This window comes from Primulina tabacum, chromosome 14 (genome assembly GCF_025594145.1).
Source record: "Primulina tabacum isolate GXHZ01 chromosome 14, ASM2559414v2, whole genome shotgun sequence".
Lineage (NCBI taxonomy): Eukaryota > Viridiplantae > Streptophyta > Magnoliopsida > Lamiales > Gesneriaceae > Primulina > Primulina tabacum.
This window is the reverse complement of record NC_134563.1, coordinates 8,593,060-8,665,148: the sequence shown is the minus strand read 5'-3', so window position 1 is coordinate 8,665,148 and position 72,089 is coordinate 8,593,060. Positions and strand designations below refer to the sequence as shown.

Below are 72,089 nucleotides of genomic sequence, written 5' to 3'. Positions count from 1 at the left end.
CTACTATAAATACCAGGTTCTTTACTTGCATTTATGGGGGATTGAGATATTAATTCACACATTGAATGCTCTCATTTATTGTTCATTTACTCCCACTCTCCACACCAATCTCACAGCCATCACTTGGCTACATTGGTTTTCTTGCTTGAGTTCTTCACTAACTTAAGCATCGGAGTGGTCACGCCGGACACCCTTCCGGCGCCCATTCATGTGGTTACTTTCTTGCTCGCAGATCTCTCAAATCTCTCATGAAGAAAAGAAGTTCAGTCCCAACGTCCAACTCACATTTCCTTCAACATTTTGATAGCAAATCCGGCTGAGTACCCGACCTGACTCGTCCTTTTTGCCCGGGTTGCATCAAGAGCCAAAACCTAGTGAATAAGGTGAGTACGAGGACTGAAAACTAATCAATCAAGGATGCTGCAAGAAACCATCGAGGTCTCTTGTATGTTTTAACCTCGACACCATTGATATCACGAGATAACTCATACATGGCAAAACAAGTATCCGAAAAACATCAGTTGTTGGCAACAGATTCTTTGTGATGTTGAAACAACCTAAACACAAGATTTCAGTAACAGATCTCAAAACATGGGAAACAAGAACAAACCTCAGTTTTTGGCAACAAACTTATGATTATTACATGTAATTGAAGAATCGATTGAGGTGAAAACCAATATGAAGAATCGATTGAGGTGGGAGCGAGAGATACGAAGAAATCTCATAGGCCGAGTTTGGCCTGTTAATTCATTATTGAGCCTAATTAAAGGGCAGGAGTGAACCTATTAATTGGTCCTAAGTAAAACACATCATGATCATACAACGGCAGAGATCGGCGCCGTAATCGATTCGTTACGAACTTGGGAAAGTTTATTTAATGGGCTCCATGATTATTTTGTTGCACATGTGTCGTACATTGATTTATAAAATATATGAAATCCATTTATAAATTAATTATCATATAATATCTAAATATTGCAAATAAAAGATTGCATCAGAATTTAAACAAAACAGGTATAAAAGTGATGCAAAATGTAAAAATTCATTTCTAAACGATCAGATTAAATGAAAAGTCAATTGTTGCGTACAAAATGGTCCTACTGCTAATTCACAATCAACAATCATCTGCAATGACAAGTAAAAGCATATACTAAGAATGTTCTAAATAAAAAGTCGTTCAGACAGCTAAAAGTCCTCCGATTTTCAAACGGAACGTGTAGATGAGATCACTTCTAAAAGTCCTACTGCATCGTACAAGAAAAAATAGACAAGTTCATACTGGCGCTAGCGGGAGGAAGCGCAAATCAAGATGTGAAAAATGTCCAGATCTTTTTAGGTATCGAAGCTTCACCAGGATGCTCGTCTCCATCATCATCCTCAGTGTCATAATATTCGTTTTCATCTTCTTCGTTTTCCTGCAAGGTAACACTGTACTCTGGCGTACAATTCACCCCCTCACTCAAGTTTATGTCATCTGTTGACTTCACAGCATTGGCATTGGCATGTTCATCGATGCCCCGTGCGGATGTCTCAAACTGTGTTAAAGAAAGCAATGATTATAAGATAAGCATATTTCAAGTAGGAATCATTAACTACAGATAATGCTATGGAATTGAAGGAATTACCCGAACAACCCTTGTTTGATTTTTAAGGGACGAAGCTCGAGCTAATTGTATGGAATTACCATTTTCACTGGCAACTTCCACTGATGGCGCAGAAGTAACTTCATTATCTTGCGATACAGCAACATTAACAGCTTCTTTTACCGTTTGCTTCTCACTATTCACCGAAGTTGTTGCAGTTGGTTTTGGTTTGCCACCACTGAAACAAGAACCAGCGAAAGGTTATAGGATAAGCATCCAAATTACATTGTGGGTTCAACATGGCCGGGGGATAGATTTCGAGTAAAGTCTTGACACTACAGAAACTTGAAAAAAATCATTATATCCCAAAAGGCAAGCTTGTCATATAAGGGTCTTAATGCCTAAAATTAACCAAATGTTTGATTGACGTTAATCTACAGGGCAATAGATCGGTTGAAAATTAATCCCGACTAAGTCAGCAGTTCAGTAAATTGATTGAGGTGTTTAGTTGCATCGTCAGACGAACAATTAAGCCATATTTATGGTTAACTGTGATCAAGTATAATTTCTTGATGTACTCAGCACATGACGAACATTACAATCTAAGGCATCCGGAGCCCGGACACACTAAAACAGCTAGTGATTATAATATTAAGAATTATACAAGAAAAACAACACGCTTACGTCTTATGATGACGAAGATTATATCGCTGTTCCCCAGCATTCTGTACCGCTGGCACACTTGTTTGACGCTTCTTACGGCGACTCCCAACCATAGCACTTTGAGATCGTTCTTCACTTTCTTCAGCATCAAGCTCATTCTCTGTCATTCGAGAAGATTGTGCCCGCGTTCGCTTTCTTGGAATAGTATTGGTTGTTCTCTCAGCAAGGCTGGAATCACCGCGACTTTGCTCATTCATAGAAGCAGTACAATCCTTATTTTGTTCCTCACTCAACTTCGTATCACCCGACTTCCTTCCTAAGAAAATTTCAGCATCTTCAACTACAGACTTAACAGATCTTGTTCGGCGGATTCCATCTCTTATTTTTCTATTAGATCTGCGTCGAACATTTCTCAACTCCGATTGCTGGGAATCTTCCTGAACTACTTCTATTCTATGATCTCCTTGAGTGGTATCTTGTGCTCTAGACGCAGTATTGACGGGGATGCTGGGTCCTTCATCAACCAGTGCATCTGACAAAGCTTGGTCCAAGTTTTGAGAAGCCAGGTGCTGAGCATTCTCATTGGGAGAAATGTTAAAGATTCTGGGAGTGCACTTCCGCAACAGCCAAGAAATACGACCACCAGATCCTGATGATTTTGGATCGATCTTACCAGGAGTTCTCTGAATATTCGCTCTGTACACATCAACTTTTTCCAGTAATTCTTCTCCCTTGGTCTGAAGAGGAGAGGATTCTTTGACTATTTCTGAAATGCGAAGATGAGAAGCCATATAATCCCTCGCCATATCCCCACAGTTTTGGCAACTCTTGAGGGTCTCGACTAATGTGAGAAATTGGCTTCTCTCCTTGATAAATTGTTGTCTCTGAAGTTTAAGCTTTTGGCTTAAAACACCAAGCTCATCAATGTCCTTGTGCATTGCTAGCTGCTGCTCTTCCAGCTGTTGCTTGTTCAAGGCAATATCCTTTTTGTCATTCTCCAACCTGCGCCTCTCTGACTTGATATCCTCCATTTCATTTTGAATACCTTCCTTCAAACGATGGATACGGCTACGCTCTTTTTCCACCTCTTTCTTAAATGCTCTCTCTCTTTCTTGCAGAGATTTTTCCATTGTCTCTTGCTTATTCAGCAGATCAGCCTCAAGATCTCTTCTACGAGTCTCAAAATCATGAAGTAACTGATTATGTTCATCTCGAGCTTTTTCCAAAGATAACTGCTGTTCATGTTTACTTTTGGCAGCAAATGACTCCTTCTCTAGTCTTAGAGCCTCCAACTCTCTCTCAATGTACTCCTTGGTGGCAAGTTTATCTTCTTTCAATTGATTTTCTTCCGAGTATTTTAGTTTTTCAATAATCTCTTTCTCTTGATTAAGTTGTTGTAAACTTCGACTAACCTCTGCTTTCTTCTCATCAAGAGCCTCCCATTCTTCCTCAAATTTCTTCCTGTCCTGTTTCAAATCCTCAGTTTCTTGGAAAAGCAAATCCTTCTGATATTTGTATCTCTCTATCTCCTTTCTCAACTCCGTCTGCAAACGGACATGCTCTTTCCTCTCTTCCTCAGTAATTCGAAGCTTTTCAGTTTCATCTTGAATTTGCACTTCCTTCTGTTTAATTTCAGCTCTCATCTTCTCAAGCCCGTCTTTGATTGTTTGCAAAATTTCCTTGTCAGAAGCTACTTCTCTCCTTAACAATCCTAGACTTTTCTCCTCGACTTCGAGGGATTTTTCTCTGTCTTTCAAATCCTTCAACTTTATTTCAATTTCCTTTTCTTTCTCATTAATCCTCTCAGACTTCTTTTCCAACGTTTGCTCCTGTTTTCTTAATTTTTCCTCCCTGTGGTTGATTTCATTTTCCTGCTGATCCAAGTTATCGAGCTTGCCCTTCATCTCCTTCTCAAGAGACTTTCTTTTCTCTTCCATTTCAAATTCAAACTCCTGCCTTAGTATGTCCAAACCAGACTTGTGGTCATCAAGAAGCTTTTGAATCTCCACCTACGAAATAACATAATTTAGTTATCAGCTTCTCTTTTGGACACTGATATTGGATAAACGTCAAACAGTTTTGAAGACAGATAGAGACTCAAAACTGACACCAAATGACAGCAATAACATCAAACAAAGGAAAGGAAAATTCATAATAGGAGGAAATTTTATAAACCAAACATATTTAAACTACTGTTTATAATCTTTTCCTTGTCAATATATAATCAATTGGTTACTCATTTCAGAGCCAAACACTCGGCGTATGGTACTATGGCGATGTGCCTTGCTTGCCGCAGCTCTAAGTAATTAATGAATAAATCAGGGGGGAAATCAGAGTTCTAAGGCATACATTTTAGTCAAAGTGGAGAAGGGTAATCAGAGTTATAAGGTATATATTTTTAGTCAAAGTGTGATACAAGTGCACTCCAGGCAAAAATCTCTAGCCAGCAATCAGACAAGGGTACAGAAAAAAGGAAATATTCTGCTGAATGACTTCGCCTGATAACCTCAAGCATGAGTTAGACGGATGCTATAATCTTAAATGCAGTACAACTACTTTGCACATAAACTACTGGAAAGCTACTTACTCTCTCTCTAGTACTCAGCTTCTCGGTCAATGCATTTAGCTCCTTCTCCTTTATCTCTAAACTTTTCCCTAGAGAATCAGCTTTCTGCAACAGATTAGACAAAATTGTAAAGCGTTTATAAAGAATACACAATAGCTCGTACACTAGAGATAACTCACAAACATACTTTCTCTTCTACAGATAGGTCTGCTAGTTTTTGGTTAACCTCGTCTTCTTTCTTCTTCAGGGTCACATTTGCCAATTCAATCAACTTCTCTTTTTCTAAAAGTTCCCTCTCCCTCTCCTTGAATGTTCTGTTGAATTCATTAACCTTTTCCTCTTTCTCATTGATATTTCTCCGAATTTGGCAAAGTCTCTCTTCGCCTTCTTGCAGCTTCCTTTCCCACTCCCGCATATCTTCTTTGTGCTTCAACACAGATGCATCGTGTGCATTTCGCCTAATGGATTAAAAATAAACTTTAGTTACCACATCAGCAAGATAAGTGTAACCATTTTCATTGAGCATTTATCATACTCAGCGTTAAAGGACATCCGCTCCCTCTTCAGAACACTTTCACGTGCCTCGATCTCCTGCAATTTCCTCTCCAGCTCCAAACTCTTCCTACTTGCCTCAGCAAGCTTTGCATCAGCGGCAAACAGCTTTTCATTCACTTCTAAAGACCTATCCTGAACTCCGACAACCAAAGCATTTGCATTGGCCAGCTTAGTTTCAGATGCCACCTTGATTCTGTCGTGCTCCGCGTGTATTCGACGGAGGGACGACTGAAGCTGCAGAAAGCAAACATTTGAACTTGTCATCAAGAATAATAATGATTTTCCTTTATTTGTACCCACAGTTTGATGATCTTAATAATGATTTTTTTTATCATTTTAAGTTAAATGATTAATAAAAAGAGGAATAACTATTAGTTCACAGTCTAATTATACATACAACGAAATTAACATTATAATACTTCTGAATCATAGAAGTCCAAGAAATGTGAAGGAAAGTATATCTTGGGTCATAAAATTAAGCATTCCAAATCACTAGTTCACAAATTGAACTATATCAAGTTCATAAGAATCTCAATAATACAAACTTCTAATTTGATTATTCTAAGGTTGAACCATTTGGTTAACACGGAAATATTTCTTTTCAATCGTAAACAAGGGGAGAAAATGTCTTCCCCTCACCATCACGAACTTGCAAGCTTGTGAAAACCCTCCCTCCTGAGTGAATATATGCCTCTAATCCCTTCTCATCTCTTCCCTTCACCCTACCAAAAGACCAACACCAAGTGAAAGATATGCATTTCTAGGCACCTAATCAATGATATAAAAGAATGATAAAGTCTCGTGGAAATGAGAATGCGCCCCTTCCCGAGGTACTCCTAAAAAATAAAAGTAAAAACTCTTACCCTAAACCGATTCACCTGTAGTCTAGTTGACAGCCTAAACTATAGCAACTGCAACAATAGCAATATGTATCTCAATAATAAACTCAAAACATACTAAACTTATGAACTCCTAACAATGGTTTAACAACAGAAACAACACTGGTCACAAAGAACATGTGTCTTGCATGGATTTTGGAGCTTGTGATTCCGTATGTTCCAGTTGTTAATGTGCTTAATGGAACTCTTCTAATGCTTAACCATAAAATAAAAATGTGACGCAACCCAAGGAAACTGCAAAAGCCAAATTTTCTAGTTTGTTACACAAATCTTCAGTAAGTTACTTCATAACCAAACTGCCAGGGTGGCAATAGTTAAGACAGTCAGCCAAGAAAACCCCTACCTGCTGGAGTGGAGAGTAAAGATCATATATAAAAGTTACAAGGAATCAAGAAAAGGGCTGCTATCCGCATTGCCTAGGGTCTCAGCTTGAGGATTCCCCAGTTGATTACTGTAATGACTAAGAAGAGAGTTGTTTTCCAGAAAGAAACCGATGATGAGTTGCCTACATGGCACACTTCTTGCCGAAGATTTGATAATTGACCTAAAAAGGTGACAAACCATTTCCTTGCCGCACACAGCCCAAGTTTTCTATAGATGTATTTTATCAGCAATTCAGTACTAACAAAGAACTGTAGAATACACATTCGAAGATACTGGCAAATGGCAACCGTCCAAACTAAAACAAGAAAATAGAGAATTAATATCTCCACATAAGGAACATTATTTAAATAGAACAAGATACAGTATTAAAATCATTCTCTTGACAATGATGAAATACAAAAAGAATAAGAACACTAGTTATGAAATTAAAAATGACGACCATATGAAAAATTATATCACAATTATATCACCTCATTTACACACTGCCTCTCAACATCCAAAGCCTTCCTCAAATTGGCTTCCCTTTCCTCCACTTGAGCAACTGCTATTAAATGAGCCGTCTTTTCACGTTTAAGGACCTCCTGAAGTTCCAAAAGGGATTCCTGAAGTTCTTCATGTTTTGAAGCCCACTCCTTTTTCTCAATCAGAAGAAGGCCCATACTATATTGATAATCAAAAAGCTGCCACAAGAACGATTCAAAGAATACTTTAAGAAAGACAACACATCAAATAATGCAACTTAACATACTTCAACCTCTACATAATTTTTTTGAAGGGCATTAAAAGCTCTTTAACAATCAGGATAATGATTTCAAAATCTCAACATTTGAAAGTTAATAATTGAAAAAATTGAGTCTCTCATAAGTGGTCATCCATGACTTGTAACTCGAAAATGCCACTGATATTATCTGGCAGGAGAAAGTGCGTAATAAATTCCAACATTGATCCATGTCATTCCCCAAAATAGAATCACAAAAAGCTAACCTACTGTTTTTTATTCTTTAAAAAAATTAACACTACCATATCTATCTCCTAGGAACAGGAACCTACTTTCAAAAAAACCTAGACATAAACAGTAAAGCAAATTTTGTAGCATACAGAAACACTAGATTTAGATAAACGTTTTCATGAACAGGGTTTTTGTTAGATGTTATTTTTTAATGGAGGCAGAAAATAGTCAGCGTTTATTTATAGAAGTGAAAAATAGCTTCCTTTTAAAAAAAAAAATTAAAGAACAGCAAATTCAGAAGTTCAATAGCTAGATTTTCTGGCTTCGAGATTTCTGAAGTGCATATTTATGTAAAAAAAGATAAAGCCCATCAAAAAACACCTTTTTTTCCGGCAAAATGGGTCTTGAAAAACTTTTGTATCCGTAAGCCATCAATGGCTCGTTTCTTAAGTGATTCTCATTCCAAACAATTAATTCTTCAGACTCATCATCATGGACCACGTGGCAATAGCGTAATCCAGAATCATATAAAATCAAGACACAAGAGTCACTGGAGGCACCATGAAACTTGTTTCATTACCAAAAAACAAAACCAATTTATTTGCTTACGTACAAGTTATCACAGCAGGAATTTCTCCAAGATATATTCTCATCTTCTGGGAACAATTCTTACAAAAGTTTCACAGAAGAGCAAGCTATCACCCTCGAACTCAACAAAAATTTCTCAAACGCAACTATAATAACTAATTAACTGAACCCACATATCTCTGCAACGCTTTAAACAACTTAACCACAAACACATTTAAAGAGCTCCCAAAAGTACAAAGTTGGTCCTTCAAACCTCTCTTTCGAGTCTCTGAATCCTATCCATCGCCGCCTCGCGATCACGCCTCTCTAAAGCTGCCTCATCCAACAAGCCCACCTCTCGAAACCGCCTCCAATCCTCCATACTTTCAACATCAGTCCTGTCCCTGTCTTCACTCAGCAAGCCCGTAGGGGGCGGCGGCGGATCCGGTGGGCCGTCGATAAATGCCACCTCTTTGCCCTTGCCAGCAGTAGGGTTCTGCCTGCCGGGAAACGGGGACTGCTGTGCTTCGTTCTTCGGGTTAATTGATAGACCTGGCCACTGCCTTTTCGGAGTAAACATCCGTAATTTTATTGGATTTGATGATTCAGAAAACTACGTCAATTCACAAAAGAGGGTCGCAGAAAACCCTAATTCGAATATTTCTCAAACCGAAAGCAGGGGTGGCTATAGAGTTCAAACAAGATTTAGCAAGTTGACGGAAGGTGGTTCATTGACGGAATATTCCATTCCCCGGGAACGGTACATTCGGATGGTAGGAAGCTGGGGGATGGAGAATGCGTGCGGACGAAATCTGTGACGCTGAGTGAAAATCAGTGGTGACGAATATAATTAGTGAAGATGCTGAGATGAATTCACGACGTTACCCCTCGTAATCAATAATTCCTTATTTCTTTTTATACACTAGAAAAAGAAATCGTTTTTTGAAATTATAAATTTTGAATTTACAGTTTTTAATAATTATTTAAATTTTATGCTTTTTAAAATTTCATTTATTGTGTACAACAATTATCAGGAGTATTTATTGTTGAGATGATTTAAATTTAGATAAAATTAAAACAATAATTCTTATAATTGAACTTTAATAAGATTGAGATAGTGTTTTAAACTTAGATTTTATGGCGAGTTTGGATACAAAAGATTGTAGCTTAAAAGAGTATTTAAATAATTTCAGGTTTTTAAAATGTTTTGATTAAAAAAAAAAGGTTTTTGGCATTTGGATAAATATTGAAAATATGTTTAATTTTTAAATACAAGTAGAAGTAGAAACCCAAAAGCAGGAATTATAATTTCTAAAAAATTATTTTTTAAAAAACAACTTTTTTCCCATACTTTTCACGAAAACATTTTTTTTTAAAAAAAGTGCTTTTAGTTTCTTGACTTCTGATTCTCAAAGATAATGTACTACATGTGGTAATGTCATAAAAATATGCACATGTAATGCACGTATATAATAATTGAATGCATGTGTTTTTTAAAAAAAACATCTGATTTGATTACAAAACTATATATAATTATGAAAATGTTAATGGGAACTAGTCTCTCAGTTGTAGACGTCGTGTGTTTGTATAGATTATTTTTTATAAAAATACTTTAGTTAAAAAAAATAAAAATTAAGTTTTTACTTTAAATAAATAAATCACGAGTCGTCAATAATTATGTGGTCGAGATAATTCTATCGGATAAAGAATGATCATATGATTGAGATATTCTCTTGGATGAAGAATTTAATGTGTTGGTGACTGATATTCTATTAGACTACACGAAGTTGTGCTGCCAAGCTTGGGCGACCTGGAATGAGAGATGCTGGAAAGTGCACAATAGCGAGAGAAAAGAGTTGAGAAGCCTGGAAGTGAATGCGCCTGGCTTTTTGGATGAATACCGTCGCTGAGAAAAATGGCTCGATATCCTGCATTACATCCGCAGGGCCTCGCAAATCCACTGGCAAGCTCCTCCAGTTGATCACCTTCGTTTAGATGTTGATGCTAATTTCTCAGAAATAGGAGATTACTATGGTGTCGTTAGGATAATTGTGACCACAAGGACCAAACGTTGGCAGCATTCGGACGTGTGTTTTCCAAAGCCTGGTTCCATAGTTTAAGGAGAACTACTAGCAACTGGAGAAGGTCTCAAGATTGTCATGGACAAAGATATTCACCGAATGATGTTATCAACAAACTCACTATTGATAATGTAAGCAGTCACAATATCAAGAAGTGATTTAATTATGCTAATTCATGCAATTCAGATATTCAAGACTCTCATGACGGACAACGACTATTGAATTTGTCTATGATGCGATCCGAGTGAAATGGAAGAGTTGGGTCGGGTGTTCCACCGGATCTGCTATCAAAATAGTGAAGGAAATAAGAGCAAGACGTGTTGGAGGCTAGAAGCTTCTTTCCCGGGTAAAGGGAATTTCCTGCACTCAAGAAGGTAACCACGTGAATGGGCACCGGAGGGGTGTCCGGCGTGGTCACTCCGATGCTTAAGTCAGCAGGATGATTCAAGCAAAAAACCAATGTAACCAGATGATGGTGGTGATATTGGTGTGAGTGTAGACAATGAGTAATAAATGTGAGTATTCAATATCTGAATGGAGAGTAAATGTAAAGAGAAAACCTAATATTTATAGTAGAGGATGTAATGATGACATCGTTTTGCGCGCTACCTACTAATTATGGTAGGGCGGCTAATTATACCATATATTCTAACATGTCAAATCTCCTACTAGTCACATCCAGCCTACCTGACTTTGTCAACCACTTGAATTAGTATCAGAGATGAGACGGCCACCCACACCCTATCTCACTAGTATACTTGAGTGCGGCGTATATACCAAAATGGCCCGAGTAGAAAGCTTCTCGGGAGCTTGCATGAGAGCCCGGGTATCCATTAGCCTGGGGTGAAGACGTCCCGGGTGTTTAATAGCCCAGTCTCTGACGAACCCCTCTTCGTAGATTATTCTTGTCCCTGAGCTATCCCCTCAATGTCCCGGGTCGCTCGAGATCCGGGTCTCTTTGCAGACCTCGCCCATTGTCTCGAATTATCCATGCCCTGGGAATAAATTCACATCCCTGACCCGGGCACAATCCATGACCCGGGACATCCCGGGGCATCATCACTCCCTCCTTAAATAGTCGGACTAGAGTCATACTCGCTGTCCCGATTAGTCTTGCGTGCCCGACCAGAGAAAATACATTATTGTTTATTCTCCCCCGAGCTAGCAGGGTTGATGTCACATTATTAGGGCTAACGTAAGCCCTAGAATCCCATTAGTCAGAAACTTTTCGTATTCCGAAAATATGAATCATTATGACGCCTCGAAGTTCGAGCCTGTCTTTTAATGTTCCTACGCGATTTCCGAAGTGCATCTCATTCGTCCACATGTTTCACGATCAACGACTTAGATCAATTCCTTCCATATATAAATATCCTTGCCATAAGTTCATTCCAAAATTCTCTCCTGCGCACATTGATCTTCACCTTCTTCTCCGGCGAAACGCATCCCTAGCTCCGTCGATATCTACATTTACCAGTTACTCGTCATCTCGTAAGTTTCTTGAACTACCTTTTTTCTCTTTTTTACCATGTCAAACTCCACCTCTTCTACTTCTGGTCAGAATGTTAAGGGTCTGTCGGACGATAACTCCCCGACCCTTTCTGAAACCTCTGTTCATATCCCCATAGCCATCCCTATTCCATCTTCACGACTTCTCCTGAAACAAAAAATCAAAGCATCTTCCTCCCGACCTGCTGGTACCTAGGGCAAAGGGAAGGACAAGGTTGCAGGGCCTTTGTGGTTCTCAACAGTGAGCTCCACTCTTCGCCCTGGGGCCACTGAGGAAATTAGGTCCCTAGGATCGATCCCTTCCAGCTATAAAATCAAGATACCCGGGCCCAACGATCACCCAGATACTCTTCCTCCCAACTTTCATACCTTCTTTGTGGAACAACTCAAAAGTGGGCTCGGGTTCTCGGTTCATCACTTCTTCGAAGGAATTGCCCGGTTCTTTGGGCTTCCGATTAGTCACCTCCATCCAAATGCCTTTAAGATCATGGCTGCCACCTTTATTCTTTTTCGCATGAAAAATATTCCAATCAACTTCTCCATTTTTCACTTCTTCTATTCTTGTCGGTTTAATGACGAGGTCTTTTATTTCATGGCCCGGATGCATTACCGATTTCTAACAGACATACCTTCTTATCTGAATGGGTGGAAAACCAAATTTTTCTTTTTGCAACTCCTAACTTCCTTGACCTGTTCGACAGGCTTTCTGTCTTCAATGCCCGAGCAGCCTGAACTTCCTCGGGATTTCAAACTTCTTCCCCCTTTTACTCATGCCCGGGATGCCTTGGAAGGCCAGTCCTTCCTATCATCAGTGTTGATTGGGGGACAATCTGGTTCACTATGGGATAGAGTCCCGCCCTCAAGACCCTGTGGACCAGATAATAGACGAATTTGGCCAGGCCGGTCCAAAGGCTGGTACATTACTTTCCTCTTAGTTTTTAACTTTTTCTTCTGTTTTATTTCCCTAACTTGATTTGTGTTGTATCAGAGGAAGAAATGATTAAGGCGAGTCTTCTGGAAGCAGCTGCCCGAAAGAAGGATGAGCAGAGCAAAGCTCGGGCAGAGAAAAGGGCCCGGGAAGCCCAAGAACAGGAGAAACGTAGAATCCGGGCTGAAGCTGGGTCCCGGGAGGAGAATGCCCCTACCAGGGAGGAGACCACCTCTCTGGCCAGTGAAGAGGATCGGATCCTCTGAATAGCCACAAAAGGAAAGCATCTAAGGAGCCGATCATAGAGACAGTTACAGTGGAGGAGGAGCCCGAGATAACCGCCCGATCACATCCTCCTCCTGGCTCATCTACTGGTCCTACTCTTCAGGGCGAAGTTCCCCTGGTCTTGCCAAAACTTTTTGGTGATGAGGTATGCACGGACCTGACAAAAATGATTCGAGGTCTCCTTCGTCCTGAGGAGGCTTGAACATCTCAAAGGACTTCACCCCAACCAGAAGCTGTACGAGGGTGTTTCCCGGTCCTTCTCTATAAGTTCTTCACCTCTTCTCTTTTTTTTTGTACCACCAATCTGACCTTTCCTTTGATTGCAGAGCTTGCAGATGCTCATATCTGCTTATGAGCAAGTGGCTGTGGCAGCCAAGAGAGCAAATCATCAAGCCTCCAATGCCCGAGAGATGCACGATAAACTTCAGGAGGAATTAGACCGGGTAAAGGAGCTTCATGAGCATGTCTTGGCCCGGGAGAAGGCCGGCTGGAAACATCAGCTAGATTTGCCCCAAACCGAATTGGCTATGGCTTGGTCTGAGCTGGAGTCAACCTGAATAGCCTTCGATGACCACTCAACGTCTGTTAAACTAGAGGTTCAGGCGGCCAGGGAAGAAGCGGAATCCTCCCGGGCCCGAGCTGAAGAGACACAGGTTGCTCTGGATCTCTTGAGGACCTCTCAGGAAGAAAAGATGGCCCAATTCTTGAAGTCCCTGGAGTTCAAGAAGATGGTGGCTGACAAAGCCTTCGTTTACTTTGATTTGGGCTTCAACAAATGTCTGGAGCAATTTCAAGAAGCCGGCCTCGTTCCTACTGATCGGGAAGACTTTCCTGACTTGATGAAGGCGGCTACCTCTCTTCCGGAGGATGAGGAAGAAGAAAATCAACAGGACCCTGAATCAAAAGTAGACTAGCTTTTGTTTTCTTCCCGGGCTTCCGAGCACATTGTAGTTTATTTCGTATTTAATGAAATGTTTTTCCTCCATTTCTCTTTCTTGCATTTGATTAGATAATTAATCATTAAGAATATTTCCAAGTGTTAGAAACGGCTTGAGCTTTTCAAATATCCATACATTTTATATAAATTTTACCAAGAACCCTTTAAACATATAGTCGGGGCACGAGTCCTCAAGCTTATAGATAACCGAGGTATATATCTCTGGACATAATGGATGACAGGGGTAGGGATCTCTGGGCCAGGGTACGGGTCACTGGACTTAATAGATGACCGGGGTAGGGTTCTCCATGCCAGGGTACGGGTCCCTGGACTTATTATATGACCGGGGTACGGGTCCCCGGGCCAGGGTACGTGTGGGGACCCGGATGCTAATCATATTCTTAATCATCATTGGGACAATTTAATCAATTATAATAACCACAGTTTAATTTTTTTCCCTTAAAATACAGTATTAAATGTGGAACGTAATGGAATACATTCTAATATACATGTCAGTATTAAAGTACAAGTCTTGTACTATATACAATCATTAAACTAAGGTTTAACAACTAAATCTCAAGTGTCCAAACCATATCTCTAATCAAGGTCCGTAGTCTCCACTCTAATCACGATCTCTCTTCATCTCCTCGACCCCGCTCCTGTCCCACCTGTTGCCATGCACACATACAAACACGACAACAGCCGGATAACTCCGGTGAGAAATACATCCCAATATAAATCAACGAAACATGCAATCATATAAACAATGTAAAAACATGTAACAGATATCAGTAACATGTATCAAAATCTGAAATATAACCAATATAAAATCATCAATAAGACTCGTAACTACATGTCTCAGACTAAACTCAATCCTAGTCTAGGGATCCCGGTTTCCAGACGTTGGCATTCCTATATCGAATTCAGTAATAGAAGAAACTCCAATTCTATTCAATCGATACAACCAAACATCCGGTGTCTTGACCTATCAGTCACAGACTGTGGCACTATCGCCAATTCACTATCTTGTGACAATGTGCAATATGCCAGTGACGATTCCATCACTATCGGCACTTATGTCACAAGATCACTCGTTTAATACTCGTCTAATACATGCTTCTATAAATCAATAGAATAAGCATATCAATTCAAATCAATGTAAATAATAACAATAAGTATGTGATTTAGGGAAACTCAAGTATATCATACTCGAGTCATTCTCCCGGTACCACATTGACTTATATCATTTCTTTCGTAATCTCGGTCTGACAAATTGGAAGTTCTGAATTCAAGACTGTCTCTATCAATCTGAAATGACATACCGAGAATAATAATATCAGTATTCCATTCCCAATTCAACATTGAATCTGATCAATCTGAATCTAACTCAAAATCAACGGCATAACGGAACAATCTCGATATACCCTCGGCAACTCAATATCAATAACCTATCTTAGCAACTCACAATCTCTACCAATACCATCATAATGCCACAATCTCAAATCTGTATCATTTCATTCCAATATAATCTGAAAATGATATCAATAGCATATACGGTCTGTTTTTCAATCCGGTTTCGATTTTACGATTATCAGTATTTCCAGAACACATAATAATAATCAAATTATAATTCCTCCCATATCAAATTTTCGAAACATGATAAAACATAATAAAACTTACGTTCTTTTGAAGCTATTGACGAGAGGATCACAGAACTGTGCTCGGATCGAAAATCTGAAGGCCGGATCTTTCAAAATCACAATTCTAGTATAAAATGAAGCTTTGAGGAAAGAAATTTCTATGGAAGCTTTCGGTTTTCTTTGCTGCCATTCTGAAGTGGAATGAAGGAAATATATCCAAATACATGGCAAGGACAAGTGTCCAACTAAAATCCCATAATTGCACTTTAGCCCCTGAAGTCTTCACTATTTGCAATTTGGTCCTCACAACTCTTTTTAACTCAATTTCAATCCTATGGAATTGTAAAACCATGGAATATAACTCAACATTCCAAAATTCATAAATTAAATAATCTCGTATTAAAATGATAAAATCTCGGGCCTTACAATTCTTCCTCTCTGAGATATGATTTCGTCCTCGAAATCGCAGGCAGTCAAATCATATCAGATAAGAAGATATAACAGAAGCTAGAATAAAAGACTCACATCAGTGAAATAACTCTGGGAATTCCTGTCTCATATCTGATTCAGTCTCCCATGTAGCTTCCTCAATGCCATGACGAGTCCACTGGACTTTCACAAGAGGAATAATCTTCGTTCCGAGTTGTTTTTCTTTACGATCAATAATCTGGATTGGTTTATCGATGTAACTCAGAGATTCATCAAGTTCTGCCTCGTCTGGCTGAATAATGTGAGAATCATCAGGGAGATACTTCCGCAGCATAGATACATGAAAGACATCATGTATTCCAGATAGAGAATGCGGTAATGCGAGTCGATAGGTACGATCTCCTACCTTCTCGAGAATCTCGTACGGCCCAATATATCGTGGAGACAGCTTCCCTTTCTTGCCAAATCTGACTACTCCTCTGAAAGGTGAAATCTTTAAAAATACTCGGTCTCCTGCCTCAAATACCAACGGTCTACGTCGAACATTGGCATATTTGGCTTGTCTGTCTTGAGCTGTCTTCATTCTCTTCTGAATCACCTTCACTTTTTCATTCTCTTCTGAATCACCTTCACTTTTTCTGTCATATCTCTAATCATATCAGGTCCAAACTCAGGTATCTCAGAGATATCATCCCAATACAGAGGGGATCTGCACTTCTTACCGTACAATGCTTCAAACGGAGCCATCTCAATACTCGTCTGATAGCTGTTGTTGTAGGAAAATTCACAAAGCGGCAATGCATCTTGCCAGTTAGTGCTAAAATCAAGCACTACAGCTCTCAGCATATCTTTCAGTGTCTGGATAGTCCACTCTGACTGTCCGTCGGTCTGTGGATGATATGCGGTACTCAGATGTAACTTCGTACCTAGAGCCTGCTGTAAACTCTTGCCAGAAGTGAGAAGTAAACCGAGGATCACGGTCTGAAACAATCGACTTCGGCATTCCGTGCAATCTGACCACCTCTCTGACATAGATCTCTGCCATCTGGTCATGTCTGTACGTCATCTTGTATGGAATAAAACATGCGGATTTGGTCAATCTGTCAATCACAACCCAAATCGCATCACAATCTCTGGAGGAACGCGGTAACTGCGTCACAAAATCCATGGAAATGTGATCCCATTTCCATTCCGGAATAGATAAACTGTGCAGTAGACCTCCTGGTTTCTTCCTCTCGGCTTTCACCTGTTGGCAATTCAGACATTTGGATACAAAGGTAGCAATATCATCTTTCATCTGTTTCCACCAGTATTGTGTCTTCAAATCATTTTACATCTTCCTGCCACCAGGATGAATGCTAAAACGACTGCTGTGTGCTTCTGTCAGTATCCGCTGTCTCAAATCTGATATATTTGGCACAACAATACGGTTATTCACATACAAAACACTGTCATGAACCTGATATTCCGATTGATGTCCAGCTATGACCATATCAATCGAATTTTTTATATTCTGATCAACTTTCTGTGCTTTTTTGATTCTCCATATCAGTTTTGGTTCGACCCGAATAGCATACAATCTCAGAGGCTGACAATCTGTTTCAAATGCTAATCCAGACAAACAGCAATCTTCTATCAAATTTGAAACACCTATTGTCGATAAGGATAAAGAACATACCTTACGATTCAGTGCATCAGCTGCTGTATTGGACTTTCCCGGATAGTACTTGATTTCACAATCGAAATCCTTCAACAAATCAAGCCATCTTCTTTGTCTCATATTCAATTCAGACTGTGAAAACAGATATTTCAAGCTTTTATGATCAGAATAGATTTCGAACTTCTCACCATATAGGTAGTGTCGTCATATCTTCAAAGCAAATACAATGGCAGCCAATTCAAGATCATGAATTGGGTAACGAGTCTCATGTGGCTTCAGCTGTCTCGAGGCATAAGCAATAACATGTCCTCGCTGCATCAGAATACAACCCAATCCTCGGTGAGATGCATCACAATAAACCACAAAATCACCAGTACCTGAGGGAATAGTCAATATCGGTGCACTGGTCAGTCTTTTCTTCAATTCCAGAAAAACTGGACTCACAGTCTTCTGACCAAATAAATGGAGCATTCTTCTGAGTCAACTGAGTAATCGGTTTGGCAATACTCGAGAAATCTTTAATAAATCGACGATAATACCCGGCCAAACCCATAAAACTGCGAATTTTGGGTATTGATGTCGGTCTCGATCAAGAAATCACTGCCTCAACCTTATTGGGATCAAGTGATATACCGTCTCCGGATATAATATGCCCCAGAAATACAACCTGTCTCAACAAAAACTCACATTTTGACAGTTTAGCATATAATTTCTCATCCCTCAGAATTTTCAACACAGTTCTTAAATGCTCAGCATGCTCAATCATATTATTTGAATATATCAAAATGTCATTAATGAATATAATTACAAACTCATCGAGGTATCTCTGAAAAACACAGCTCATCAATCCCATAAATACAGCCGGTGCATTCTTCAAACCAAATGGCATGACAATAAATTCATAGTGTCCATACCTGGTTCTAAATGTTGTCTTCGAGATATCAGAGTCTCTGACTCTCAGCTGATGGTATCCAGATCTCAGATCGATCTTGGAATATACAGATGAACCCTACAACTGATCAAACAAATCATCAATGCGAGGCAAGGGATATTTATTCTTTACCGTTGCTTTGTTCAGTTGCCGGTAATCGATACAGAGTCTCATCGAACCGTCTTTCTTCCTCACGAATAATACTGGAGCACCCCAAGGAGATACACTCGGTCTGATATACCCCTTGGCCAATAAATCCTCCAACTATTCTTTCAACTCTTTCAATTCAATCGGTCTCATTCTGTACGGAGCCCTCGAAATCGGAACTGTACCTGGAATCAACTCAATACTGAAGTCTATCTCTCGAATCGGAGGCAAACCAGGAATCTCATCCGGGAAGACATCAGCGAACTCACACACCACTGGCGAATCCACCAATGATGGATTCGATTTCAGTAAATCAACTGAATAAACCAGGAATCCCTCCGCTCCTTTCCGTAACAATCGAGTCATAGACAATACGGATATCAAAGGAATTCTAGATCGAGAACCCTTACCGTAGAATTTCCACTCATCAGCCATATCTGGTCTGAATATCACAATCTTGTGGAAGCAATCAACAATAGCTCTGTACTTGGTTAACATATCGATACTGATAATACAGTAAAAATCAGACAACCCAAGCGCAAAACATTCTAACTCGATCTCATGCCCATCATACTGTAGCATACAATGTTTAACAGATTTCACTGATATCAAACATGTCCCCAACGGAGAAGAGACAGACACTAGAGCAGATAATGACTCAACAGGCAATGAATGCATCAAGTCAAATCGCTCAGATATAAATGTATGCGATGCACCAGTATCTATCAATACATATGCAGGATAACCAGAAATAAAACAGTTACCTACAACAACATCATCTGGTGCCTCCTGAGCCTGCTCCTCTGTCAAAGCGAATACTCTGGCCTGCTGTCTAGGAGGCTGGCTAACTGTCTGGCTACCTCCTGGCCTCTGCTGTGATTGAGATGGGGCTTGGCTGGAACGAATGAATAGCAGCAGATCGTCTATCAGTCTGTGCCACTGATCCAGATGATTCGGCACCCTGTGATCTCTGAGAATCTCTCTGGGGACACACTCGAGCAAAATGTCCCTGTTGCCTACAAATACGGCAACTGCCAAAAACTCCTCGGCACTGCTCTGTGGAATGCTTCCCTCCACAAGTGCTGCAATAAGGTCCTGTATAACTCTGACCCTGATCGGTCTGTCTCGAGCCACTAGAACTGGATGAACTGCTTCCAGATCTTTTGAACTGCTTCCCTCTAGCTTTCAGAAATTCTTTCTTTCCACTACCACTGCCACTCTCAAATCTGGGAGATGGTGGAGGCATCTGTGATCTCGGTACTGGAGGCACAAATGAAGCACCTCTCTGTCTCATCAGACCGGCTTCGGCTCCCTTGGCTCTGTTCAAGGCATCAGTAAAATTATTCGGTCTCCCAGTGTTCACCAAAGTAAAGATTTCAGGATTCAGGCCATTAATAAACTGATCCGCAACAGCTTCATCATTCTCGGCCACATGTGGAGCAAATCGCAATAATGTAGAGAACTTGGCCACATATTCTTCGATGTTCAGCTGGCCCTGTCTCAAGTTCGCAAACTCTGCTCCTTTATCCTTCCTGTACGACACTGGAAAGAATCTCTGATAAAATTCGGTTCTAAAGACATTCCAGGTAATAGTTGTACCTCGATGCACCAAGGCTCGCTTTGTTGTAATCCACCAGTTCTTTGCCACATCATGCAACTGGTGCCCAATCAGTTTCACTCTTCGCTCATCAGTATAATCCAAGGACTCAAACAGTATCTCAATGTCGTCTAACCAACTCTCACAATCCACTGAAGTCTCAGTACCTTTCAGAGTCGGTGGATGGAACGACTGAAATCTCTTCAGCAATGTTTCCATCGGTGTTGCTGTCACATCCATTGGAGGATTCGAAGTGCTACCCTGTTCTGGTATTCTTCGAGGAGGCATATCTGATTATCAAAAGGGTTAGCAACCAAATACAACAACCTGTTTCAGTCCTCCTCCGATCATCTTACTGCTGATCAAGAATCAGTTATGATCCATTCTCATAATACACATTACCATATCAAAAGCAGATAATCAGGTAAACATGTATTAAAGCAGTAAATCATGCTAGCAATCGAAAGCAAGGAAAGAAAACTCAATCTACCCCGCTCACTAGCTCCTATCTCAGTCTAAAGGATCTATTGCTTTGATATCAGCCTGTTGTGGGGACCCGGACCCTAATCATATTCTTAATCAGCATTGGGACAATTTAATCAATTATAATAACCAGGGTCTAATTTTTTTCCTTAAAATACAGTATTAAATGCGGAACGTAATGGAATACATTCTAATATACATGTCAGTATTAAAGTACAAGTCTTGTACTATATACAATCATTAAACTAAGGTTTAACAACTAAATCTCAAGTGTCCAAACCCTATCTCTAATCAAGGTCCGTAGTCTCCACTCTAATCACGATCTCTCTTCATCTCCTCGACCCCGCTCCTGTCCCACCTATTGCCATGCACACATACAAACATGACAACAGCCGGATAACTCCGGTGAGAAATACATCCCAATATAAATCAACGAAACATGCAATCATATAAACAATGTAAAAACATGTAACAGATATCAGTAACATGTATCAAAATCTGAAATATAACCAATATAAAATCGTCAATAAGACTCGTAACTACATGTCTCAGACTAGACTCAATCCTAGTCTAGGGATCCCGGTTTCCAGACGTTGGCATTCCAATATCGAATTCAGTAATAGAAGAAACTCCAATTCTATTCAATCGATATAACCAAACATCCGGTGTCTTGACCTATCCATCACAGACTGTGGCACTATCGCCAATTCACTATCTAGTGACAATGTGCAATGTGCCACTGATGATTCCATCACTATCGGCACTTATGTCACAAGATCACTCGTTTAATACTCAGTCTAATACATGCTTCTATAAATTAATAGAATAAGCATATCAATTCAAATCAATGTAAATAATAACAATAAGTATGTGATTTAGGGAAACTCAAGTATATCATATTCGAGTCATTCTCCCGGTACCACATTGACTTATACCTTTCTTTCGTAATCTCGGTCTGACAAATTGGAAGTTCTGAATTCAAGACTGTCTCTATCAATCTGAAATGACATACCGAGAATAATAATATCAATATTCCATTCCCAATTCAACATTGAATCTGATCAATCTGAATCTAACTCAAAATCAACGGCATAACGGAACAATCTCGATATACCCTCGGCAACTCAATATCAATAACCAATCTTAGCAACTCACAATCTCAACCAATACCATCATAATGCCACAATCTCAAATCTGTATCATTTCATTCCAGTATAATCTGAAAATGATATCAATAGCATATACGGTCTGTTTTTCAATCCGGTTTCGATTTTACGATTACCAGTATTTCCAGAAAACATAATAATAATCAAATTATAATTCCTCCCATATCAAATTTTCGAAACATGATAAAACATAATAAAACTTACGTCCTTTTGAAGCTATTGACGAGAGGATCACAGAACTGTGCTCGGATCGAAAATCTGAAGGCCGGATCTTTCAAAATCACAATTCTATTATAAAATGAAGCTTTGAGGAAAGAAATTTCTATGGAAGCTTTCGGTTTTCTTTGCTGCCATTCTGAAGTGGAATTAAGGAAATATATCCAAATACATGGCAAGGACAAGTGTCCAACTAAAATCCCATAATTGCACTTTAGCCCCTGAAGTCTTCACTATTTGCAATTTGGTCCTCACAACTCTTTTTAATTCAATTTCAATCCTATGGAATTGTAAAACCATGGAATATAACTCAACATTCCAAAATTCATAAATTAAATAATCTCGGATTAAAATGATAAAATCTCGGGCCTTACAGTACGGGTCCCTGGATTTTATTAGATGACCAAGGTAGGGGTCCCCGGGCCAGGGTACGGGTCCCTGGATTTAGTATATGACCGAAGTACGGGTCCCCGGGCCAGGGTAACTTTAGAGACACATCGTTGAATGTTTATATCGTTCGGAAGGCGTATAACTTTAGCGAGGCTTAGGTAAGAACATTGGTTGCATTTATCAGTTAAACTTAGATTTTTATTAGGAATAATTGAACAAAGTTTGATTGATACATTTTATTCTTCACTTGGGAAAGGGGGCATAAAACACGTAAGTGTTCTTAGCCATTAAATAAGAGGAATTCATGACGTTAAATACAACCAGAAGAATTATCGTAGAAACTTAGTGAAATCATTCCTATAGATATTTTCTATCATTGATATTTCTCCATTCGGTAATTCGATTTATTATTAATTCACAATTGAACTGTTTTAAACACACCAATTCTCTTTTGATTCTTCTAAATAAAATCGTGACTATTTTAATTACAAGAACTGATATACATTTTCATATACACTCCTCGTGGGATCGACACTTGCACTCAAAAATACATTTTACAATAACTTGACGTCGTGCGCTTGCGAGCAATCAAGAAAACACGCAATAAGTTTTTGGCGCCGTTGCCGGGGAGTGTCAAATTTGAATTTATATCAGTATTGTTACCAATTAGTCTAGATTTTAATTTAGAGATTTTATTTTTTTTATTTATTTTATTTTATATTGATTGAGTTTTTCATGTTTTCCTGCTTGACAGTGTATGCTAAGGTCGCAAAACCCAGACTCGCTTATTTTTATCCGGAGATCGAACGAACTGCGAGATGATTAAGAAAAGCGAGAAGGGAAGAAATCAAAGCGATGGCTGATAACAGAGAGAATGACCGCCAGATGCCGCCTGAGGCTATACCAATCAGAGATCACTTCCGACCAGTGATCAACGCGCACTATTCTAGCATTGCTAGAGGAACCATCAACGCCAATAATTTCGAGCTAAATCCCGCTCTGATCAATATGGTTCAGCAAAATCATTTTGCTGGAACTGCCACTGCTGATCCCCACATTCATTTGAGGACTTTCTTGGAGATATCGGATACGGTAAAAATTAATAATGTTCCTGATGATATTATTAGACTGCGTTTGTTTCCGTTTTTTCTAGGGATCAAGCGAGAAGATGGCTCCAATCGCTTCCCTTGGGAAGTATCACGACATGGCAGGAGCTGGCGACGAAATTTCTGGCAAAATACTTTCTCCCTGCAAAGTCTGCACAGTTGAAGATTGAGATAAGTACTTTTAGGCAGACTGATTTTGAGCAGTTGTACGAAGCATGGGAAAGATATAAAGAGTTATTGAGGAAGTGCCCGAATCATGGCTTTGAAGACTGGGTACAGATTGAATTATTTTACAACGGTCTAAATGGGCAAACAAGAGGAACGGTGGATGCAGCAGCTGGTGGCACGATCTTTGCCAAATCTCCTGAGCAAGCCTATGACTTGCTTGAGCAGATGACTATAAATAGCTACCAGTGGCCGACTGAGAGATCTGGAGTGAAGAGGGCAGTTGGGGTTTATGCTGTGGATCCGATTACATCACTCACAGCCTAAGTGTCAGCACTGACCACACAACTAGCATCTATGAACAAAGTGAGCACAGCAGAGACTAAGAGTCCATCGATTGTTGCTGAAGAACAATCTCATCCTGAAGAAGCTCAGTATATCAACAACAGAAATTTTGGAGGATTCGACCGCGCGCGCCGCGTACAGCCCCTATTTAAAAACCCGATCTCACAATTTCACACACACAACTTTCCTCTCCCTCAAAAACAGCCGCCTCCCCCTACTCTCTTCCCTTACAAATCCTCTCCAACTCAAACACTCCACCCCCTCCAACAATCTCAACACTCTCCATAACTCCTTAAATCAAACTCCTCCACTCCAACAAACACTCCTCCCTCAACAAACACTCACACCACCAACAGCCAACAGCCGCCGCCGCACCAACCTGCCGCCGTCGCTACTACCTACTGCCACCGAGTGTCTCCTTCAAGTTATTTTCTTCACTCAAGGTTACCGTTTCTTCTACATTGTTATTGTTTGGGGATAATTTTCAGAATTCAAGCAATTGTTGGTGGCATCGTGCTCTATCTTTGTTGATTAAAAGTGTGGGATAAAAATAATTTCCTTTTTGAAAAAATTATGCCTCCGAGAAAGAGATCGAAAGATGTGGCTTCCTCTTCTCGTTCATACGATGCTCATAAATTTTGGAACGAGGAAGCATTCAGAGTTTACGAGAGCACCCTGTCTAGATCAATTATTAAAGAAAGAGGGATAGATATGACCCACCTTAACTGTGCTGTAATTGAGGAAGTTGTGCAAAGAGGGTGGGTAGATATAGCCCAGTCACCGCCAGATGAAGTTATATCTATAGTCCGGGAATTTTATGCTAATCTGAGAATCAAACACGAGGACTACGGAGTTTTAGTACGAGGGCAACTGGTCTACTTCGATTCGGCAACCATTAATGCTATCTATAATCTGCCGAGTTTTGAAAATGACGAGTAAACTACTTTGATTACTAGCACTGTGGATTACGCTGCGATTATCAGGAACTTATGCATCGAGGGTGCAGAGTGGCGCTTGAATCAAGGCTCCCCAGTCACTCTGAAGAAATCTGACTTACGCCGTGACCCATGCAGCTGGGCATCTTTTATTCTATCACGAATCATGCCCTCATCACATCAGACAGAAATTACAAAGGATAAAGTGGCGTTGATTTATGTCATAATGACTGGGAAGACCGTGGATCTTGGGAAGCTCATTAACCGTTTTATCATGTGTGCTGGTACAGGACTCATGACCGTCAGCCTCCCTAGTCCACATACTATCACTGCAGCACTATGTCTTCATGCCGGTGTGCAATGGGGCGCAGATGAACAGGTTTTGAAAGCAAAAGGTTCAATCACGGTATATACACCAGACCGCTTGCGCTTTGAAAGCGAGTTGGAAAGACAAGCTGCTAAGGCAGCTTATAATCAGAGGGCCAGAGAATGCCAGCTGCCGCCAGCCACCGTCGATCCCTCGAGTCAGTCTGCGAGACAGGGTGTTCCGAATGGAACATGATATGCGGGCTCAGCGCCAAGAGTTGGCCGAACACCGACACACTACTAATACTTTCATGTCTTATATGATGGACTTCACATCGGTGCTCGCCCAGCGTTTCCCACCTACTGGACCCGAGGATGCCCCCTTTCCACCACATCTAGCCTGGCCACCACAGTACCCACCACCAGATCTATCACCGCCGCAGCCCATGGACGATGATGATGAAAATGCTGCGAACGATGACTCGAGCCCCGAGTTCTGAGACTCGTGCGCGAGTTATGTGTTGTCATGTTCTTTTTATTTCTATACATTGAGTACAATGCATACTTCAAGTTTGGGGTGGTGAATTTGCCTGTCTGTTAGAATGGTTATTATTTTTTATTGCTCAGTAGTTAAATTGATTATTTTTTTTTGCTTTTATTTTATTTTTTGCATGCTAGATTTGTTAGGAAGAGTCATGGATAAGTAAAATGTGTGGCCGATGATGAAAATTGAATTGTGGTCCTGAAGTATATATGTGTTCATGATAACCTAGGAGTCACAATTATTTTGCACTGTCGTGTTTGTTGATACTATCGTTACTTAGAGACAAGTTGCATGCCTGTGATGCTAAATAGACGATGGAGATCTGATTCTTGGTGATTCTTGCATGACATTGATTGACACTTTTGCAAACATAGAAATGATCTAGGCAATTTTTTCACAATATCTTTGGGCCTGTGTTCTTTGTTTACTATCAATTGTAGCCCTTTGAGCTTCGAGTTAATTGAGATGCTTAAAATTTCTTTTGTACCTACCTCGCATATCATTTTTTTGGTTGAACAAATGCATGTGATTAGTTTGTATGAGTTGACTAATGGATTGACGGAAATCTAGAACTTGTTTGAATACTTTTCGAGGCGAAATACGGATAATATGTGACATAGGAATGATTTAGGCGATCTTTAGAGCCGTTTTGAGCCTTCGAGCCTACCAAATTAACATGAAATATCCCTAGTGTTCCATTTTGAGCCTACTAAAAAATCAAGTGGTGTATGTCAATGACATACAATTTGCCCCCACTTGTATCTATTCTACATCCCACAACAACTACCTAATGAAGCTTATACACTTTTTATCCTACCTAATTTTGAGAGAAATAAGTGCATTGGTGTTGTAATGATTCAAATACTCCTTGAAAAGAAAGAGAAAAGTTAAAAGTTAAATGTGCTAAAAGGAGTTGAAAAGGAAAAAAAGTTGAATAAAAAGTGGTGAAAAAGAAAGAAAAATATGGGAGATGAAGGATATGATTGGGAAGAAAACAATAAAGTGATGGTGAATGAAATGAGGATGAGAATTATAAAATTCAATTATTTCTCCCAAATCTTGATCTCCATACCTTTATTGTAGCCATGAGCTGTAGCCTAACGTTACAAGCCTACAAGACCTATTAACCTTGTCACATTTATCCAATATACTAGTGGAGAAAAGTTGTTCAAGTCAAACCTATGGATACCTGAAAAACATTGTCAACACGTATAAACTTTAATCACTTGCTTGCAAGCATCTCATTGTGTGATTTCATCTTTCGCATACTTGTGTTGACTATCTTTCGAGCCAAATATTCACCGATAAAGTCCTATTTGATCTATGAATGTGAATTTGTATTTTAATGAAGTGTGAGATGCACTGAACTGATGATTTCTTGATTCTGTAAGGCGGATTGGTATTACAACTCTATTTGAGCATTTGATTGGGTAAATGAACATTGACATGTCACACACGCACGTGACTCTTGGGAAATCGTGAATCACATGAAATTAGATATGTCGGAGGCCAATATCACTTTTTGCATATCCATGACTATATTCGTTAGCGTTAATTTTTCTTGATTATTTGCTTTTATTTTATTTTGCTCGGGACTAGCAAAAGTTCAACTTTGGGGGGTTTGATAAGTGCAAGATTTGCACTTAATTTATATTAGAATCTATTTTGAATTATGCTTGTTTCGAACAGAATTATGCGGTTTTTGTTCGTTTTTGTTGTCACTACAGGAGTTGAGGATAATAGTGCAAAGATGCAAGATAACACACCGAGAAGTGCACACCATCGGACAGAGGTGCGCGCACGGCCGTGCCACTTCATGCACAACCGCGCACGCATACATATAAGATATCGACCAGAGAATTGCGCGCGGCCGCGCCGCATCACGCGTACCCGCGCGCGCTGAAATGCTAGAAGATACACAGAGGTGCGTGCGCGGCCGCGCCACTTACACGCAGCCGCGCGCGCACAGAAGAACATGAAGACCCGAGAGGTGCGCGGGGCCGCGCGACATCACGCGCAACCGCACGCGCGCAGCAACAAGCCATACAGAAGAATGGTGCGCGCGGCCGCGCCACATCTCGCGCCACCGCGCGCATGGCGTTCTAGAAAGCTATATAAAGCCGCATCCTAGGTCAGAAAGGGGATTCAGCCGTCATTGGAGAAAGAAACGAGAAATCGGAGCGCATACACGAGACGAAGATTCATAGAGCGAAGAACAGTCACAAATACGAAGAACAACGGATCCGGGGACGGAGACGACGCTTCGGATTTGTTATCTTTTCCTTCGCTTCTTTATTTCATTGTGTAGCAATGTCTAGAACTACGAATGTGTCTTGTTTTTGCTTGGATTCCGTGATGAACTAAATTTCCATTCTAGAGATTGACGTAGCTTTGTCTATATGATGATTTGATGTTGATATTTTGATGATTGAATTCCGTTTTTGTTCAATTGTGTTGGGATCGATTAGGGGGGTAATCAGTTGAGCTACAATAGCTCCATTCTTGAAATATTGAACACCGATGAATTAAATCGAGTTTGGTTAAAAATCAAGCGGAAGATACTCGAAATAATCCTTCGTAGAAACCGATTAAATATTTTGTAAACCATTTAAAATATATGCACGTTGAGTTAAAATATTCAGTTGAAGCATTTTATCAAACATTTGGTATACAATATTTTGGTATTTGAAGAAGACATAAAATGCTTCAACAATGCATCTTTAAAACTATGGAAATGATAAGTAAATGCAATAAACAAATAGACACGAATTTGTTTATGGATGTTCGAAGATTTGCAAACACTCCTACGTCACCCTTTCTTCCCCTTGGGAAGGATCCACTAGAAGACTTTGATTTATACAACTACTTGTACAAACCCATTCCGGAAGGGCAGCACCCAACTAGAACTCCTAGCACTCAAGATTGTAGGCAGCACCTCACAATCAGCATATTGTTTAATGTCTCATATGCAAAGACTATATACACAAGTTTATTATCTTTGTGCAAGACTCACTCAACTAATCTTTGAAGTTCAACTCTCTTGTATATGTGTGAGTGATTGTGTGTGAGGAATTTATCATTTACAGTGTATATCTCAAATGTATCCTCACACGAAGGCTTGTGCTCTCAACTAGCTGATATCTTCATGCTAACTGTCCATGCTTTGAATCCACTTCAAAAGCTTTTGTTTGATCTTCAATATATTGTATTTATAGGCTCCAACACTGATATATACGTTAGACACAAGAATATGACCGTTGGAAAGTTTCTGTACTGTTTCTGGAATTGCAACGGTCAAATTCGTCTTGCTGGACATTTTCTCGACTGGTCAACTCTGGTCAACTCAACTGGTCAATCAGTGCAACTGGTTCAGTTGGTCTGGTTCAGTTCAACTGGTTCAGTTGGACTGGTTCAACTGGTCTTCAGCTGGTCTGGTTTAGTTTCAGCTGGTTCAGTTCAGCTGGTCTGGTTCAACTGGTCTTCAGCTGGTCTGGTTCAGTTTAGTTGGTCAGCAGCTGGTTCAGTTCAGCTGGTCGGTCAGCTGGTCAGCAGTTGGTTCAGTTGGTTCAGTTTCAGCTGGTGTGCTGAAATCAGCCTAGCTGATTTCAGTTTGTGCAGAACCAGTAACTTCATCGTCATTTATCAGCATCTTAAGCTTTGATTCAGACTTTGACTTATGAAGATGATTTGTAGATCATCGTCTTATCTTTCCAACGCATACTGAATCGCTTCATTTCGATAACCGAACTGAGAGATATGATCAAAATACCGCAGCTGCTCAAACTCAACTGATTGCTGTTTTCGTGTGATCAGTTCGGTAATTGAACGATCAGTTAGACCATGATAACATCCGATTTTTCCCAAATGACGTGAAATACGATTTGTTCCAAATTGAGTTTTCTAATCATTCCAGTTGGCGGATTGTAATTTGAATAATATAGTTGAGAGATATCATCAAAATACCGAAGCTCGCCAGAAATTTAGTTTTTGCAAAATTCAGTTTCAGTTTGCTTCTTGTGTTTGCAACCTCACACTTGAGTAAATATGTTAGAAACACAATAACAAGTTTTGTTAACATCAAAATAAGATTGTGAACTTGAAAGTTCCAACAATCTCCCCCTTTTTGATGATCACAAAACTTGGATAAACAATCAACTCGACTAACATATTTCTCCCCCTTTTTGTGTGAATCAAAAAGTCATATTTTCAAAACATTTTAAACAAAATTTTCTCCCCCTCAATATTTAAAAATAATAACTCCATTAAAATTACAATGAGTTCTCCCCCTATATTTTTGAAATTTTGAAAATTATAAAAGAAGAAGGATAACTAACCAATTTTCTCCATGGCTCATTTTCTGCTGCAGCACATATGCTCTGCCTTCAACGAATAAACTGTATTTTCTCGAGCATAACTAGGCTGTAAATTTTATACCGTTGTAAACCTCTATGAGTCTAGTTTGCAACGCAAAAAACGGTTCGTCATTTGGACACTCGAGCAAGGAGATATGCCATTTTTCCTACGGTCGTTGCAAGATGCACAAAAATTCAGTTTTGCATATATATGTGTAAAAAATCTGAAATTTTCGAATTTTAAACATCAAAATCAGTTTCAATGTTCTTTCAAGAACACCTGCTCTGATACCAATTGTGGGATCGATTAGGGGGGTAATCGTTGAGCTACAATAGCTCGGTTTTTGAAATATTGAACACCGATGAATTAAATCGAGTTTGGTTAAAAACCAAGCGGAAGATACTCGAAATAATCCTTCGTAGAAACCGATTAAATATTTTGTAAACTATTTAAAATATATGCACGTTGAATGAGTTAAAATATTCAGTTGAAGCATTTTATCAAACACTTGGTATACAATATTTTGGTATTTGAAGAAGACATAAAATGCTTCAACAATGCATCTTTAAAACTATGGAAATGATAAGTAAATGCAATAAACAAATAGACACGAATTTTTTTATGGATGTTCGGAGATTTCAAACACTCCTACGTCACCCCTTCTTCCCCTTGGGAAGGATCCACTAGAAGACTTTGATTTATACAACTACTTGTACAAACCCATTCCGGAAGGGCAGCACCCAACTAGAACTCTTAGCACTCAAGATTGTAGGCAGCACCTCACAATCAGCATATTGTTTAATGTCTCATATGCAAAGACTACATACACAAGTTTATTGTCTTTTTTCAAGACTCACTCAACTAATCTTTGAAGTTCAACTCTTTTGTATATGTGTGAGTGATTGTGTGTGAGGAATTTATCTTTTACAGTGTATATCTCAAATGTATCCTCACACAAGGGCTTGTACTCTCAACTAGCTGATATCTTCATGCTAACTGCCCATGCTTTGAATCCACTTCAAAAACTTTTGTTTGATCTTCAATATATTGTATTTATAGGCTCCAACACTGAAATATACGTTAGACACAAGAATATGACCGTTGGAAAGTTTCTGTACTGTTTCTGGAATTGCAACGGTCAAATTCGTCTTGCTGGATATTTTCTCGACTGGTCAACTCTGGTCAACTCATTGTCAATCAGTTCAACTGGTTCAGTTGGTCTGGTTCAGTTCAACTGGTTCAGTTGGACTGGTTCAACTGGTCTTCAGATGGTCTGGTTTAGTTTCAGTTCAGCTGGTCTGGTTCAACTGGTCTTCAGCTGGTCTGGTTCAGTTTCAGTGGGTCAGCAGCTGGGTTCAATTCAGTTGGTTGGTCAGCTGGTCAGCAGTTGGTTCAGTTGGTTCAGTTTCAGCTGGTGTGCTGAAATCAGCCTAGCTGATTTCAGTTTGTGCAGAACTAGTAACTTCATCGTCATTTATCAGCATCTTAAGCTTTGATTCAGACTTTGACTTATGAAGATGATTTGTAGATCATCGTCTTATATTTCCAACGCATACTGAATCGCTTCATTTCGATAACCGAGCTGAGAGATATGACCAAAATACCGCAGCTGCTTAAACTCAACTGATTGCTGTTTTCGTGTGATCAGTTCGGTAATTGAGCGATCAGTTAGACCATGATAACATCCGATTTTACCCAACTGACGTGAAATTCGATTTGTTCCAAATTGAGTTTTCTAATCAGTCCAGATGACGGATTGTCATTTGGATAATCCAGTTGAGAGATATCATCAAAATACCGAAGCTCGCCAGAAATTCAGTTTGTGCAAAATTCAGTTTCGGCTTGCTTCTTGTGTTTGCAACTTCACACTTGAGTAAATATGTTAGAAACACAATAACAAGTTTTGTTAACATCAAAATCAAGATTGCGAACTTGAAAAGTTCCAACAAATTGTGTTCTTTTCATTTATTTCACTGCAATTTACTGGTCATAAATTGTGTGTTGTCTGATTAATTCTACAACTCGGGAGAGGGACTAGGATTATAGATCATTAGAGACACATCGTTGAATGTTTATATCGTTCGGAAGGCGTATAACTTTAGCGAGGCTTAGGTAAGAACATTGGTTGCATTTATCAGTTAAACTTAGATTTTTATTAGGAATAATTGAATCAAAGTTTGATTGATACATTTTATTCGTCACTTGGGAAAGGGGGAATAAAACACGTAAGTGTTAAATAAGAAGAATTCATGACGTTAAATACAACAAGAAGAATTACCGTAGAAACTTAGTGAAATCATTCCTCTAGATATTTTCTATCATTGATATTTCTCCATTCGGTAATTCGATTTATTATTGATTCGCAATTGAACTGTTTTAAACACACCAATTCTCTTTTGATTCTTCTAAATAAAATCGTGATTATTTTAATTACAAGAACTGATATACATTTTCATATACACTCCTCGTGGAATCGACACTTGCACTCAAATATACATTTTACTATAACTTAACGTCGTGTGCTTGCGAGCAATCAAGAAAACACGCAACAGTGTCCCTGATAATCTTCCAGATAATAAGCTGCTCCCGAACTGACTCTCTGAGTTACTTTAAAAGGTCCCTCCCAAGGAGCTTCTAATTTTCCCACATCACCCACTGGCTATACTTTCTTCATGACCAGGTCCCCGACCTGAAAATCTCGTGCTCGAACATGTTTATTATGTGATCTCATAACCTGGCTTCGGTAGGCTTCCATTCGGATGGCTGCTCGATCTCTCTTTTCTTCCACTAGATCAAGCTCAATGGCCCGGGTTTGATCATTGTTACTTGGGCAGGATTCCACCCGAGCACAAGACTGTCCGATTTCCATAGGTAGAACTGCTTCCGAGCCATAGACTAAACTATATGGAGTTTCCCGGGTAGCTGTCCGAGGTTTAGTCATATATGCCCATATTACACTTGGTAACTCTTCAACCTAATCTTTTCTCTTTCCTTGGAGTCGGGCTTTTAATGGTTGTACAATAATCCGGTTGGTCACCTCGGTTTGGCCATTGTCTTGTGGATAAGCTACCAAGGTAAAAGCTTGAATAATTTTCATTTCTTGGCACCAAGACATGATTTTCTTACCCTGGAATTGCCTCCCATTATCTGAAATTAACTTTCTAGGGATTCCAAATCTGCAAACGATGTTTTTCCAAAGAAATTTCATCACCTCTTCCTCAATAATCTTGGCCAAAGGCTCGGCCTCCACCCATTTAGAGAAATAATCCACGGCTACCAGAAGAAACTTTTTCTGAGCCCGGAATATGGGAAAAGGACCCAAGATATCCATGCTCCATTGATCAAAAGGACATGATGTTGAGATAGGTTGCATGCCCATAGTTGGATTGTGTTGAAATGTAGAATGATACTGGCAACCTTTACATGCTTGGACGAGTTGAGCAGCATCTTGATTCACCCGGGACCACCAAAATCTGGCCAGTATCGCCTTTCGAGCCAGGGCATTTCCGCTGAGATGTTCACCACAGCACCCTTCATGGATTTCTCGGAGGACATACTCTACTTTATTTTCTGCTAAACATTTGAGCAAAGGGCCCTGGTATGATCTCATGTATAAAACATCATTCAAAAGAACGAACCTGGGTGCTTGCTTCTTGATTTTTAAAGCTTGAGCCTAGTCTTCGGGGAGCTTGGAATGAATTATGTACTCGATCAAAGGGGTCATCCAAGAATTCTTGTGTGTTGATGGAACATTTTCATCAATAGAGAGAACCAGTCAGGTGAAACACAGGATTTCCCGGGTGCTTATGTCTGACATGGAAGCGGCCATTTTGGCTAAGGTATCAGCTTCCTCATTCTCTTCCCTGGGTAATCTGTTCGATGCTCCAATCAATTAAAGATGCTGCCCAAGATGTGATGAGCCCCAAATATTTGAGCATTTTTCATTTTTAGCTTCATATGCTCCTTTGATTTGCTGGGCGACCAATTGAGAATCAGAATAAATAATGACCCGGGAAGCTCCGACTTCTCGGACGGATTGTAATACGGCCAAAACAGCTTCATATTCAGCTTCGTTATTAGTGACCCGGGAATCAATCCTCAAAGCTAGCTTAACCTTCTCTCCAGATGGAGCAATCAAGACTACCCCTACTCTGCATCCTGACAAGTTCGATGCACCGTCAACAAAAACTCTCCATACTTCTTCTTCGGGTCGAATCATCTCTGTCAAGAAATCTGTTAATGTTTGGGCTTTTATAGAAACCCGAGGTTTATACTCATTGTCATATTCCCCGAGCTCTACTGTCCACTCGACCATTCTTCCCGAGATTTCAAAATGTGTCATGATTCTCCCAAGTGGGGAGTTAATGAGAACCACAATTGGATGTGAGAGAAAATAGGGTCTCAGCTTTTGGGCAGTTACTACCTGATGCGAACACGGTTGGTCAAGCCCCAAGGAAAGCATGTGATCTTTTAGAGTTGCCAGAGGGACCAACCATGAGGGGATGACTGAAGAGGTTCAAGGAAGCATTGCATGGGCTTATGAGCAATCAAGAAGGGTTTACGAGCAAGGAGTCAAGTGCCGAATCGTTCATGATGCATGGGAGTGAGTTTGGGAGTTCAGAGGAGCATTATTCAAGCACTAAATGTTGAAGGATCCCGAGAGCCTCTCGCCCGAGCAGGTATAAACTACCGCCCGAGTGCGACACCTACGTCCAAAAAAATAAATCTGCAAAAGTCTCGCGCACGGGCGGACAAAAGTTACCGCCCGGGCGGACACAGTTTCGGGGAAAAAATATTATTTCCTTATTTTTAGCACTAGATAATTTGGTAGCTTATCTTTTTATATCTTTTGAATTTGTAATCAATATTTGGACGAATTTTGAACATAATTTTATGATTATTGAATATTGAATTGATTATTCTGGAGTTTCCTCTCAAACAAACCAAAAGCTTCTTGCTTTGTATCAAAATCAAACTTATCAAAGTTTTAACTCTGTGGCGTTTGTCGATCGTTTCTTACGCGGATTGTCAAAGACGAGTTCTTTGAAGGTTTGTTTGAGTATCAGTTGTTTCATTGTGATTCTTTGTTACTAAACCGCGTAGTTTATGGGTGAAAATCACGTAATTGCTTGAATCAAAAGATCGGGACATCGTAACGACGATCCTTGTTCGCTATTGAATTGAGGGCGCGATTCATATTTAATCGTGTTTGTTATTCTTACGTACGTGGATTCATATCACTACCAAGGCTAGAGCTATCTTCTCCACTTCACTGTATTTTAGCTCTGTTCCTCTGAGGTCATGACTGACATAATACACCAGCTTCTGGTCAGTTCCTTCCTCCCTATTGAGTACAGAGCTAACGTCGTATTCTGTAGCAGATAGATAAACCCACAATTTCTCCCCTGGCTCGGGCTTTACTAAGATGGGCAACTCGGCCAAGTGCTTTTTCAGATCCTTGAAAAGCTTGCTCACATTTCTCGTCCCAACCAAACTTTTGGGCCTTCCTCAGAATTTGAAAAAATGGATAACTTCTGTATGCAGACCTTGAAATGAATCGAGATAAAGCAGCAATTCTCCCTGTTAATTTTTGCACTTCCCGGATAGATTGGGGGGGAAGGCATATCAAGCACTGTTTTGATTTTTTCCGGGTTTACTTCAATTCCTCGGTTAGTCACCAGAAAACCCAAGAATTTTCCACTCTTTACACCAAAAATACATTTGGCCGGGTTGAGCTTTATTCCATACTGCTTTAGGGTGGCAAAGGTCTCGGCTAGGTCAGCAACAAAGAAAGAGATTTCCCGGGTCTTGATTAAGATGTCATCCACGTAAAATTCCACATTCCTACCCATCTGTTTCTGAAAAACATGATTCATCAGATGCTGGTATGTGGCTCCGGCGTTCTTCAATCCAAAGGGCATGACCACATAACAGACGGTGCCTCCTGAAGTGATAAAACTAGCTTTATCTTGATCTTCCCGAGCAAGGGGGATTTGATGGTATCCCTGATACGCATCCATGAAGCTCAATAATTTGAACCCGGAGGTTGAATCCACCAATTGGTCAATTCTGGGAAGGGGATAACAATCTGTGGGACATGCTTTATTCAAATCCGGAAAGTCTACGCACATCCTCCACTTCCCCGTAGTTTTTTGAACAAGGACCACATTCTAGAGCCAAGTAGGGAATTACACCTCCCGAATGTGGCCGGCCCACAGTAACTCTTGTACCTGTTCATCAATGACTTTATCTTTTTCGGGGCCAAAATGTCTTTTCTTCTGCTTCACAGGCCGGGACCCCGGGATAATATGCAATTTATGCTCAGCCACTTGGGGTGAGATCCCGACTAGTTCCTGCTGAGACCAAGCAAAAACACTTATGTTAGCTTTTAAACAGTCCAAGAGACTTACCCGGGTGGAAGCATTAAGATTTCGGGCCACCCGGATATGCTTCCCTGGCTCAACCTCCACCACTTCCTGCTCCTCCTCGGCAACGAAATGCACCTCCCTTTCCTCGGCCACCTCCTCTGCCCGGCTCCCCTTCTTCCCCTTGTCTTCCTTCCTTGCCCTCTTCTGATCCACTCGGACCGTCTCCCCATAACATTTCCGAGATGAAGGCTGATCTCCCCTGACCTCCCCGACCTGACCTTGTACAGAAAATTTGATTTTCTGATTATAAGTGGAGGTCACAGCCCTCATCTCGTTCATAGCTGGTCGCCCAAAGACGATGTTATACGAAGAAGGAGCATCCACTAATGTAAAGACAGTCATGACCGTCTTTCATAACTCTCCAGTTCCCAGAGTTAGTGGCAATGTTACTTCTCCTTCCGGATACACAACATGGCTCGCAAAGCCAAACAAAGCTATCTCAACCGCCTCTAGCTGGTATTCATGCAAATCTATTTGTACCAGGGCTTCCTTGAAGATGATATTGATAGAGCTGCCATTGTCAACGAAAACTCTTAATACATCATAATTGACAACCCGGGCTTGGATAACAAGAGCATCATTATGGGATAGACTGACTCTCCTGAGGTTTTTCGGGCCGAAACTTATGACCGGTTCATTCCTCCCCCTCCCATTAATTTCCGGACACTCTCTTCTACTTGTTGCCTTCCCAGCCCGGTTGGAATCGCCATCCGTGGATCTTCTTGAAATCATTTTTATTACTCCTCGAATCGGGGAGGAGTCTTTTTTTTATGGTTGCTTATTTCTCCTCTCCCGGGAGCTTCCTTCCTCTCTCCTGCTCCCACTCGGGACATCTGCTGATCTTCTAGAAGTATTAGGTCTTGGGTGCCGGGCTAACCAAGGTAGTTGCCTTGGCTCACTGAGCATATTAAATCCTGGAGTAGAACGTCGATTGGATTCTTTCTTTAAAGTTCAACAGTCACTAGTGTCATGAGAACATTCTTTATGAAGGGTACAAAACCCTTTCTTCTCTGGTCTCGGCAATCGTGCCCTTGAACTCGGGTGCTGGGCTATATCTGAGCTACATTCTTGAATTTCCCGATCCCGGGCAATTCTCAGAGGGATGTTAGAAAAATGCCCCGAACCGCCCTGCTTATGAGCTATCTCCTTGGGCCTGACAACCCGGTCTCCCCTGGCTCTTTTCAAAGCTTCTCTCTTTTGGTTTTGGGCCTCTTCCATGTTGATGTACTTTTCTGCCCGGGATAAGAGATCTTCAAAGTCTCCAGGCAGTTTCTTTGTTAGAGATCGAAAGAAATCTCCCTCCCACAACCCTTGCGTAAATGCGGTATTTTTTGTCTCAGGGGCGCAGGCGGGGACATCCAAAGCCACTCGATTGAATCTTTTGATGTATGCCCTCAAAGTCTCGTCCTGGCCTTGTTTTACTTCAAACAAACTGAAAGCAGTCTTCTTATATTTCTTGCTGCTGCTAAACTGGTGCAAGAACACTTTTTGGAAATCTTCAAATGATTGGATGTTTTGAGGTGCCAACCCTTCGAACCATCTCTGGGCCGAGTCGACCAGGGTGGTCAGGAACACTTTGCATTTAATCTGGTCTCCGTAACAATGTAGCATGGCCATATTTTCGAATCTGTAAGATATTCTTCAGGGTCAGAACTTCCGTCATAATCCTTAATCCTGGCCGACTTGAAGTGCCCGGGAAGTGGCTCCCGGACGATGACATTAGAGAACGGGCAACCCTTGACAACAACTCGAGCACTGCTCCTAGAGCCGGACTTGCCCCTCCAACACTTTCACCTTCTTCCTCAACTCATCTAGTTCTTCTGCCACAGTAGGAGATTTAGAACCAGCACTCGACTCTCTCTCTTCCTCCCTTACCTCTTCCTCCTGATCCTCCCGCGGTTGCTCATGTTCCTGCTCTGGATGGGCAGAATGATGAGTAGGGGCTTTCTTCGCCAAGACTGCCTTCACAGCTTCAGTTACAATCTTGGTCAACTCTTCAGGTGTTAAATTGATGGTAGGCTGGGGACCAGTAGGTGGCGGACCAACTGCACCTAGAAAGATGTGTATTATTATCTCCCTGGATCCGAGAAGTTTCTTGATTCGTTCTCCTAGTAGGAGCCATATCGACGCCTTATAACTCTATCTTCCCACAGACAGGCGCCACTGATGCAATCCGATTGAAATGGAAGAGCTAGGTCGGGTGCTCCGCTGGATCTGCTATCAAAATAGTGAAGGAAATAAGAGCAAGACGTGTCGGAGCTAGAAGCTTCTTTCTCGGGTGAAGGGAATTTCCTGCACTTAAGAAGGTAACCACGTGAATGGGTGCCGGAGGGGTGTCCGGCATAGCCACTCCGATGCTTAAGTCAGCAGGATGATTCAGGCAAAGAACCAATGTAACCAGATGATGGTGGTGATATTGGTGTGAGTGTAGACAATGAATAATAAATGTGAGTATTCAATATCTGAATGGAGAGTAAATGTAAAGAGAGGACCTGATATTTATAGTAGGGGATGTAATGATGACCTCGTTTTGCGCGCTACTTACTAATTATGGTAGGGCGGCTGATTATACCCTATATTCTGACATGTCAAATATCCTACTAGTCACATCCAGTCTACCTGACTTTGTCAACCACTTGGATTGGTGTCAGAGATGAGACGACCACCCACACCCTATCTCACTAGTATACTTGAGTGCGGCGCTTATACCAAAGTGGCCCGAGTAGAAAGCTTCTCGAGAGCTTGCATGAGAGCCCGGGTATCCATTAGCCCGGGGAGAATACGTCCGGGGTGTTCAATAGCCCAGTCTCTGACGAAACCCTCTTCGTAGATTATTCTTGTCACTGAGCTATCCCCTCAATGTCCTGGGTCGCTCGAGATCCGGGTTCCTTTGCAGACCTCGCCCATTGTCTTGAATTATCCATGACCTGGGAATAAATTCACATCCCTGACCCGGGCACAATCCATGATCCGGGACATCCCAGGGCATCAATCTATTTTTAGCAAAATTTGCATGTTTTTCATAGTTGTCTAAGACTTTCTCTTTTTGACTAATTAATCTTATAACAGACGATATTAATTGTCATCGATAAAGCTACAAGTTCTAAGGTAAACAAAAAATATATATAATATTTTAGGGATACTAAAAATAGTTATGACAACTTTTTATCTCTATTAAGCCCACAACTTTAATATTGTTGAAAATAAGAGTTGAATTATTGAATTTTGAAAATAAGAGTTGTAAATATTGAAAACTAGTGTGTGATGATATATGTAATGATGTATATAATTATTTTTTGATTATTTCCAAAAAAAATTATAATTAGGTCTCTCAATTTGTGAATAAAAACACAATTGAGTAGAAAATTTTTTATAAAGTGTGTAGTTTAATATATTTGTGAGTTTGAGATTTTTATTTTTTACCATAAATTTTTACTTTTGACCCGTTATCAGCATTTGTATAATGTCACTGTATTATATAAAAGGAGTATCTGACACATCGTTATAATAATGTGATGTGATGTACATAATTATTTAAACATGATTAACATTATATACATCATATTATTACCATAAAATTTACATATACATACATTTATTTTTTTAAAATTTTGTAACGGTCATAAACGGCTAGTTTTTACACTATAAATATGATTTTACAAACACATTCAATCACTCCAAACTTACTCTTCTTCCCTAAAAAATTTCTTCATCAAAATTTTCGAAAAAGAAGAAGATGGTTATTTCAAAGTTATTTTGTATAATTTTTTTGGTTATTATGCTCAATAGTCTTGTATTTATCGGAGAATATATGCCTCGCATTTTTTCTTTATTTTTAAGTGTAACATCCCGTAATAAAATAACTAATACTACTTTAAAATTTGCGAAAAATAATTTTTTTATTTAAATAGTAAACTCATGCCTTCTAAATTTAAATAAAATGATCAACTAAATTCTTAAAAATAATCCAATTACAAAATATTTTCATGGCCTAAAAAATATCATTTATCACTACTGTAAAAACGTTATCCAAAACGAGCATTTGAAAATACTTTTTTGCCAACAAAATTTTGAATAAATAAAAATCAAAGTAAAAATTTTAACGTGCATAAAATCCTTTCATAACAATAGCGGTCCTCGGATTTGCACTGCACACGGTCCGAGCAAGCTCACTGGTCTGCACCTCCTGTCTCCTCAAAAGATCAACATCTATATCGATCAAGTCTAGTGAGCCTAAAGACTCAACATGTGTAAATCATGAATAGAAAATAGTACTTAATAAAATCACATGCATTTGAAAGTAACGTGTACGAAATAACAGCTGAACATACATAAACATAGACGTGCCATAACTGCATAAACATTTTCATAAAAGTGCTTCCATCATAACATACATAATCATACTTAATTTTTCGTAGAAATATGTTCAAAGCAAGTGGCCCATAACATAAATCGCATGATCAGACTAAACCACAGTACTGGGCTGCCAGAGATCACCACAGCCTTTCGACCGGATGTCCATTCCCACATACATAAATCTCCGGTCATAATTTACCGAGTGGCAAAGTCCCCGATCATGCTTTACCGCTTTTCAATCCCATAATCATAAATCCCTAGTCATGCTTTACCGGGTGGCCATAATACAAATCACATAACTCCAAAATAAAAATATTTTTGCACGCCGATCATACTTACAAACATCATGGGCTATGTTGGAATGCTCTGGACATGCTGCCCAACCACAGCAGCAAAGATCCAGGAGATCCCAACGAAGCCTGCAACCAAAAACATGAGAAAACGTGAAGAACATGCACAAATTTTCACAGCTTGAGCTATTGTACGACAAAAATCATATCTCTCTCATTTCTTATCAGAAAATTACAAATTTGCTATAAAATCAAAGGTAACACAGAGTGCTACAAATCATATGTTGAAAACATTTTCCAAAAACCAACCTATAAGTTGCAGAATTTGAAATACCATAGGGTGACGGGTTTTGTGACACAGAAATTCCACAACTATTGCGATTTTACGATAAAAATCACATCTCCAGAAAATTATGAATTTGCTATCGAATCGAAGGTAACATAGAGTGCTACAAATCATATGTTGAACTTGTTTCCATAAAACCAACTTATAAGTTGCATAATTCGAAATAACAGAGGGTGATGGGTTTTGTGACACAGAAAGTTCACAGCTTGTGCGATTTTACGATAAAAAATGATATCTCCATCGTTTCTTATCAGAAAATTACGAAGTTTCTATCGAGTCAAAGGTAACACAGAGTGCTACAAATCATATGTTGAACATGTTTCCAGAAAACCAACCTATAAGTCGCAGAATTCGAAATAACAGAGGGTGATTGGTTTGTGACCCAAAATTTTTCAGAAATCATTTAAACCATAACCATCGAACTTTGCATATAACGAATGAATTTTCATGCATAATATACCTCAAAATACATAATATGATGAGATCGATGCGTAAAAGAAAATTTTATACATGCTTTTGCGTCTAAACGCTCGAATAAACGAATACTGGCGCGAGGTTACGTGGAAGATGAACGGAGGACGATTCCTTGACGTTTTTCTTGACAAAAACTCACCAAAATCTCCAGAATATTGCTAGGATGAGTTCTCAAGAGGCTGCTGCTCAAGAGAGGCACAACCCTAGCTGTACAGGTTATTTAATGTGTGTAAAAGTGTGTGTGTTTGTAGTGTACGTGAGTTTTTAGAGGCTCTCTTCCTTTTCTTTTTTATTTTTTGTTAAATTTTAATTAAATTATAAATAGTTAAACTACTAATTAGGCTAAATAATTAAGCCAACAAAATTTATAAAATAATAACTCGTAAATTAAAGAATTAACTCCTAATTTTCTAAAATTGCAAATAAAATGTTTAAGATATTTTAATTCATCTAATAAATTAAATTTGACCTTAAAATGCTAAAATTCATAAATCATTGAAAATAACAAATTTTCTTGGCTTAAAATAAAAATATAACATTTTATTAAATCACCTACATCGTCTCCAGTTTCCTTTCCCCGATCCCGCATCGAATGTTCTCTTGAAAAGCTAAAACTCGAGAAAACATTTTAATTTGCATAAAAATAAACACATAAACATTTAGCATCAATTAAATCATGTAACATGCACTATTTAACTTATTTTAAATTAATTAAATAATTTAACAAATTAAATCATGCATGGAGTTTACATGTACTGGTTTTCAGGCACTAAATTCCTCCCCCACTTAAAAAAATTACGTCCTAAAAATTCGTCTATTCTTGGTTAATGAAAAACTTAGGCTCGCTTATTCATTTCATACTTAATCCAATTGACTATAAAATTTTTGGTCGATCTATCACGCTTTTGTTGTATACTCTGATAAAGCATCTTCCATTTTTATATATTTACACAAAATTTCTCGATCTCAAAAATAAAAATTTAACTAACTCGAGATCCTCTATCAATTATAAATCCTCAAATACCCTAAGTTTTTTTAACCTTCAAAAATTTAAATAATCAGTCAAATTTACCTTAAGTCGCAATAATCGTATGTGTTAATTCACCCAAAATATATTTCTATTGTTAACCCAATATCAATCCATAGACATCATATCGTACCCATGTTTGTAGGAAATAAAACACTTTAATAACTTGTACTTAGCTAACACTTCATTTCTATATATGCTAAACATATATTTCTTGACACTGTCATAAACTTTCTTAATTCCAAAGCACTAAAAGTACTTAAATGATTCAAGTCTATCGAGACACAATTTCATATCATGATTTCATTTTAAATCCCGCTGTAAAATTGAACACTTATATGTAACATCGGAACTCAAGATAATGTCAAATAACATTACGTTTACTAAAATCTTAACACACTAGGGAGGAAAAAAATTTAATCCACCTTCCAATATAATTATTAATTTCGTGATCATGTTGGTTGAATCTTATATTAAATTTATCCGTTGGTGAATCACGATATAAAAATGGGTTATTGTGATTTAATTAAATTTTTTTAAACCCAAACTTTGAGATTTTTCTCATCACTATTAGTAGCTTATGAAGAACTAAAACTTATTATGCTACTCTTTTCTCGATGCCTATCAATGTTCTGTGACTTACCTAACATAAGATAGTTGTTTACTTGTTATACCAAAAATAAGATTAATTTCTTAAACTCGTTATATCATTTCTTAAATTTATTGCATTCAAGATAATCCAAAGTTCTACATATCCAATTTAAACGGTCAAGATAATCCAAAGTTCTGCATATCCAATTTAAACGCTAAGCATTCATAAAATCTAAACTTAATATTCACAAGATTAATTATTGACCAAAAAAATAATTGCTATATTAGAACATGAAAAATTGATTATAAAATTTTATCCAAAGATTTTCAATTACCAACTTACGTAAAGAATTTATTATTCCCGAGTCAAATTTCCCTTAAGTCGTAAGCTTAATTCAACTTATTCATTTACAAGTACGCTCCTCATTTTAAATTCTTAAGTAATACTAATCCAGAACATCCAAAAAAAAATCTAATGAAAATCGCAAAAGAGAATATAAAAGTCTGCTAACCACAAGAATATACGTAAGTGTTTATTTTCTACGTATGAATTTAATTGAGGGTTAAAGCTAGAACTTCCCAGTTGAACGAACATCTTAATAAAACATTTAAATCCCTCAAGAAAAAAGTTGTCTTCATTTTCTAGTAACACTTATAGCTTAACAATATACCCAACATAAATATCCAATTGACTCTAATAAATATTTTTTTAAAAAAAATAAACCTAAAATATGTTATGTTAAGACTATCGTCATTTTGTTAATCAATGAAAATTTAGTTTCATCTAATTCTATAAATCTTATAATCCACATAACCTAGCATCTATAAAATCATTGATTATTTACTTAATAAAATTTACTACAAAATCCCAATGCATATTTCTAATAAGTCACACAATACAAAATAATGTCTCCCGACAATAACTATACTCTTAATCACCAATTAGAACCTGGATTCAAATTTTCATAATCTCCAAAAATAAATATTTTATGACACTACTAATTATTTCTTAATAACTTTAGACAATTCTCCAAGTGTCCTCATCTTTATAAGGTTTAGCTGACGAAATTCTGAAATAGAGGTTTCTGGACCATAGAAATCATAGCAATCTCAAGTGTCAATCAATTTAAACATAATTTATAATTATTTTACCTACTTCCAAAAATGCGCAATTAACTCATATAATAATCATCACATAATATTTTCTCAAAATCACATAAACTGAAATTTAAAAAAATTATAAGAACTTCTGTATTCTTAGTTTGTGTTCCATGATTTTCCATAACATTAATTCAATAGTTTTATATCTAATAAATCAAATTTATAGATGAGTCTTTGTATATATCTTAAACTTTATTCTTTTATCCCAACATCTGTGATTTTTTAAACACAAAAAATGTCACTTCAAAGGTCTATAATAACAAATCTCAAATAAGTCATTTTAGTGCTAAATTTTTACTTTCTCTGCAAAGTCATGAGCCTAATGTTCTAACATAACAAATTTAATTTATTGTTTCTCTCCTTCCGTCGTCTGATCCCTCAAATGTCTCGCTAAAATTTTAAAAATCTAAAATATAGACACCCCACACTTTCAAAATAACAGTAATCGATGAATAAAAATTCTTATATTTTACGATAAAACCCAAAATAAAAATATTGTTGATTAAATCTTATTTTTAACACATATCCTTTGTTTTTTTTACAACATACACCTATACCACATGTAATAAAATTTTAAATCTCTATAATCCACAATAATACCCAAAAATTATTAGTTTGAAAAATGCTACTTTCTCATCAAAATCACTAATACCATTATTTCTAAATAACCTTAAACAATTCCTCGAGCGTCTTCATTTCTTATAAAGTATAGCATCTAATTTTTTTTATACCATACTAATTTACTTCTAAATACCACAATTCTTAAAAGACTTTTAAGGACAAATATTATTACACTCCTAAAACATGACAACTATTCAATTTCTTATATCATATCTAAAGTAATCTATTAATCAATCATACACTATTAATATCTAAAAAAAATATACTTTAACAAACCTATAAGATTAACTCTTAAGGTCCTAGCCAAAACTTATTTAATAAACTGAACATAAAAACTCCAAACAATACCATGGTGTCAAATTAGAATCCAATCACAATCACATGCTTGTATAATTTACTTATTCATCCAAAATTTCATTATCTATGTGAATCAAAACTTAAGTTCACAAAATATGCTAACTTAAACATTAAATCCCATAAACTTGAATTTGATAACTTAATAATATGAATTATTACATCATGCCAAAGACCATTCAAATTCATTTTGAAAACTAACTCAAAGAAATATTTTCCCAAGTAACATAAATGCTCATACTTTACTACCCAAGGACAAAATATTAATGAATAACTCTAGCTATTATGATATCTTCAATCTTAAACTAATAGAATTTGTGAAATGTACACTTAGTTCCCAAACTTAATAACCTTGTCGCTATAAGGTTAAAAAAATCCATTTCAACCATATAAAGATAGAAAAAAATTATACATATCCCAATTAAACGATTAGAGACCACACAAAGTAGTTACTAACGTTTACCCGGTCAATACGAGGGCATAATTGTATTCCCATCCCAATACAACCCGTAACCAACATGCATGACAATAATATTCATATAGCATGCTAAATGAGATTCAAATCTTTAATCATGAAACTTAAGAAACTTATACTTTAATGCTTATTATGTTTAAAATCATACAAATTTACAGACTTGAGGTGTGACTTCATGAGCTTCTCGCAACCAACAGTAGGCACCACCCTTTACACAAAAACCTAGCTCTGATACCAACTGTAACTTCCCAGATTCGACGACTATCCTCACTGTATCAAGATCGGTCTTTATAGCATGCTTATGCTCTCATTCACACACGCACTGAGAAGTTTCCCAGGGTGTCACACATCCCAAAATTACCATCAAGCATGCTTAACTTTGGAGTTCTTATTTGATGAGCTACCGAAAAGTAGATGCACCTTCTTGATATGAGTAGTAGATATCAAATCTTTTAAGCCCTCTTCAACTGCACAGTCCATACCCGAACATTTTCAGAATCCCTCTCCTTCCGGTGTAAGATCGGTTCATCCATGTTCCCTCCGCATAAAAGCCTGTCAGGTTTCGCTCATTGTCCGTGCAACCTCATGGCATCAGCGATCACCCCCCGCACTATTCGGCCCCAAGCCTCACATGCCCACCAGCTTCCGTTTGGTTCGTCCCCGAACCACACCGAACTCGGAGAGGTCGGCTCTGATACCAACTGTAACATCCCATAATAAAATAACTAATAATACTTTAAAATTTGCGGAAAATAAAAAAATTTCTTATTTAAATAGTAAACTCTCTCCTACTGAATTTAAATAAAATGATCGACTAAATTCTTGAAAATAATCCAAGTACAAAATATTTCCATGGCCTAACAAAATATAAACGAGCATTTGAAAATACTTTTTTGCCAACAAAATTTTGAATAAATAAAAATCAGAGTAAAAAGTTTAACGTGAATAAAATCTTTTCATAATAATAACGGTCATCGAGTTTGCACTGCACACAGTCCGATCAAGCTCACTGGTCAGCACCTCCTGTCTCCTCAAAAGCATCAACATCTACATAGATCAAGTCAAGTGAGCCTAAAGACTCAACACGCATAAACCATGAATATCAAATAGTAATTAATAAAATCACATGTATTTGAAAGTAACATGTACGAATTAACAGCTGAACATACATAAACATAGACGTGCCATAACTGCATTCGAACTTTCATAAAAGTGCTAATCATACTTAATTTTGCGTAGAAATATGTTCAAGGCAAGTGGCACATGACAAAAATCGCCTGATCAGACTAAACCACAGTACTGGGCTGCAAGGGATCACCACAGCCTTTCGACCGGATGTCCACTTCCACATACATAAATCCCCGATCATAATTTACCGAGTGCAGAGGTCTCTGGTCATGCTTTCTGCTTTCCAATCCCATAATCATAAATCTCCAGTCATTCTTTATCGGGTGGCCACAAGACAAATCACATAACTCCAAAATAAAAATATTTTTTCACGTCGATCATACTTACAAATGTCGTGGGCTTCTTTGGAATGCTCTGGACATTCTGCCCAACCACAACAACAAAGATCTAGGAGATCCCAACGAAGGCTGCAACCAAAAACTTGAGAAAAAGTGAAGAACATGCAGAAATTTTCACAGTTTGAGCGGTTTTACGACAAATATCATATATCTCACATTTATTATCATAAATTTACTAATTTGCTATCAAATCGAAGGTAACACAAAGTGCTACAAATTATGTTTAAAAACTGTACAGAAAACCAATCTATAAGTCGCTGAATTCGAAATAACAGATGGTGATAAGTTTTGCGACCTAGAAATTTCACAGTTTATGCAGTTTTACGATAAAAATCATATCTCTCTCTCATTCTTATCAGAAAATTACGAATTTACTATCGAATCAAAGGTAACACAGAGTGATACAAATCATATGTTTCCAAAAAACTAACCTATAAGTCGCAGAATTCGAAATAATAGAGGGTGACGGGTTTTGTGACACAGAAATTTCACAGCTTGTGCGGTTTTACGATAAAAATCATATCTCCATCGTTTTGCATCAGAAAATTAGGAATTTACTATTGAATCGAAGGTAATACAGAGTGCTACAAATCATATGTTGAGCACGTTTCCAGGAAACCAACTTATAAGTCGCAAAATTCGAAATAACAGAAGGTGACGAGTTTTGTGACCCAAAATTTTCCAGAAATCGTTTAAACCATAATCCATCAAACTTTGCATATAACGAAGAAATTTTCATGCATAATATATCTCAAAATACATAATATGACGAGATCGATGCATAAAAGAAAATTTTATACATGCCTTTGTGTCTAAACGCTCGAATAAACGAGTACCGACGTTAGGGTATGTGGAGGATAAACAAAGGACGATTTCTTTTTGTTTTTCTTGACAAAAACTCACCAAAATCTCCAAATATTGCTAGGATGAGTATTTAAGAGGCTGATGCTCAAGAGAGGCACAACCCTAGCTTTACACGTTATTTAGTGTGTGTAAAAGTGTCAGTGTGTGTTGTAGGTGTGCGTGAGTTTTTAGTGGCTCTCTTCCCTTTCTTTTTTTTAGTTAACTTTTAAATAAATTAATTAAATAGCTAAACTATTAATTAGGCTAAATAATTAAGCTCACAAAATTTATAAAATAATAAACCACAAGTTAAAGAATTAACTCCTAATTTCGAAAATTGCAAATAAAATGCTTAAAATATTTTAATTCATCTAATAAATTAAATTTAACCTTAAAATGTTAAAATTCATAAATCATTAAAAAATAACAAATTTTCTTGGCTTAAAATAAAAATATAACATTTTATTAAATCACCTACAATCACCTACATCGTCTCTGGTCTCATTTCCCCGATTCTGCATCGAATATTCTCCTGAAAAACTAAAACTCGAGAAAACATTTTAATTTGCATAAAAATAAACATATAAATATTTAGCATCAATTAAATCATGTAACATGCACCATTTAACTCATTTTAAATTAATTAAATAAGCTAACAAATTAAATCATGCATGGGGTTTACGTGTATTGGTTTTTGAGTACTACATTAAGAATGTTTGTACTTATAATTTGTCTGTTTCTTTATATTGTCATATTAATAGATTTAAAACTTAACTAATAAAATGCATTGTTATTTTTATAGTATCACCGTGTCAAATTTGGTAAAGCTCGAATTTGTTGCGCTCGATCTTACGGAAAAAATTATATGTCATGGACTATCGATGTAGAAATGGATCTTGAGTCATTGGGTCTAAATGAGACCATTAAATAAAAAGGTATCTCATCATCACAAAAAAAAGAAAAAACTATGATATTTTTACGTCGACATCTTGATAAATGAATTAAAATGTGAATATCTCATTGAAAAAGATCCCATGAATTTATGGAAAGAATTAAAGGAAAGATTTGAACATATAAGGGAAGTTATACTTCCGACCTCTCGTGATGAAGGGAATACATTAAGATTTCAAGATTTTAAGAAAGTTAGTGATTACACCTCGGCGATTTATCGAATAATCTCACAATTAAAATTTTGTGAACATGAGATTACGAAATCGAAAATGCTTGAAAAACATTTTTCACTTTTCATGCATCAAATGTAACTCTACAATAACAACATAGAGTGCGTGGATTTGCGAGATAATCTGAACTGATCGCATGTCTACTTGTGGCAGAAAAGAACAACGAGCTGCTTATGAGAAATCATCAGTCCCGACCCATTAGATCAACAACATTTTCAGAAGTAAATGTTGTAAGTAAAAATAAATTTAAAACCTGGAAACCAAAATCAAATTCAAAGACAAGGTTTTGGTCGAGGTCAAAATCGAGGTCATGGATGTGGACGTGAACGTGGTCGCTGCCGTGGTTTTGAAAATAATCGAGATAACTACTTCTATAACTCATCTCAAAAGGGCTTCACGAACCACATACTAAAAAGACATCATGAGAACATGAGTTTTAATGAAAATCACTCAAAAATTTGAAAGTTCTTGTTTTAGACGCGGCACTCCAGGACATTGGTCTCGTATTTGTCGAGCCCCAAGCACCTTTGTAAGCTCTATAAAAAATCAATAAAGAGAAAAGAAAAAAAGACCAATTTCACTGAACACAGTGACCGTTTGAGTGATTCAACTCATTTTGATACTGCAGATTTTCTGAATGATTTCTCTGAAAATGATCAATATATTGGTGGAACTGAAGTATTTTATGTGCTCATATGCTAACAATCAATACCAGATGAATTTGTAGCCACAAAAAGGGTAACTAAATCATATATACATATTGTAAATGCCCCTGCTCGAATTGAAATTTCAAAGAAACAAATTGAAGACACTCATGGTGTCATAAAACAAATGAAGCGTAGAAAACCAATCGGTTCCAAGGATAAAAATCCTCAAAAAATAAAAAGCATAGAGAAACATGATTATCACAAAATAGAGAATGATATTCCGGCAGAAGTACATGATGATGAAAATGTTCTGTTAGAACCACAAACTGATGAGAATCGTGAAATCTCTATCAATTATATTAATAATGGAAAAATATGGAACCGAAAAGATTTCAAATAAATTGATGAGATATTTTTTTTACAACGTGACATTTGACATCCTAAATGACAATGAAGATCATGAATCAAAATCTTTTGGTGAATGTAAAAATTGACAGGAATGGATAAAATAGAAAGACGTCATCCAAGTTGAATTGGATTTGCTAAATAAACGCAACGTTTTTGGACCTATATTCCTTACACCTGAAGGTGTAAAACCTGTTCGGTACAAATGAGTTTTTATTTGAAAACGAAATGAGAAAAATGAAATAGTAAGATATAAAGCTCGACTTGTTGCACAAAGTTTTCTCAAAGACCTGAAATTGATTATGAAGAAACATATTATCATGTTACAGGATGCAATTACGTTTCGATATTTGATTATTTTGACGGTATCTGAAAATTTAGAAATGCGTCTTATGGATGTTGTCACAGCTTATTTATACGGATAACTCAATAGTAATATATATATGAAACTCTCCGAAGGATTTAAGATGCCTGAAAGACAAAGTTCAAAACCCAAAGAATGTTATTCTGTGAAATTGCAAAGATCATTACATGAGTTAAAACAATCCGGTCGAATTGGTATAATCAGCTAAGTGAACACTTAATGAAAATGAGATATGTAAACAATTCAATATGCCTTTGTATTTTCATTAAGAAAATAACACTTGGATGCGTAATTATTGTTGTATATGTTGATGATTTAAACATCATTGGAACGAATAAGGAAATTCAAGAAGTTGTGTTTTACTTGAAGGAAGAATTTAAAATGAAAGACCTTGGAAAAACAAACTATTGTCTGAGTTTGCAAATTGAACAAAAAGAATGTGAAAGATTTGTTCACCAGTCAAATCATACAGAAAAGGTCCTTAAACGTTTTAATATAGATAAATCAAATTTTTTAAGTACTCCAATGATTGTTTGATCATTAAACATAGAAAATGATTCATTCCGTCCATGTGATAATAATGAAGTTATTCTTGGTCCAGAAGTACCATATGTAAGTGCTATTGGTGCCCTTATGTATCTTGCAAATTGTACAAGACCTGATATATCTTTTACTGTAAATTTATTGGCAAGATTTAGCTCATATCAAACAAAGAGACAGTGGAGCAGAATTAAACATATATTCCGTTATCTACGAGGAACTAATAACCTAGGACTTTTTTATTCAAAAGATATCAATCAAAACATAATTGGTTATGCTGATACTGTGTATTTATCTGATCCACATAAGGCACGTTCCCAAACCAGATATGTATTTATTCGTGGAGAGACTGGAATTTTCTTGACATTAACAGAAACAAACACACGTAACAATTTCATCAAATCACGCTGAGATTATTGCACTACATGAAGCAAGTTGTGAATGTGTATGGCTAAAATCAATGATTAAACATATCTAAATCTCATGCGGATTATCATTCAACAAGAAGTCTGTGACACTATATGAAGATAATGTTGTATGTGTTGTTCAAATGAAAGAAAATATATAAAAAACGACAGAACTAAACATATCCCCCCTAAGTTCTTCGCATTCACCCAAGAGTTTGAGAAGAATAAAGATATTGAATTTCGTTACATTCAATCAAGTGAAAATTCATCAGATCTATTCACAAAGGCACTTCCTACGACAATATTCAGAAATCATATATATAATATTGAGATGCATAATCTACGAAATCTGTGAAGAATCGTTCGTGTTAACATGAGGGGGAGTTTACGTAATTACACTCTTTTTCCCTTACTATGGTTTTTATCCCAATGAGTTTTTCCTATTAAGGTTTTTAACGAGGCAGTATAAAAACACGTAATGAAGACAATCATTGTATCGTGATTATCATCACAATGGGGTGTTGAAAATAAGAGTTGAATTATTGAATGTTGAAAATAAGAGTTGTAAATATTGAAAAATAGTATGTGATGATGTATCTAATGATGTGTTTATTTTTGAATTATTTTCAAAGAAATTCTATAAATAAGTCTCTCAATTTGTGAAAAAAAATACAATTGAGTAGATAAAATTTTATAAAGTGTGTAGTTTAATATATTTTGTGGATTTGAGATTTTTACTTTTATTGTGAATTTTTACTTTTAACAAATATAATAAAGTGATACACGAGAACATAGAATTATTAATAAGCTATTTATCAACACACAAACTTTGAATTCTAAATTTGATTTTTTATATAAATCTGCCAATATATAAAAGTATAAATGTATATATCATCATTAAGAGAGCATATAAATATATTTATAAACTATTATATTTTATAATCTGTTTTTTAGAATAATATAAGCTGTTTTTAAAGAATATAAATGAAGTTTTATTTATTAATTAATAACTAATAAATTGTTAAAATGATTGTAGTATAATAACGTAGTTTTTTTTTTTTTGAAATTTTGAGAAAATACATTTAATATTAAAATTTATTAATATCATTTGATGACGATTACATTTTTTTAAAAAAAATATAAATATAAATATTATAGAAATATATAATTTATGTATGGCTTTCGATCAAACGAAACACAGATTGATCAAAACGGGAAACTGAAAGTGAAAACCCTACATATATCCCCTTCACTCGGTCTCCACCCTTTCTCTCTTTCTTCAGACACATACAAATATTTGGGTGTGATTTCTCTTTTGTTTTGATTTATAATAACAGTAGGATAAAGTAGTTAATCGTCGTAAAGGATGGAGGCAGAGAGTTCGGCGGCGGCGGCGTCTGGTGGTAGATCTGGCGGCACTGGAGCATCGGCGGACTCGTACATCGGCAGCTTGATTAGCTTGACGTCGAAGAGCGAGATTAGGTATGAAGGCGTGCTGCACAACATCAACACAGAAGAATCCAGCATCGGTTTGCGAAATGGTGAGAAAATTACTTCTTATTGTTTATTTTTTTTCTTGTTTCTGTTTAAATTCTTGAGGCCGTGTCTCATATTTTTTGTCGTTCTTTTAAAGAATTTTAGTAGTTTTCACTGTTTTAACTTGGTTTTGTATATATATTTACTTTTCGATTATTACGATTTGGATTATTCCTTATATTCTCTCTTTCGGTGTTTTTATCTGTACATTTAGGGATTTGGGGACTAACAGCTTGAAATTTATCGAGTGCATTTCTCAACGTAGAAACTTTTAGTGACCGACTTCGGTTATAACAGATTGGATTTTTAATGTTTCTGTGGATAGAGTTTTTTATATTTTTGCACTTATGGAGTGAAGGTGCTCAATTTAAGAATGCTGAATGCTATATGATATCGGTTGACGTGCTAGTACTAGTTGAGTGTATGTAATCAGCAAGAGAATTTGAACTGATGGTTTTGTTTCAATTATTGTTTTTAGATATGATGTATAGGTTTTGAATTATTTTCTCATATTCACAATGAGGATGGATATCGTATTTAGTTCTGGGCATTTGGGTTCTGAATAATGAGGAGGTCTTTGATTAGTTACAGTGCTAAAAGGTGGTTAAATTTGTTGCACTGCATTAGGACAGCAATTCTTTTACAGATTTAAGGGATTCAGAGCATATGATTTGTTCTTCTTTCTTTGTAACCTGTTGCATAAGTCTTGAGATTAGACGAATTTCACGTGGTTCATTCCTCAATTCATTTGTCCTTGGTGATCGAAAATGAAATAGGTGAAATTGATTTATGCTGCATGATGGAATAAGAGTGCGATTGAGCTGGTCTAAGGAGAAGCAGGATTCATAGTGCATCTTGATATTTTAAGCTGGTCTAATTATTTAAGTAACTGCTTTTCGACATTGAGCTGTTGACAGAATGCTCATGTTTCTGTGTCTGTGTAAACTGTTGTTGCAAACTAATATTTAGTTTCAAAATAACCTGTGGCAGTGAGATCCTTTGGAACAGAAGGACGGAAAAAGGACGGCCAACAAGTCCCTCCCAGTGACAAAACTTATGAATACATACTGTTCAGAGGAAGTGATATCAAGGTATCTGTTGGATTTGAATGCCAGTTGGTTTGTCTAATGTATTATCATTTTTCTTTTGTGCACAAGTCTCATTTCTTCCTTACATTATATTTCCGTAACCTTCTATTTGGACTTAACTATTCTTTTGAAAGTATCATTCTTCCTTCCGTTGTTTTTTTCATGGCCGTTTCTCTTTTCATACGCCTGAACGGGACTATCATTTCTTCGTTGGATTGTTTCTTCACTACCTTGTGTTTGGAATTAACCTTTTTTTCCTTCCTTTTTTATTCCGTTGGCTTAAATTAATTCTGTTTTTGAACAGGATTTACAGGTCAAAACTTCTCCAGTTCAAACTACACCTCCCATAAATAGCGATCCTGCAATTATCCAAGTAAGCGGGAAACCCTCTGTTGTAGTAATGTGGTACCGGATTGATTTGACTGCTAACCTTGTCTGTTCTGGCACAGTCTCACTTCCCTCATCCAACAACCCCCTCCACAAGCTTGCCCACAGCTCCTAGTGGATCCTTTACTGATCTTGGTTCCCATTCTTCACAACTGGGCCTCCCTGGATCCAATTTCCAAAGTGGTCTGCCTTTATATCAGCCTGGAGCGAACTTGAATTCCTGGGGATCTTCTCCTCCAAATGCAAATGGAAGTGGCTTAGCCATGCCTATGTATTGGCAAGGATTTTATGGTACCCCTAATGGGATGCCTCAAATACGTCAACAATCCTTACTTCCGCCACCTCCAGTCTTGGCAATTCCTCCCTCCATGCAACATATGCAATTTTCTAGTTTCAACTCATCATTGCCGACCGCAGCATCAAGCTTGCCCAGTTCTAATTTTCCTGAATTTAACCCTTCCATGGTTACAAACAGCACTACTTCTGCTGGTCCAACCTCTATTTCATTACCTGTTTCAACATTGTCTTTGAATGTTCATCCTCTGCAGCCTTCACCACTAGCATCTGGAACAACACCCAATCTATTACCAAACATTGCCCCTGCACCCATTATCCCTATATCTATGCCAATCTCTCATTTCCCCACTTTGGCCCATTCCTCTACTTTAGTTTTGGCCAATGCAGGTGTACCTTCAGTAGCTAACACTCCTAGTGCAATGCCTAGGCCAGCAACATTATCCCAGCAGACAATTTCTCAACCTGTAAGAGCTTCAGCTACTGGGGCATCTGTTTCGTTTCCTGCAGAAACGATGCTTCCTCCACTTGTAAATCCTTGGCATCTGTTGCAATCTGAGCCAGCTAGTGTTTCTTCCCCTCAACTTCTTCAAACAACTCAGGAAGATGTGGAAGTAGTTACAGTGTTACCCAAGTCATCATCTGGACTACCAGCCCCCGTTGTAACAGAAGCTCGGCCGCCGATATTACCTTTACCAACAAACACTAGAAGTCATAAGGTTTTTTTCTTTTACTTTACACACACACAGGGGCATGTTTTCATTAATTATGTGTTCTCAAATTGATATTTCTGATCTAATAATCTGACGAAATTATAGGATGTCATTGCTATATGAGGCTAAATGTTAAAATGCTAATGAGGTGTTTTGTATGTGTTCTATTAAGGTGAAAAATCTTAGATATCATTGAGCAGCATGCAGGATGAACCTGATTCTCTGACACTTTGAGTTAAGGTTACAAATGACATAGTAACATATTTTACTCGTTTTTTCCCTTGAAATTTTACTCATGAATTATAATCCCTTCATATGTTTGGTCTATGGTTATTGGGTTTGCTAACAGAGGCCCTTGATTTTGGTATGCAACATGGATTTCTAGCTTATGCTTAATGAGTTGGCAATTGAAACTTCATATTGTGATTTTTCTGAATTTATTTGTGTTATATTCAAAATTAGAGTTCTATTTGTTACCCAGTTCCATCATATTTTGCCATCTTTTTTAAGCATTTACTTCGGTTAGATATATTTCTTGTTTGGTATGCCACGTATGTCTGCGGATCTGTCATAATTGGAGTTGCGTTATTTTGACACTGATGTAGTTGCTTTTGCCTTATGGGATGGAAGATCTGGGTTTTAATTGGAGTTGATGGTTGTTTGCAGCTGGGGTATGTGTGGGATTTATGTGGTGGAAGAAGCTACATAAGAATATTATGTGTTGGATTCCTGTAAATGCTATTGTGATGGTCAATTTTTTTAAAAAGTATAATCCCCACCGGTTTACTAAATCACGAACACTAAAAGCAATATCGAGTCTTGACTTTATAGGCATGCCATTTTTAGGGAGATGAACATTTTAAGTCCTAGATATTAATGAAATATGAATCTGTAATTGTGATTGAAGTTCATTCTTCGGAAATGTACTACCATTGATGATGCAGCCACATAATATGTGTACTGATTTATCAGTGGGAAGAACAAAAGATTCAAGGTAAAATACTGACATATAGTGTATTTAATAAAATAATGTTCCCATAGTTGATACTCTGTACAACATCACTCTTCCCTCCCCAGCTGATGCTAGTAACCTCACAAAACAAAATGAAAGTGCCGTAATGCATAACCGTTCTGTCTCCTCACACTTAATACCCCCTCCCCCACATCTAGATTCTTCCAAGAGCTTGAGACTCATGGACGTGTTTTTGTCTAGGCCCAATATATTAGAGCCTGTAACAATATTTGGGTCCCTAACAGTTGAACATAAAATTATTCCAAACAAGTCGGGAGAAGAAAATGTTGCTTGAAATTTATGTTTCTTTGCCCTTGGGTGACTTAGAGTTGTTCCATCATTTCTACTATGTTGTTAGTTGTTACCATTATTGGAAACTTTCTTGTAAATTTTTAATTGTTTAATCATTTGAGAGAACGTGGTTTGGAGCTAATTATGCATCTCTATGTTATTGTTCAGCTCAATGGGGCTGCTTATCACACGTGTAACAACTTCAGAGGGCGTGGTGGCAGAGAATCTGGGGTAATAACTGCTTGTATTTGCATATGATCATTCTATTTTTTCCGGGCAAATTATCGCATGTTTTTACTTATGAATGCACTGTACTTTTATGTCTTCAGTGTTTCATTTATAAACAACTTGACGGATATTTGAATATCTGTGATTTGCTTCTTCCCAGTCGCATAGATCCGTTTAATAGCATATTCTATTCGCTAGTTTTTTGAACTGTGTCATCAACTTATTGATTCTCTACAGGAATATGTTACCTTTTAAAAAGCATTCAACTAACTTATCAACTTATTGACTTGTCTAAAGGAATATGTTGCCTTTTAAAAACCATGAAACTGACTTGATTTAGGTCAAGGTTGCTTCACGAGTAGAATTCAAAGCACTCCAAAAATGGTCTTTGGCAAAGAAGATTTTCTTCAAAAAATTTAGATACAAAAATATCAAGCATTTTGAAGTGTGAAGTCCTCTCATTGTGCCATTATTTTTCGATATACACAATAAATTGAGAAGTTAAAGCATCTGACTCTGTATTGTAGCACCATGGGTCCTAGTTAGCAGAAAGTACACGGACGACTAAATATAACTCTAGGATTGATATTATAAATTTTGGTTAATTTTTTCGTACTAGACTTGATTTTACAAAATGTGAGGTGTCCAACACGGTGGTTAATATTTTCCGTAAATTATGGAATTTAGGCTACATTTTTGTCATCAACTGGTCTCGTTATCTGTGGAACAATTTGACTGTGGAGCATCAATCTTTGGCCTTGCAGATCTCACGCCCTGTGACAAAATTTACCGAAGATTTTGATTTCATGGCAATGAATGAGAAATTTAAAAAGGACGAAGTGTGGGGTCATTTAGGAAGAAGTAATAAATCCCAATCTAAGGATAAAGAAATAAATGGAAGTGCATGTGATGAATATGATTTACATGATGAGGACGATTCTGAATTGTCGAAGTTTGAGATCAAGGTAATCTATATATTTTGAACTACTATCAAGTTTAATATCAACAATTGCGGCAGGATTTTATGTTCGCGAACTATCATATTATTTCACTTTGCAGCCTGCTGTTTATAAGAAGGATGACTTTTTTGATTCGCTTTCTTCTAATACCTCTGACAACAACCATAATCATGGAAGAACTAGGTATTCAGAACAAATGAAAGTGGACACCCAGGTACATCTTATTTACTCTTGATCCCATGTTCCACGTTGTGTTCAAATACTGTATTCCCTAATGCCAATGAATGATACGTATTCTTAAATTTAATTGACATGCTATTCACCTTTATATATGAAACAGGGAACCAGAATACAGCTACTATGAACTCTATATTATTTGGGTTTGATAAATACCTTTTATTTTAAGTTTGCTCGACTGCTTATTCAATCTAATTAATACAGACATTTGGAGAATTTCCCCGGTATCGGAGTCGTGGCCTTGGCCGTGGTGGTGGTGGTCGGTTTCGTGGCTCTTATTATGGTGGAAGAGGTTATGGTGGATATGGTCACGCTGGTAGGTCTCGTGGTCGAGGTGGCCAGAATCATGATTCATGAGTCCTAGAGTAATAAAGCTCTGTGTTTGTGCTATTGAAACCCAACTAAAAGCTGTGTGCCAATCTTGGCCCCGCTGAGATGAGCACTGATTTAGGACATGCTCTAGTGCTTTACTCTGGTTGTTCCGAGTAATAAAAATTAACAGTTTGTCGACTCCTTATCCGTTCGGGATTAGATAGTTTAATGATGTCTGTTAAATAATTTTTGTGCTAATTCACCAATATTCGTCGTTCTATCTCTCTCATGTATAAAACTGGGGATGTGCATGTGCTGAACTTGTAGGAAATAAATTAGGGTTTTTTCATTTTTGGAAAAGTAAAATCTAACATTACTAGATCAGGTTTTGATTAGCTTTCAGTTTCGTGTTGGTGGAATTTCTGTTATCCTTCTATGCTATTTATGTTGTATTTGTTTCTTACCAAAAAAAAAAAAAGAAAAGAAAGAATAAAGAATGAAATGTTCTCTGCCTCTTTTTTCCATCTTTCTGCTAATGATGGTGTCGTTTAGAACTTGCTTATGTTGATTGAAATTTTCCATTTGATTGGAGAAAATTTAGAACCTGTTGTAATCTGGTTACTTGATTGTCTTGGCATATTTCGAAAAATTTGAATGTTTTTGTTGACAATTTATTTATTTGTGTAAGTTATAAAGTTTAAAAAACGCCAAATGTGACTGAACATTATGATCAAGTTTTACAAGATCAAGCAAGCTTAGTACAAGATTATGCATGATAAATTGTTTTTAGTTTTTATTATATTTTTAATTATATCAAATATTTAATAGAATAAATTCTGCCTAAATATGTAATTTTTAAGAATAAATAAATTTTCAATCCATCAAATACACAAATCTCAACATCACAAAGTGTAAGGAGAAATCGTTTTCAATCGTTCTGGTCCAATGTCGTTCCTTAATCGTAAAAACGAAGGTGATTCAGACAATTTATTTTAAGGGACAATTGTATTAAAATCCCTAATACCATTTCAAAGTTTGTGTTCAGTTTTTAGTGTAAAACAAATATACTCTTACTCCCTGACAAAACCTATTTCATATGTTTTAACTCCCTTGTAAACATCAAATTACCTAATTGACTTCATTTTTAATTAAAACCGATTTTTACCCTTATTTATTTTGTTGAATCCATCTGTATTTGGGATTTTAATACTATTACCCCAATCTCCCCATCGGCTTCGTGAGAAGAAATCTTATGGTGGGTCTGTATGAAACCTCATTTACTTGAATCTCAAAATCTTGAAGACGTCGTGCATAAAAAATTCATCGAAGGGAAAATAAAGTGAAGGTGAGTTTCTTTCCTCAAACTTTATCATTTTTTTCCGTGAAATTCCAGGTTTTAGGGAGTTCGTGAAATTCCAGCTTTTAGTGAGTTTGTGTTTATTTGTTTCAATTTAATGATTCTCTTATGTTTTTTGATTGTTATTGTGTGTTGTTTATTGTTTTAAATCTCATTTATTTGAAACCTCATTTATTTGAATTCCACCGATTGAATTTCGAAACCTCATTTATTTGAATTTTGAAACCTCATTTATTTGAATTCCACCAGCCGTATGGTGGGTCTATGTGAAATCTCATTTATTTGAATTCCACCGATTGAATTTCGAAAATTTAGGGTTTTGTATTATGATTGGTTTTTAGAATAACGTAAAAGCAATACAAGTATCTTGTGGCCTTAATCATACGGCTGTCTTATTTGAATACAAAGCAGTGTAAAGATGAATGCATAAATTATTTTTAGATTTCTCGATTAATGCAATTTTATCCTCAATTTTTATGTTTTAGTTCTTGAATGAGAAAGTTGTTAATTTAAACTTTTCTGAAAATTATTTAAAGTCTTGAAATGTGCATATCAATTACTTTTGTATGTTTTTTATATTAGGTGCAAAATGGAATATGAAAGTGGGTCTTGCAACCTGTCGTTTTTGGGTAGCTGTTAATGCAAGAAACAGTTGTTTGTGATTTCAATTTTCAGCGGTTGTAGTTTGATGGACATTTTTGAGGGGCTTGGAAAAAAATGTTCTGAGATTACTCCTGAAGCTATGATTTTGCAATACGTAGCCCCCCAACACAAGATGCACGTGACTTTGAACGACGACAATGATGTCCTAAATATGATTCATCTTCATATGTGTATGAAGCTCAACATGATTGAATTGAGGGCATAGAATAAAAACGAACATGTCCGCAACCAAAATATTCGGAGGTAAAATATATTAGATTTATGTCCCTGTTTAGTTTTGATAAATTTTTTATATTTTAATTTATCAAGCATGAAATTGTGCACTAGTTGAGATTATTGTGGTTATATAATTTGTTCTATGTTATGATAATATAAAAATGTTTTGTTGCCATGATATGAATTATTTGACAATACTAATATTATTTACATTCCATACTTTGCATTTTTTTATGTTAAGTTATTTTTGTATCTTGCACCTAACAAGTTTATATCATATTGGTAAGGGTTGATGAGGAAGACAGACAGAGAAATAGTGGTAACGAAGCTGATGAAGCCTCTTTGAGCAATACACTAGATGCTTGGATTAATTGAATTCATGGTGTAGGTCAAACATTCAAAGATGCTGCTGACTTTAGAAGATTTGTTAAAAATTATGTTGTTGCTACAAGACGTCCATTTTCGTACAGAAAGAATGATAGCGAAAAAGTCACTGTTACTTGTACTGAGACTAGTTGTGGATGGAGAATTTATGCTTCTAAATACAAAACAGACAATATATTTGCGATCCGAAAATGCAAGAGAATAATCTACGTAGTAGAGGACATCCTAGAGCAGATGCAACATGGATAGCTAATGTGGTGAAAGGCAAACTTATAGGAGAGCCCTCTTATCGTCCTTGTACAATTCAGAAAGACTTACAAAGAGATTATGGTGTAGAGTTAAACTATCGCAATGTGTGGAAGGACAAGGAGTTAGCGATGCATGATATTCATGGCACATATAAGGGATGCTATGATGGACTAAGATGGTATTGTCGAGCTACTAAAGAAACGAATCCTGGAAGTGTTGCTGAGTGTGAGATTGATATCGAAACTAACAAATTTAAACGACTGTTCATTTGTTTGCACGCATGTGTAGTTGGTTTTGTTACTGGTTGTAGACCGTTGATTTTTTTGGACGGGACTCATATAAAGAATAAGTTTAAAGGTTGTATCCTACTTGCTGTGTCGAAGGATGCCAATGATGATCTTTTCACAATTGCTTATTCTGTAGTGGACGCGGAGAATGATATTAATTGGGAATGGTTTTGTTATCATCTGAGAAGTGTTTTGCTTTCATGTCAAAGCATTCCATTCAATGAGTACACTTTTTTCTCTGACAGACATCCAGGGATTATCAAGGCAGTTAATCTAATATTTACGGGCAGTCACCATGCGTACTGCTTGAGACATTTAGTTGATAATTTTGTGAAAGTGGTACATAATCAATTACTTATTTTTTTCTAGACCGATATTTTTGTTTATGTATATAAATAGATGTATTTAATCTGATTTTTTTGTAACCATTTTAGGTGTTGCGAAGCTATCCAAAACATAACAAAAAGCATTGGTCTTCGGTATTCAAAAAAGCTGCTTATGCTCCATCTTTGCAGGAGCATGAACAACATATAAAAAATATCCTGGAGTCCATGCCACTTGCTAGGGATTTTATTGTAAATTCTGAACCACAGAGTTGGGCAAATGCATTGTTTCTTGGCAATAGATGGGGTGTTATAAATAATAACATCGCCTGAATGTTGGAATAATTGGGTTAAAGCAGCTCGTTAGCTCCCTATCGTGGATATGGTGGACCATATACGAGTGCAGATCATGAACATGATGCACCAACGACGTGAATCAACAGCTATTATGGTTAAAGAATTAAGTCCAAAAAAGGAGAAAGCTATTGGTAGTGTATATGTGGAATTCCGGAAGTTGAGAGTGCACAGGGTCTTATAATTGGAGGTTTGAAGTAGTCGATGATGAAAAATCATTTGCTATTGACTTGATAGCCATGACCTATTTATGTAGATATTTGCAAATCAACAAGCTTCCTTGCAAGCATGCTTGCGCCGCTATTGAGTCGAAGTCGATGTCGTTTTATGATTTTTGCGACAAGTATTTCAAAATTGAAATGTACCGCCAAACGTACAGAGGAATTATTAATCCCATCCCAACGTTTGACATTAATGAGTCTTATCTTGATGATGGAAATGTAATCAATGCTCCTGATGTGAGGAGTCAGCCTGGTCGTAGGAAAACCAAGAGGATACCATCGCAAATCGAATCACGTGTGTCAAAGTGTAGTCGTTGTCATAAGGGAGGACATAACAGACGTAGCTGCAAAGAAGCTATAAACTAGCTGTTATTGTTTCATGAAAATGGTGTTTCAATGTTTTTATTATCACTAACTATCTTACTGTTAGTATCTATCAATATTCAGTATTTTTGTTTATGATTGACACATGAAATATTTTTCGAAACTTTAACAGGAAAAAGAGAGTGCTGGAAGGGGAATCAAGCATGTTGATACCAGTGAGAAGTCGTACGCGTTCGAGTGGAAGCATTGGTGGTTTACGCATTATGTGATTGTTTTGTTTTTGAAAATGTTGGGAAAGAGTTGGTTTGGTTTGCCTTACTGTCATGTTGTTTTAGTGCTTGTTGATGTCTTGTATTCTTATATGTTCTCTGGAAAAAAAACTTGGGCTTTAGGTTGTTGTTTATGTTAATCTTTTAAGTTGGAGAATATATTGTTTTGTTTGTGTTAGGTGTTAAGCACTTCAATATGTATTTCTATTTATTGTTATTTGTTTCTGGAAGGTTTGATGTTTTATTTGTTCATTTTTTAATGTTTGGTTTAAGGAGTGTTTCAAATGGTACATATCAATTTTGAACAGATATTTGAGTACAAAAATTTCTTAATTTGGTATATTATGTGAAAATATGAGTATAAATATTAAATAATTAGGTACATTTTGTGCACAAGAAAACTGTACATTTTGTGCACAAGAAAACTGTACATTTTGTGCACAAGAAAACTGTACTCATATTATACCGGAAATACAAAATATATGTCCAAATTGGAAGTTGTTAACTATTCAAACTTTATTCAAAATTTAATATGAACAGAGATTTGAATACAAAATTTATTTTCTTGTGTATACTATGTGTAAATTTCAAGGTACATAAATTGTCAGATTGAGTATATACTTTATTTTCTTGTAGTGTCAATTTCAAGGTACATAAATTGTCAGATTGAGTATATACGTTAAAGAATCGAGAACAATGTACATATGAATTGAGTACAATGACTTGTCAATCCAGCACATCGTAGAGTAGTTCATCTATTCATGCCTAAGATCACCAATTTAACAGTTTATTGAGTACTCGATTTATGTACATGTATACCTGATTTTAAAACATTTATACCCGATTGAGTATATATACTCAATCAGACATCTTGTGGGCTTCGAAATTGAGTACTCAAATTGAAGATGTATAAAATTCATGAAATTTACATATAACATGAATTTGAGTACTCGATTTATGTACATGTATACCTGATTTTAAAACATTTGTACCTGATTTAGTGTGAATTGTGCTATATTATTTAATATATATACTCAATCAGACATCTTGTGGGCATGTATATTAATCGAGCACTAAAATTCATGTTATATGTTATGAGGAACATTACACAATAAATCGGGTATACATGTGTTAAAAGCAGGTATACATGTATATTAATCGAGTACTAAAATTCATGTTATATGTCAATTTCATGAATTTTATACATCTTCAATTTGAGTACTCGATTTATGTACATGTATACCTGATTTTAAAACATTTGTACCTGATTTAATGTGAATTGTGCTCTATTATTTAATATATATACTCAATCAGACATCTTGTGGGCATGTATATTAATCGAGTACTAAAATTCATATTATATGTTATGAGGAACATTACACAATAAATCGGGTATACATGTGTTAAAATCAGGTATACATGTATATTAATCGAGTACTAAAATTCATGTTATATGTCAATTTAATGAATTTTATACATCTTCAATTTGAGTACTCGATTTATGTACATGTATACCTGATTTTAAAATATTTGTACCCGATTTAGTGTGAATTGTGCTCTATTATTTAATATATATACTCAATCAGACATCTTGTGTACATGTATATTAATCGAATACTAAAATTCATGTTATATGTTATGAGGAACATTACACAATAAATCGGGTATACATGTGTTAAAATCAGGTATACATATATATTAATCGAGTACTAAAATTCATGTTATATGTCAATTTCATGAATTTTATACATCTTCAATTTGAGTACTCGATTTATGTACATGTATACTTGATTTTAAAATATTTGTACCCGATTTAGTGTGAATTGTGCTCTATTTTTTAATATATATACTCAATCAGACATCTTGTGGGCTTCGAAATTGACATAAAACAACTTCACCCAGATAGACGAATACTAGGGATGGCAATGGGTAGGGTATGGGTCTGATTTCATACATCCATCCCCATACCCATTTATTAAATTCATCCCCATACCCATCCCCATACCCATCGGGTATTGAATTTCATCCCCATCCCCGATTACCCAATTATTTAATCGGGTCTAAAAATCCCTCTTTACCCTCTTCTATTCGGGTCGGATATCGGATCCTCCAATGGGTTCGGAGGAAATTGCCATTCCTAATGAATACATGTGAGATACAATACTTCACCAAGTAAAGTAGAAGGATTAATATCATTTTATAGTACCATCACTTGATGTGTTGTACAAGAACTTCTAAAGCGTACAAGATCACTTCTCTTCTTGCCGAGTTTTCCGGGTGGACATAGGTTATTTTCAGGGTAAATCCAACATATTCATCTATATTTTGATGAAAGTACATATCATATATTATGAGGTACATTACACACTAAATCGGGTATAAATGTTTTAAAATCAGGTATACATGTACATTAATCGCGAACTAAAATTCATGTTATTTGTCAATTTAATGAATTCTATAAATCTTCAATTTGAGTACTCGATTTATGTGCATGTATACCTGATTTTAAAACATTTATACCCGATTTAGTGTGAATTGTGCTCTATTATTTAATATATATACTCAATCAGACATCTTGTGGGCTTCAAAATTGAGTACTCAAATTGAAGATGTATAAAATTCATGAAATTTACATATAACATGAAGTTGAGTACTCGATTTATGTACATGTATACCTGATTTTAAATCATTTATACCTGATTTAGTGTGAATTGTGCCCTATTATTTAATATATATACTCAATCAGACATCTTGTGGGCTTCGAAATTGAGTACTCAAATTGAAGATGTATAAAATTCATGAAATTTACATATAACATGAAGTTGAGTACTCGATTTATGTACATGTATACCTGATTTTAAATAATTTATACCTGATTTAGTGTGAATTGAGCTCTATTATTTAGTATATATACTCAATCAGACATCTTGTGGGCTTCGAAATTGAGTACTCAAATTGAAGATGTATAAAATTCATGAAATTTACATATAACATGAAGTTGAGTACTCGATTTATGTACATGTATACCTGATTTTAAATCATTTAGACCCGATTTAGTGTGAATTGTGCTCTATTATTTAATATATATACTCAATCAGACATCTTGTGGGCTTCGAAATTGACATAATAACAACTTCACCCAGATAATGACTTGGTGATCCTAGCATGAATAGATGAACTACTCTACGTTACGCTGGATTGACAAGTCATTGTACTAGTTTCATGTGTTCATTGTACTCAATTTATGGGTACACTGTACTCAATACATATGTACATTGTAATCAATTCATGTCTATACTGTGCTCAATATATTCATCTATTGTAATCAAATCGTGTGTACATTATCCTTGATTACTTAACCAACGTGTAAATTATTCTCGATTATTTACCTTATATATTCAATTAGACATATTACGTACCTCGAAATTGACACACTACAACTCTAGATAATATTATATATTGGTGATCGATAGAAGAAATATTGTACTCAATAAACGTTTAAATTATCTTGGATTATGTAACTTATATACTCAATCGGGCATTTTATGTACTTTGAAATTGACAAAATACAAGAACTTCATCGGATAATGACTTGGTGATCCTAGCATGAATAGATGAACTACTCTACGTTGTGTTGGACTGACATGTCAGTGTACTCGATTCATGTGTTCATTGTACTAAATTTATGGGTACAATGTACTCAATACATATGTACATTGTAATCAATTCATGTGTATATTGTGCTCAATTTGTGTAATCAATTCATGTGTATATTGTGCTCAATTTGTGTGTACATTGTCCTCGAGTAGTTAAATACTATTGTGTGTTTACTAATGTACGACTAAATATTAGATTAGTTAGATATACTCGATTATTTAACATTTGTACTCATAGTTACACATAATATATCCAATAAAGCAATTTTTGTACTCAATTTTCTCTTCTAAATTGATATGTACCATTTAAAATACCAGGTAACCCAAATTCTGAAAAGTGAACAAATGATACACCAAACTTTCTCAGAAACAAATAAATTTTAACAGAAATAGATATTGAAGTGCGTAACAGCTAACACAAACACGATAATAATCAATTGTGTGTCTTCATTACATAATTTAAACCAACAATTAAACATAGACTTCAAATGTTCAAACTCCTAGTACTACTGTAACTTCTTAAGCATCAGAATAGTGAGGAGTAATTAATTACTCAAACTTGTTTTTCAACAATCCATTTTCATCAGATAATATTGTGGCTGCCAAACGTGCTCGATAAGTGTCCATCTTCACATCCTGTGCATAGCTCCATATCTCATCTGTGTCACGGGCTAGACACTCCAACCACATGCATGCATAGACACCACAATCGAGGGTTGCACCTTGTTGACGACAAGGTTCTCTTAACACTAGCTCACTTACAAAGTCGAATCCCCATAAGTGACGTATGGAACCAGCCAAAAACTTTGTCTGCAACAAACAATACTTCAAAATTTAATCTTAATTTGTATTTACATAAACTTTGAACATTTCAAAGTAAACTTACATAAACTTTGGCTTTCCCAACTGAGAATGGATCATGCATGGAGTTCCACACTTTAAATATCCCTTCATCTCTTCTGTAAACCAACAAAAACCAATGCCACCTGTCATTAATAGGGAAAATGATGTATCTGCATCTTCTAAATAATTCTCCAGTCAGTTCCTGCAGTCTAGCCATCGTGAAAGATGTCATCAGTGAAAGAAAAGCTCCATAATCATCCCGATGTACCATCGATCTTTTCCCATGTTGTTCCAACTTCGTAAGGACTTCTTTCTACACGTTGAAGAACACATATACTCATTTATCTTAATATAGTAAAACGAAAACAAAAAAAAACGCAAAACTCGGACTGCTACGAACCTGCACCATTGTGTCCATGCAATAAATCTCAAATCCATGCTGCAAACTTTGCTTTTGCATAATTCTCATGTAAACATTAATTATCTCAGACTCAACAGGATCACCAAAAAGAAAATGACATAATATCGGTCCACTTAAACTCATAACCGCATCTTCCCAAACGACAACACTACAAAATAGAAAATTCAATTTCATTAAAAAATTTTGGACACATTATTATTAAAATAAGAAGAAGAAACATATGGAAGATCAACGTACTCCAACTCTTTTCTAGCAAGAAAGTTTGTCACCAATTTTCTCTCTTCATCATCAGCTTCTTCATGTCCACAGAAATTTGATCTACCTTGAAACTCATCCATGGCAACCTTGCCAGGAGTATTACCTTTCTTCTCAACGTCTACAACTTCCTGTCCAAAAGCGGCGATATATTCAGCAATATAACAGAAAATCAAAACATCAATAACAACAATAGTACTGAAAAACAGAAAAACTAAATTAAACTTAATACAATCGATTTCGAAATAATTGACACTTCATTTACCTGTTTTGTCACCTTCCTCTTACGTCTTAGTGTTGAGCTAGGTGGAGTCACAAACATGGAACCTTTTTTTTCTTCACACGATCACCCCTAGCCCTCACGTGATCCGCAATTGAAGATTGAGAAATAGTTTTCTTCTCCACTTAAGAATTAGCAACAAAACTACCACCAATGCTCTCATCAACACAAGCATTCAAAGAATGAGATTCATCTAACTCTTTCTTTTCTTTAGCCAAATCAGAAACAACTGCATTTACCACTACGTCAACAAAATCACATAAGTTATCTCTTGCATCATGTGGTGACTCAAAAGTCCACCTTTTCTTCTGTTTTATCAACCTTCTCCTCAGATTCAACAACATTCTCACGTTTATCCGCCACAGATCCTTTTTCCCTTCATTCTACGTCGAACCATTTCACCCTCTAATTCAGCACATCTCTTTCTCAGTATCTTCAAATCATTCATTTGTTTCAGGACAAGTTTCTCAAAATGTTTTACTTCATATCTATTCGTTTCTTGATTTAAAACAAGATTCATGTCCACTAACAACTTCTCCTCCTCACAAAATGGATGTATGGACAGAACCTATTCACAAATAAAAATAAATACAACTGTCAATCAACTAAACATTAATTTTGCACAACTAGATTAATAAACTAAAATAATTATAAGTACATGAGTTGAATCTATGCGTTTCAACAATGTTTCAGTGCCAGCTGCATTTAGTGGGATCTTGCTTTTCCCCCAACAAAACAATCGAGGGTAAACATTTAAACCACGCCTTACTTCTAAAACTGGGACTGTCTCATATAACCAAGCCTAAAACAAAAAATAAAATAAAAATTAATGACAAATACTAAGATCATAATTAGTAAAGTTGAATACTAACCATCAATCCAACCGTGCATCCATCAACATAAAGTTTTTTCCCGATCTGACATATTTCTCGATATAAAAATCGGAAGGCAGCATCTCCCCAAGCATATTCAAAAAATATCGTAAGATCATCGAGATAAGGAAATATAATTCCAGGAGTGATATAATTGCCCGTGGGAAATATTATGCAGTTGAAAATGAACAAAATGAAAGTTCTCACAAAATCATCAATATCACATTCATCGTCACTTCTTACAAGGAAAATCAATTTTCATAAATGGCTATTCGCTTGGCATTGGTGTCAAATATTTGGACTCCATTTTCAGGTCCAAGTCAACTGGTTGTCCAATGTGATGTAGGCCGAGCACAACAGAGAAATCAGCTGATTTGAAAGGGATGGTAATATTATCACCAACAAAAAAAGAACATGAATCACCCTGAAATCTGTTCAGAAAATAATCAATCCGCCCACTACTGATAGCAAGGACTGGCATATCAATCCATTTGGTGAAAGGAGTATCATTTATCCGACTCATATGCTGTTCATCTAGAATTGGCTTCAATTCTCCCATCACAGTTTTAAATAAGTAGGGGAACATCGTGAAAAATATTCTTTACCACTATTCTTCTCATTATAATCATGAATTAGTTTGTCTTCTGCAGTAGTTTCTACATTAAAACACATAAAAAAATTATACAATAACTATTACAAACACAATTACAAAAAAGAATAAGAAACAGAACATAATTGCATATACACAAAACAAAAATTAGCATTTAGACATGTCTATTTGATCAACAAATCTAGCCATGGTATTATATGCAAAAAATTTAATTGCACTGGCCACAACAGTAGACGGAAAATTCCCTAATAATCACATAAAAATTGAATTGTGCATAACCCAAGGAATTTGGAACAACAGCTTCGAAATCAAACACAACTACTAATTTTTGAATTTAATCGAAATTTCTAAAAATATTAACAATACAACTAAAAAATTCGAATGAATAACAGTAGTCAAGAACAAAACCTATAAATTGGGGAAAAACTGTTGTCAATAACCTAAAACAAATAATAACAGTTTCAAAACCACAAAAAATTTTCCACAATTAACAAACCCTAGACATTGACGAAAATGTGGTTCTCGTTCGTACCTTGCTTGGATTTCTCGTTCGTACCTTGCTTCGATTTCTTCTTATTTCGAGTTCTTCGACATTCATTCGAGGTGCTAGCTTCTGCAGATTTGTTTGTCGTCTTTTTTTTCCCATTTGCTGCGTCTCAGTTGAAGCTTTCCCTCTTTGTCGTGATATCATTTCACTCGACCGAACAAGCTCTGAAGAAGAAGGGAGAGAAGATATAATACAAAGGAGGGTAGTAACGGGTTTTTATTAAATATGAGGGTAATTCGGTATTTGCCTCTTCATTGGGGAGTTTAAACATACAAATACAATTTGTCAGGCATTGAATATAAATAGATTAACTATTGGGTACTGACCGTAAAGTTCAGAACTCCAATAGGAATTTATGTGCAATTTGCCGTTATTTTAATGCAGTTTGTGTGCTTTTTTTAAAAAAATTAAATTATCTAAAATAAAGACTAAAAAATTAAATTTAAATTTAATTTTCAAGAATGTGAGTGTTCACGTTTTTTTGCACTTTTTACAAGCTTAATATGGTTAAACAACTTTTTATAATTTTCTGCGTTTAAATTGAAG

The 72,089-nt window shown here is 36.8% G+C and overlaps 5 protein-coding genes across 6 annotated transcripts; 1 reads left to right on the top strand and 4 right to left on the bottom strand.

Moving 5' to 3' along the window:
- Positions 1 to 1,023: 1,023 nt before the first annotated feature.
- LOC142525533 (nuclear matrix constituent protein 1-like) lies at positions 1,024 to 9,004 on the bottom strand. Its single transcript, XM_075629849.1, has 8 exons — positions 8,441 to 9,004; positions 7,121 to 7,330; positions 5,348 to 5,601; positions 5,000 to 5,270; positions 4,834 to 4,917; positions 2,268 to 4,255; positions 1,626 to 1,821; positions 1,024 to 1,535 (listed from the first exon to the last, which is right to left on the bottom strand). Exons 1-8 carry the CDS (start codon positions 8,744 to 8,746, stop codon positions 1,305 to 1,307), a joined length of 3,540 nt encoding a protein of 1,179 aa, XP_075485964.1. The 5' UTR covers positions 8,747 to 9,004; the 3' UTR covers positions 1,024 to 1,304.
- A 26,786-nt stretch (positions 9,005 to 35,790) lies between these two features.
- On the bottom strand, positions 35,791 to 37,089 carry LOC142523759 (uncharacterized). The gene is made up of 3 exons (XM_075627490.1): positions 36,730 to 37,089; positions 36,550 to 36,672; positions 35,791 to 36,324 (listed from the first exon to the last, which is right to left on the bottom strand). The coding sequence occupies exons 1-3, from the start codon at positions 37,087 to 37,089 to the stop codon at positions 35,791 to 35,793; spliced, it is 1,017 nt and encodes a 338-aa protein (XP_075483605.1).
- Positions 37,090 to 37,698: 609 nt separating this feature from the next.
- Positions 37,699 to 38,364, bottom strand: LOC142523758 (uncharacterized). Its single transcript, XM_075627489.1, has one exon. The coding sequence runs from the start codon at positions 38,362 to 38,364 to the stop codon at positions 37,699 to 37,701; it is 666 nt and encodes a 221-aa protein (XP_075483604.1).
- Positions 38,365 to 53,541: 15,177 nt separating this feature from the next.
- LOC142524329 (protein decapping 5-like) lies at positions 53,542 to 59,934 on the top strand. Of its 2 annotated transcripts, XM_075628275.1 has the most exons (8): positions 53,542 to 53,896; positions 54,882 to 54,982; positions 55,284 to 55,352; positions 55,429 to 56,379; positions 57,845 to 57,907; positions 58,669 to 58,869; positions 58,964 to 59,077; positions 59,305 to 59,934. In XM_075628275.1, the coding sequence occupies exons 1-8, from the start codon at positions 53,722 to 53,724 to the stop codon at positions 59,455 to 59,457; spliced, it is 1,827 nt and encodes a 608-aa protein (XP_075484390.1). In that variant the 5' UTR covers positions 53,542 to 53,721; the 3' UTR covers positions 59,458 to 59,934. The 2 variants fall into 2 exon arrangements, with proteins under 2 accessions (XP_075484390.1, XP_075484391.1); XM_075628276.1 differs by lacking the exon at positions 57,845 to 57,907.
- An 8,315-nt stretch (positions 59,935 to 68,249) lies between these two features.
- On the bottom strand, positions 68,250 to 69,354 carry LOC142525522 (uncharacterized). Its single transcript, XM_075629835.1, has 4 exons — positions 69,217 to 69,354; positions 68,959 to 69,127; positions 68,602 to 68,871; positions 68,250 to 68,525 (listed from the first exon to the last, which is right to left on the bottom strand). Exons 1-4 carry the CDS (start codon positions 69,315 to 69,317, stop codon positions 68,265 to 68,267), a joined length of 801 nt encoding a protein of 266 aa, XP_075485950.1. The 5' UTR covers positions 69,318 to 69,354; the 3' UTR covers positions 68,250 to 68,264.
- Between the last annotated feature and the right edge of the window lie 2,735 nt (positions 69,355 to 72,089).

Bases quoted from the DNA above. Each gene is read 5' to 3' on its own strand.
- LOC142523759 (XM_075627490.1), bottom strand. From the start codon at position 37,089: ATGACTGTCTTTACATTAGTGGATGCTCCTTCTTCGTATAACATCGTC. The intron at 36,673-36,729 runs GTAAGTCTCTTG...TGGTCTCAGCAG, and splicing joins ATCTTAATGCTTCCACCCGG to GAACTAGTCGGGATCTCACC. The intron at 36,325-36,549 runs GTACAAGAGTTA...GATGCGTATCAG, and splicing joins ATAAAGTCATTGATGAACAG to GGATACCATCAAATCCCCCT.
- LOC142525522 (XM_075629835.1), bottom strand. From the start codon at position 69,317: ATGGATGAGTTTCAAGGTAGATCAAATTTCTGTGGACATGAAGAAGCT. The intron at 68,872-68,958 runs GTTCGTAGCAGT...TTCAACGTGTAG, and splicing joins GCATGGACACAATGGTGCAG to AAAGAAGTCCTTACGAAGTT. The intron at 68,526-68,601 runs GTAAGTTTACTT...TGTTTGTTGCAG, and splicing joins TTGGGAAAGCCAAAGTTTAT to ACAAAGTTTTTGGCTGGTTC.
- LOC142524329 (XM_075628275.1), top strand. From the start codon at position 53,722: ATGGAGGCAGAGAGTTCGGCGGCGGCGGCGTCTGGTGGTAGATCTGGC. The intron at 53,897-54,881 runs GTGAGAAAATTA...AACCTGTGGCAG, and splicing joins CAGCATCGGTTTGCGAAATG to TGAGATCCTTTGGAACAGAA. The intron at 58,870-58,963 runs GTAATCTATATA...TTCACTTTGCAG, and splicing joins TGTCGAAGTTTGAGATCAAG to CCTGCTGTTTATAAGAAGGA.
- LOC142523758 (XM_075627489.1), bottom strand. From the start codon at position 38,364: ATGGCCATGCTACATTGTTACGGAGACCAGATTAAATGCAAAGTGTTC.
- LOC142525533 (XM_075629849.1), bottom strand. From the start codon at position 8,746: ATGTTTACTCCGAAAAGGCAGTGGCCAGGTCTATCAATTAACCCGAAG. The intron at 4,256-4,833 runs GTAAGTAGCTTT...GTTATTTCGTAG, and splicing joins AGCTGAGTACTAGAGAGAGA to GTGGAGATTCAAAAGCTTCT. The intron at 1,536-1,625 runs GTAATTCCTTCA...TCTTTAACACAG, and splicing joins ATCAAACAAGGGTTGTTCGG to TTTGAGACATCCGCACGGGG.